Below are 72,089 nucleotides of genomic sequence, written 5' to 3' on the forward strand. Positions count from 1 at the left end.
CCTTTCGGCCCAACACTCAGAGATTGGGCTTAACCCAACAAAATCTCTAAATTAATTCCAGACCTTTCTTAATCCAACCCACTAAGGCTCCTTATGAAACTAGGCGTATATGCCTGTCCACCCACCCTTTGATTTACTTCACCCTATCCACCCATCCTTTGATTTACCTTACCAGCCTCCATATCAGAATTCACCAACTTCAACTTTGAATTCTTCACACATGCAACACCTTCACTTGCGCTTCCCAAAATGCTTCTTGTTTCAGCCACTACAGACGCATACAACCAACCATCATCATTTTCCAACACAACACTTTTGGCTAACAAATTCGGCCTATTAACTAGATCCATGTCACTCTTCCCTTCCACTTCATCATGTGTGTCAACTGCCATGTCATCCTTCTTCTCCACCATCTTCTCCATCTTCTAATCATAAGACCAGAGATCTACCATGGAGTTGGAGATCGAACCTTCATTATCTTCTCCCTCCACTGATTCCTCAGCCACTATTTGCTCTTCATACACTTTTACTAGGTGGAGCTGCATTTTACATTCAAGATTCACTACTTCATTGATAATCTCCATTTTCTTTGTGATAATACGGACCTTAGCACTACTGAATGAGCGTGGTTGACCTAATCTCCATCCAATTGTACAATCTCCCCCCATACACTCCCAATTCTCTTCAAAGTATTGACACTCCATAAGTTTAGTGGAATGTCATAGCATTTAATCCAGATACACCTTTCTTGATGCAATCGGAGACCCGGCTTCCATTCCGTCATGTACTCGCACACCAATCTTTGATCCATGGATAGAATAAGTGAAGCTTGGATTTCAAGTCTTCAACAGACTTGAATGTAACAACCACATCTCGACCTCCCCCATTTCTGACCAAAACATCCTCAATACCTTTCATTTTAAGCTCCTCCTTCAACTTCTGTGTAAGTTAACAATGTAAATAGAGAATTGTATATATGATTGTATTATTGATTGATATGTTACAAGATTGTTGTATTGTTTGATTTGTATGTTACAAGCTATTATATAGGAGAGGTGTGAGGTAAGTGAGTGGTGGTAGTGGATGGTAGTGGAGGTGGTGGGTGGTAGTGGAGATGGTAAGTGTGTTAGGTTTAGTGGGGTGGATGTAGTGGGTTAGGTTAGTGGGTTAGGTTTAGTGTACATTAACAGCCCCCCTCAAACTCAAGGAGGATAGGAACTAACCAACTTGAGTTTGAAGAGAGTAACAAAACAGAAAAGTAAACTGATAAATAAAATAAAACAGGATAGGAGACACGGTATGGTCGTGTCAGACCGTTGTAGCAGACAGTTTACGGGGTCATGTCGGACCGTTGAAGCAGACAGTTTACGAGGTCATGTCGGACCGGTGTAGAAGACACTGTGTGGTCGTGTCAGACCGATGTAGAAGACAGTTTATGGGGTCATGTCGGACCGTTGTAGCAGGACAGTTTACGGGGTCATGTCGGACCGTTGTAGCAGACACTGTGTGGTCGTGTCAGACCGTTGTAGAAGACAGTTTATGGGGTCATGTCGGACCGTTGTAGAAGACAGTTTATGGGGTCATGTCGGACCGTTGTAGAAGACAGTTTATGGGGTCATGTCGGACCGTTGTAGAAGACAGTTTACGGGGTCATGTTGGACCGATGTAGCAGGACAGTTTACGGGGTCATGTCGGACCGTTGTAGCAGGACACTGTGTGGTCGTGTCAGACCGTTGTTGAAGACAGTTTATGGGGTCATGTTGGACCATTGTAGCAGCTTGTGGTGGTGCACCAAGGGGGCGACTTAGGGAGTGCGCCATGGGGTGACTTGAACATGATACTGTGTATAACCCCCCCTCAAACTCAAATAGGTGTAAAGATAGAAACCTATTTGAGGTTGAAACAAAGGGATTGATAAAGCTGACCGGTGTAGAAGACACTGTATGAGTGTGTATATAGGCTGCCCAAAAAATATACATGGATGTAGATATCGAGCCCTTAAAAGTTGTGCCCTCAAAAGGTGTGCCCACACCCTCAAAAGGCGTGTCATCAAAAGGCGTGCCCGATGCATCAAAAGGCGTGCCAGATATGATGGCGAGGCACGTGAGTGCCTTGACTGGCGTGCCCGTTTGTCTGGCGTCAAGAGGCGCGCGATGCGCGTGGCTGCCTCGGCTATATAACCAAGACTGAACCTGAGGCTGAGGCAGAGGCTGAGACAAAAAACCTGCGAATTTTTCTGAAAAACTCTTCGTTGTGCTGAGAGAGAGAGTCTGTAACACTCTGTTGCGAGAGATAGTCTGTAATACTCTGTTGCCCAGAAAATGGCTTCGTCGTCCCGTGGGCTGCTCACTCTCTTTCCCGACCTGAACGAGTCCACAGGAGAGAGAACTGGTGCGGTGTCCCGTGAACCTCAACCAAACACCACTGGGTTTGCTCCGTTGAACTTTCCGATGCAGTCGGTGGAGCAAAAAATGGCAGTGCAAACGGATGTGGAGGCTAATCAGTATACGTTGAAGGCATGTGTGGAATCCATGACGGCGGTCACAAATCTGTCGCACCGGTTGCAGAGTAGGACAAATGAGGTGCAGCAGTTAAACTCCCAGCTGGCTCTGCTCCAACGCATGTATAAGGATGCGCGAGCAGAGATAAGCGTACTAAGGGCAGAAAACAAGGAGCTGAAGCGGAAGGCCACCGTGATGTTCCGATTTGGAGGGCCGCCATATGCTGCAGTGGAGGAGCAGGGAGTAGTGATCGTGCCCAGTGGAGTGGGAAACACGGAGGCAACACCGGCAAGGGCCGCCCAAGACGGAGGCAAGAAGAAGAGACCGGCGGCAGAGTAGAGAAGAAAAATCGCGCCTGTGGATGTGGTTGTTTTTTTTTTTTTTTTTTTTTTTTTTTTTTTGTAAAATTGTGATCGGGGTTGATCCCTGAGATGAATAAAATATGGGTGTTGTGCAAATGTATAAATTGTTTTTTTTTTTTTTTTTTGTTTTTAACAAAAACAAAAACAAATTGTGTAGATGGTGATTTAATAAAATATGATGGATATGATTAAAGTGGCCGGATGGAGAGAAAAGGGCACCAACTAAGTTTGAGAATAAAAAAAAATAAAATAAAATAAAATTGGGCGGTGGATGGTGAGAAAACAAAGGGACCAGAGAGAGAAGGAGTGGGTTGATTAAATAAATAAAAAAAAATGTTGGCATCATAAAGGGCATGTGGGAGACCACGGGAAAGAGAGAGAGAACTGTCATGTGTGTGTGTGTTATGTATGGGTGAAGAATCAGCCGGAGAGAGATCAAGTTCAGAAAGAGATGAGACTGAACATCCAGGCAACAAAATCGAGAGGTTTGACTGGTCGGTGAGTGCTAACGAGGTCATGTCGGCGAACCCCGGTCACTACGTCACACTCGTCGTAACCTGTTAGAGAGAGAGAGCTGGGTTTGGTCCTCTGTGTGTATGGGTTTGCCGTGTGTGAGAAGACGAAGTTGGTGGCGTGTGTGTGTATGAGAGGAGAGTGAGTTGTGTGGTGTGCTCAGATGTGAATGGTGTCTGTGTGTGTATGTCTCTTTTTGGGTGTGAATGGTGTGTTGGGTGGTGTGGGTGTTTGCTGTGAGAGAGAGAAGTTCTGCATGTGTGCATGGTCACGGTTTGTCCGACTCTGGGTTGAGTTCGGTGGCTGACTCACTGAGATTAGTCATCCAACAGAATCGCTGTCGAGTCCGAGAATGGGTAGCAATGAACACCCGAATGACCGAACTTCAGCATCGCAGCCGCCGCCGACGACGACGAGCTCGGAGACACCATGAACTGGTGGTGGTGGTGGCTGTGCAGGAGAGGACCACCGTGTCCGGAGGAGAACGCTGGATCGGTGGTTGCGAACGCTGGATTCTTTGAATACGCGAGAGGTGAAGCTCAAGGCATGGCGGTGAAAGCGAGAATCGCTGCTTACAAGATCTGTTGGAGCGTATGTGATTCTCGGCGACGGTAGGAGCTACGGATGTGATTCTCGGCGACGGTAGGAGCTACGGATGTGATTCTCGCTCCATGGATTCTCACCGTCGGAGCTTCGACGATTGATAGGGAGTTTCCGGCGGATGTGATTCTCGGCGACGGTAGGATCTACAGCGGCGTATCACTCTACTCCGGCGATTCACTCGGAGACGAATCAACACCGTTCATACATGGTGCTGGACACGTGGACCCCAACAGAGCCCTACATCCTGGTTTTATGAAAAGTGTAATTAAGCACAAAAGAGTGGTGATACAGTTAAGGGGTGATGCTCAAAAGTTGAAGGATTCAAACTTGACTCTGCAGGAGAAGATTAAAGAGTTGAAGGCTGAGAAGAATGAGCTTCGTGAGCCAATCGCCGTTCAGTGTAGTAGATCGTCGGTCGACTGTTTAGTGTAGACCGCTGGACGAGGACGATGGGTAGGGTTTTGAGGGTAGAGAGAGAGATGAGAGGTCCGGCGGGCGGCCAAGGCGAGGCTGCCGCCCGCCGGTGAAGCGAAAATACTAGGTTCTCAACCTAGCTCTGATACCATGTAAGTTAACAATGTAAATAGAGAATTGTATATATGATTGTATTATTGATTGATATGTTACAAGATTGTTGTATTGTTTGATTTGTATGTTACAAGCTATTATATAGGAGAGGTGTGAGGTAAGTGAGTGGTGGTAGTGGATGGTAGTGGAGGTGGTGGGTGGTAGTGGAGATGGTAAGTGTGTTAGGTTTAGTGGGGTGGATATAGTGGGTTAGGTTAGTGGGTTAGGTTTAGTGTACATTAACATTCTGAAAGGAAAAATTAGCATGTAGCCTTATTATAATGCTCTCATAAAGCCATCCAATTCCCTTCTCCATTACACTGACTATGGTACAAGGCTTGTTAAGTTGGACCTTTCCATCCACTACTGCCCCATAACTTCTTTGATCTCTGAACTGAGCCGTGATCACTTTACCTTTTGTCATTAGGACTCCACGACTAGGAGAGTCCCTTGCATGATTCTGGTGACTGGATTGCAAATCTTCACACTCCATACCAAACTCTGCGTTCTTCATTACCAACTCCTTGTCATCCACCCACAGTCCATTAGCTTTCTGAGTAGCTACCTTAGTGGCTACTAGACAATCAAACCTCACAAACCCAAATCTTGAGTTTGTCGCCTTCCTTCTCTTCTGCGGAATAAAAACATTCCTCACTAGGCCAAACTTCTGGAACAGAGAGAACAGTCCCTTTGGATCCATAGAATTTGGAATATTATCAATAAACAAAGTGAACAACCTACTCCTTATCCCATTAATCCTTGCTCTTAAGCCGCCCTTTTTCCTGACTAACCAATCTATCCAACCTCTCTTAAGCCGCTCTATTTTTTTTTCAAAAAAAACAAAAAATAGAAAAAGTTTACTATTTTTGTACACCAAAAATATTGTCACTAACTTTGGTAACATTTTTGTGCACCAAAAAGTTTACTATTTTTGTATTTTACAAAAAAAATATAAATAAATAAATAATGAAAAAACTTGTTTCTTGCTTTTTTGCAAATAGAAAACAGATACTAATAACAAATGAGTGAGTGTTGTGATATCAGAAATGGTACAAATAAATTATATCATATCTTTATTTTTGTACAAAATAATGTAATATATTTGAATGGACACTTTTCATTATAAACAAATCAAAAATAACCCTAAAGATAACTTTTAAATAGAAAAATGTTATATTAAGGCCATGTTTGGTAAGTTGGGTTTTTGTGTTTTTTTTTTTTGGGGGAGGCTAAAATCCACAAAATGATAAAATAGAATCAAATAGTCAATAAAATAAAATGTCACGTTAAATTTATAATCATTTTATTTTTTCTCTCACAAATAGCACATCAAATTATAAAAAAAAAATTTAACTATCTTTTCAAACACAAAAATTTTAACCTATTAAAAACTAAAATAATCTACTAAAATAGTCAATTTCTCAAATGAAGCCTAACATCATACAACTTGCACAAGATAAAAAGTAGTTATGATTCAGAGCTCTAAATCAACAGTTCTAAAATCAGTTTTAATAAGCTGACAATGAAAATAAATAAATAAACCAAAACATTCCATCAAAAAATGAAACCCACCAGTTAGAGCTCCTTAGAACTCCTAGAGTAGGGCTCTAAAACATTTTTGGATAGAAAATGCTGCTGCCAGAGCAAAGTTGGTACTCCTTGGGGAAGTTGTACATTATTCTGGAAATAGCAACAACAAAACCCTGGTCCATATATTTTTTCAATGCAAGTTGCAACTCCACAGTTACGTGGCAAGCATAGACAAAAAAGTATATATACATATATACACACTCACAAACTGAGGGAAGAATAAACAAAGAAAGCTTTTGGGAAAAAGTGTGTGTGTGTGTGTGAGAGAGAGAGAGAGAGTGTGTGTTGATGATGGCTAGCAAGTTTTTGTCATTGGGATGTATGAGAAATATGGCATGGCCGAGATCACACTACCCTTGGATGCCCAAGTACCCCAAAGCGAAAGGCGTGTTGGTGTCGAAAGATGACCATGATGATGAGGAGGAGAAGAAAAACAGCGAAGCATCGGAGGAGGAGGTGATGATGGCTTCGTATTCGGTGATAGGAATGAATTGCTCAGCGTGTTCTGCGTCGGTGCAGAAGGCTATTAAGAGGCTTCCCGGAATCAAAGACGCCGTGGTTGATGTCTTCAACAACAGTGCCCGAGTCTTCTTTTATCCTCCCTTTGTTGACGTGAGTTTTTCTCTCTTATCTCTTTCTCTTTTTCACTTTCCTCTTTTCTGTCTCTGCTTTTTTTTAGAAACAGTAATACGAGAAACACATACGTGAAAAACTCATGTATGGTTGATTGACACATACGTGAATCGACATATTTGATTGATAGGATTAAAGTATGGGGTTAGAATTATTAATTTGTGAATCTAATAATTATGTATTTATTTTGAAATTTTGTTTCATAGGATTAGTAATAATGGAATAGGGGTATGATTATATATCCTGAGCTGCGAAATAAAATAAAAAAACTCTTTTACCTATTAATTCAATTCAAATTAAACAATGGACAAAAATATAATTTATTCTACTAATTCAATTGGATAGTGAATATCACATTAATTTAATAGAATTATTAATTCATTCACTATTAATCTTATGAATCAAACATGATCAGATATCTCTTACATATAGACTTTATTTCGTGTAAGATATCTATATTCATTCTATTTTTAGTCTTTATGTACTTGTAGACTTATTATTAAGAAAAAGTAATGATGGAAATAGAGAAATTAAACATAACATAGTGAGTCTCACATCCTATAAGCTCCACCTTTTATGAGACGTTTGTACGAACTCTTTTTCTTTTTCTCTTTTCAATTTCCTCTTTTCTGTCTCTATTCTTTTTTCTTTTTCTATTTCAGAGATAACAATATTAGAAACACATACCTCAAACACTGTCTCATACATATGGACTCTACTTATTGTGAGATATTTGTATTTTATTTTATATTGGGTTTTTGTGTACACATAGACTTCTTATTTAAGAAAAACTATATTAGGAATACAAAAATCAAACACAACATAAGTCTTACTCCACTTCTTATGAGACATATTTGAGCTCTGTACTATGGCTAACGGATTAAGTTACCGGTTTTATTAACCAGACCACCTAGGATAAATTATTTTAATAGTCTTTATATTTTATCTCTTACGTAATTTTGTTCCTTACACTTTAAATTGGTTCAATTTTGACTTTTAATTTTAAATTTTTTGTCAATTTAGTTCAATTGATAATGTCGTTAATATTTTTGACAAAAAATGATCACTGAATTGATTAAAATTAACTCACTGAGTTGAATAAATTTATAATTTTGCTTCTAAAAACATAGTATTTTTTTTTATCGGCAAAGAAAATCTTTATTGATGAAAACATACAAGGTATGGTAGATTACATTAATAAAGAGGAGTTTGGAGCTAAAACAAAGCTCCAAGCGCCAGGTGGTGAGGAACCAACAAAAAAAGAGAGCGAGAGAAGAAGATTGGAGAGCCAACAGACAACAAGAAAGGAGAAGCTCAAAACCCAGGTAGCAACAAGAAAGGAGAACCAACAGACAATAGCGCACACTTCCAGAGCATTGAGAGCATCCACTGATGGCAATCCAATCCCGCAAAGCAGCAAAAGCCAGAGCAAACCAGCCAAAAAGATGTAGACATAGAACAGAACAACAGACCAGAAGCCCAAACCAAACTCCTGACTTGTCTGCAATTGAAAATTAATGAGCCTCTACAAAAACACATTCATAACAACCCAAAAGATACAGCCATTGAAGCAAAAACCAATGCAAACCAGATGCAAACCCAAAACAGACCAGAGCAAACCAGCAAAAACCAGTGCAAACAATAGCAGCAATATCAGCACAAACCAGCCCAGAGATAGAATTTGTGCAACCTCAACCACTGCTATTCCAGGCCAGAACAGACTAGTAACCCAAACCAAACCCCTGATTTATCTGCAATTGAAAAATAGTAAGGATTTGGAGACAAAAGTGGCACATACCAGCCCATCTATAGATTTGTAAACCCAACTCTGATTTGTCTCCAATTGAAGGTTACATCATCAACTGAGTAAGGAAGGTCCTTAATAGATGCTTTTAGCCAAAGTACTGATCTGATTTTGATAGATTCACTCATATCAGAAACATTGGGTTGAGCCTCTACAAAAATACATTTGTTCCTATGTTTCCAAAGTGACCAAAGGATAATGAGTGGGATAGCTCTCCAAATTAACCTATCAAAGTGCTTAAAGTTGACACTCATCCACCTTTGGAGAAGGCCATCTACTGAATCTTGAATGCACCAAGAAAGCCCCCAATCATGAATTATAGAAGACCAAATCAGCCAAGAAAAAGGGCAATGGAGCAAGACATGGGTAGCAGATTCAGATTCATAGCTACAGAAGGTGCAACTGGTGGAGACAGAAGGGTCTAAAATGCCAATTCTGTGTATAAATTCTGCTGACTTGATTTTGTTCTTCCAGGCCAACCAACTGAAAAAAAAAAAAAAAAAAAAAAACCCTTGGTGGGGACAACCCTATTGCAGATATGCTTACAGATTGGAATATGAGGACCAAGGATAGAATTACTAAAAGAGTAAAGTGTAGAAACAGAGAACTCACCAGTACTTGCAGAAGCACTAGCCCAAATATAATAGTCAGCCCTATGAAGAGTCAGAGAAGGGGCTGAAGATAGGACTCCAAGCAAGCTAGTTTCTTTATCCAATTCCTAAGTAAACAACACTTTTCTAATAGGAAAATTCCAATTGTTTGGACTAGTTTTCCTTGCAAAGAATTGATGAAGAGAACCATCTTTATCAGTTGAAAGATTAAAAAGGAGGGGAAAATCAGTCTTAAAACAAAAGTTGCCACACCATCTGTCATGCCAAAATTTAATTCTATTTTTATCCCCCACTTTAATTTGGCAGTTATCCACATAAAAATTGTAAATATTACTGCTATGATTCCCAATAGATAAGATGTCTTTCCAAACTCTAGAATATTTGTAAGAACATCTTACCGGTGGATTCCAACAAGCATCATCTATATTGTATTTGCTACATATAGCCCTCTTTCAAAGTGAATTAATTTGAGTTCCAAATTTCCACCACCATTTGAGCAATAGACAAGCATTTACATCTCTGATTCTTCTAACGCCCAGACCTCCTTGATCAATGCTTTTTGTTGCCTCCCCCCATTTCACTAAGTGAGCTTTCCTTTTAGGTCATTTCCACCCCATAAAAAAGCTACTTCAATCCTCTCAAATTCTCCGGCCACACCTTTTGGCATCTTAAATAAAGAGAGAAAATATACTGGTAAACTACATAAGGTAGACTTGATTAGAGTTAGTCTACCTGCAAAAGACAGTAATTTTCTCTTCTACTCTGAAAGTCTGGATCTAATTTTGTCAAGCACGGGTTTCCATGTAGATTTTTTCCCAAGGTTGGCTCCAAGAGGCAGTCCCAGAAATCTCAGAGGTAGGTTATGAACTTGACAGTTGAGGAGCTTTGCAAAGGAGAGCAAAAGAGCATCATCCACACAAACACCACACACCACACTTTTGTGATAATTTATTCTAAGACCAGATAAGACTTTGAAGCATCTTAGAATTCTTTTAATAAGCACCATCAAATCCCAATCTGCTTCAGAAAAGAGAATTGAATCATCTGCAAATTGCAGATAAGACAAAAGAACATCCTTAGACCGAACAAGCACTCCTCTAAGAATGCCAAGATTAATTGCTTTGACCAAAAGTATGTTTAGACCTTCAGACACTATATTGAACAGGAAAGGTGAGAGCGGGTCGCCCTGCCTAAGACCTCTTTGTGGTGAGAATTCGCTAGTTGGTAAACCGTTCACAAGAATGGAGATTCTGACTGTAGATACACAAGTTTTCATCCAAGAAATCCATTTATTCCCAAACCCAAAATTGGACAGTAGAGAGAATAGGAATTCCCAGTTAACAGAATCAAAGGCTTTCTCGAAGTCTAGCTTTAAGATCAAACCATGCTTCTTGAACTTCTTCCATCCATCCACCACTTCATTGGCAATGAACACCCCATCTAGGATGTTTCTCCTACCTATGAAAGCAGTTTGTGTTTCACCAATGATTGAGGGTAGAGCTGGCTTCAGTCTATGTGTTAATACTTTAGCTAGAATTTTGTAGAGAGAACTTACAATGCTGATAGGTCTGAATTCAGATAGGCCAGTGGGATTTTCCACTTTAGGAATTAGACTAATAAAAGTGCTATTGATGCCATAGGTCAGTTTGCTGTTCGTGTGGAAGTTTGCAAAAAATCGCATAATCTCAGGCTTTATGACCTTCCAAAATTTATGATATCACAGCAAGTTAAAGCCATCAAGGCCTGGAGCTTTGTTGCTATTACAATCCTTAATTGCAGCCAATACCTCAGCTTCACTGAATTCTGAGACAAGGTGATGAGAAACATAGTCTGCCTCAATGGTCTTGAATACCCCTCCCAAGACAGGTCTTTTACCCAATCCTTAGCAAACTGTTTCTTGAAGTGTTGATTGACCTCAAATTTAACCCTGTTAGGATCCTCATAAGACACCCCATTAACTTTAATAGAGTTAATCATGTTCCTACTCTGTCTGGCATTGGCAAAAACATGAAAAAAAACCTAGTATTCTTATCCCCATTTAGAGTCCAGTTCAATCTGGATTTTTGATGCCAAATCCACTCTATCATTCTGTTCAGCTTCCACATCTCTCCTCTGACCACTCTTCTTCTTGTCATTTCAGCTTCAACCAGAGGTCTTTCTTCTTCCAAGATATCTAATGCATGTAATTCCTCCTCTAAAACTTTGAGTTTGGATGAGACATTGCCAAACATCTCAACATTCCATTTCTTTAATTCTAGCTTTAGATGCTTTAGTTTTTGAACAAGTATGAAGCCAGCCTATCCAGTAACAGAAGTGTTGCTCTAGATATCCACAAAGAGCTTGGAAAAGCTTGGATAAAGAGTCCAGGCATTTAGGAACCTGAAAGGTCTGGGGGCCCAATCTCTTTCATCTTCCATCATCAACAGAGGACAGTGATCTGAAATTAATCTAGACAGCCCCCATAGCTTCATTCTGAAATTAATCAACCACTCAGGACTAAGCAGTACTCTATCTATACAGCTTCATTTCTCAGATTCCTGAGCATTACACTAAGTGTATTTCCTTTTATAAAGAGGTAAATCATTGAGCTCACATTTCCCAATAAACTCATTAAAATGTTTAATCCCCCTGTCCCTCCTGGAGCAGCCTATCCTTTCACCTATATGTCTAATTTCATTAAAGTCCCCACCCTTACACCAAGGAGCAAGGAAGTGGTCTTTAAGCTTGAGAATATCAGCCCATAAAGTTGATCTAGCGCTGATATCATTTGGTGTATATATGTTGATCAAAACACAATCAAAAGAGTTGTACTAGGAGCCAGAAAGCAAGATGTACCTCCTATTGCAACAGCAGCCAGAGAGTTAGAAGACAGCAGGGTCCCAATACATAAAAGCCCACCAGTAGAGCCTTCAGGATCCACAAACATGTATTCCATATTTCTGCAACCCCAGAGCCTTCTAACAGCATTATCAGAGTCCACTGCTTTCTTAATCTCTTGAAGGAAAACGATATCTACATGCTTGTCCTTTATAAGACTTTTGATGCTACCCTCATTCTCAGGTTTACCCAAACCCCTAATATTCCAAGATAACAGCTTTATAAGTAAACAAAATTATACACTCAAGTCACCCATTTGCAGTATTTTATTGTTGAGCCTTCCTCTCTTTAGTGATTCTGGCTTTATCCTTAAGCTCTAGGTCAATTATTTTGCTCAATACAACATCCTTTTCCCCATTGTAGTTGACACCCAATGATTTCCCCAATTGTATAGTAGCTTTGGCTTCTTCAAGAAGATGGGTCCACTTTTGAGCACAACTTCGATGATTTGAACCGTTCACATTTTAAAATTTGTCATATACATCATACCTGTAAAAAATCAAATTGATCGAATATCAGAAGAACTAAAAACTGTTTATTAAAAAAAATTTAATAAACAATTTTATTGCTTAATAAAATTTTTAATTCACGTGATTTATTATATTCGATTGACTTGATTTTTTACAAATATAATATACATGACAAATTTTAAAATATGAACAGTTTGGATCATCAAAATTGGATCCAAAAATCGACCCAATGACCCATCAAGTAGGAAGTTAAGTAAGAGATTCAATGAGAGAATCTTTACTTCAAAACATCACATCAAAAAGGGGGACCCACTAATTAGAGCTCCTTAGAACTCCTAAATTAGAGCTCTTAAACATTTTTGAATAGAAAATGCTGCTGCCAGAGCGAAGTTGGTACTCCTTGGGGAAGTTGTACATTATTCTGAAAATAGCAACAACAAAACCCTCGTCTATATATTTTTTCAATGCAAGTTGCAACTCAACAGTTACGTGGCAAGCATAGACAAAAAAGTACATATATACACACACTCACAAACTGAGGGAAGAATAAGCAAAGAAAGCTTTTGGGAAAAAGTGTGTGTGTGTGTGAGAGAGAGAGAGGGAGAGAGAGTGTTGATGATGGCTAGCAAGTTTTTGTCATTGGGATGTATGAGAAATATGGCATGGCCAAGATCACACTACCCTTGGATGCCCAAGTACCCCAAAGCGAAAGGCGTGTTGGTGTCGAAAGATGACCATGATGATGAGGAGGAGAAGGAGGAGGAGAAGAAAAACAGCGAAGCATCGGAGGAGGTGGAGGTGATGATGGCTTTGTATTCGGTGATAGGAATGAATTGCTCAGCGTGTTCTGCGTCGGTGCAGAAGGCAATTAAGAGGCTTCCCGGAATCAAAGACGCTGTGGTTGATGTCTTCAACAACAGTGCCCGAGTCTTCTTTTATCCTCCCTTTGTTGACGTGAGTTTTTCTCTCTTATCTCTCTCTTTTTCACTTTCCTCTTTTCTGTCTCTGCTTTTTTTTTAGAAACAGTAATACGAGAAACACATACGTGAAAAACTCATGTATGGTTGATTGACACATACGTGAATGGACATATTTGATTGATTGGATAGAGTATGAGGTTAAAATTATTAATTTGTACATTTAATTATGTATTTATTTTGAAATTTTGTTTTATAGGATTAATAATAATGAGGTAGGGGTATGATTATATATTTTGAGTTGTGAAATAAAATAAAAAAACTCTTTTACCTACTAATTCAATGCAAATTAAACGATGGACAAAAAGATAATTTATCCTACTAATTCAATTGGACAGTGAATATCATACTAATTTAATGAAATTATTAATACATTCACTATTAATCTTATGAATCAAACATGACTAGATATCTCTCACATATAGACTTTATTTCGTGTGAGATATCTATATTTATTCTATTTTTGTCTTTATGTACGTGTAGACGTATTATTAAGAAAAAGTAATGATGGAAATAGAGAAATCAAACATAACATAGTGAGTCTCACATCCTATAAACTCCACCTTTTATGTGACGTTTGTATGAACTCTTTTTCTTTTTCTCTTTTCAATTTCCTCTTTTGTCTCTACTCTTTTTCTTTTTCTATTTTAGAGATAACAATATTAGAAACACAGACCTCAAACACTTTCTCATACATATGGACTCTGCTTATTGTGAGATATTTGTATTTTATTCTATATTTGGTCTTTGTGTACACATAGACTTCTTATTTAAGAAAAAATAATATTAGGAATATAAAAATCAAACACAACATAAGTCTTACTCCACTTCTTATGAGACATATTTGACCTATGTACTATGGCTAACGGATTAAGTTACCGGCTTTATTAACTAGACCACTTAGGATAAATTATTTTAATAGTCTTTATATTTTATCTCTTACATAATTTTGTTCCTTACACTTTAAATTGGTTCAATTATGACTCTTAATTTTAAATTTTCTGTCAATTTAATTCAATTGATAAGGTCGTTAATATTTTTGACAAAAAATGATCACTGAATTGATTAAAATTAACACGTTGAGTTGAATAAATTTATAATTTTGCCTCTAAAAACATAGTATATGTCACTTATATGCATATTTTTCATTAAAAAATATTGACAATTGTAAACAATTGAACTAAATTGAGAAAGAATCATAAATTTATAATCAAAATCAAGCCAATTGAAATTTCGAAAACCAAAATTACACAAACCAAAATATAGAGATTATCAGTATAATTTTTCTTAACAAAAACTAAAACTAAAATCGTTTGATATCCTTTTTTTTTTTTTTTTTTTTTGTCTCTCTCTCTCTCTCAAGGTTTTCTTGGTATTGATCCAAAGATCGAAGTCAGTTGATCAATCAACAAGAGACACCATCAATGCAAAATCTCCTTAAATTCGTATATATTTTAAATACTTGTAAATGGGTTTATCTCTAATTGGAAAATGATATATAAATCTACTTTTTAAACTTATTTTTTAGCTCAGTAATATAATTGGTTAATAATTAGAGAAGAAATGAAAGAGAGTGTGTTTCCTTTAATATCTTAATTGATTATCACATTATTGAACTTAAAAAGTGACTTCAATTTATTTATTTATTGAATAGGAATGCTTTTTTCAAGTTACATATATATTTCTATTATATAAAACACATCATAATATTTTTGAAGTTTTGTTATATTTTTTCTTCGAAATTGTTAATAAAATATTTAACTACTTAAAGACTTTAAATTTCGACCTATCTTTCTCATTCATCAAATCATTTAAAAATTTATATATAAAATTACAATCATATAAAGTTTACACATACTCACATCTAGTTTATATAAAAAGAAAATTACAATTCAGTGCAAATTGAGTGATAAATTTTATAAATATTAGTAATTAAAATTTTAAACTCTTTCATATATAAGATGTAGTGTAAGTCCCTCTTATATACAGGGAAAATTACCACACAGTGGTGGTTTGAAAATATTATTACAAATTCATAAAAAAAACCTCATGATTTTAATTATTAATAGTTATAACTTTTATCACTAATTTATAATTAATTTTTAAAATACATACCGAATTGTTATTACTCATGTATGTATATGTATATATATATCAACAACCAACTAATTGGGGAAGGGCAACCTACCATAACATTTTAACGCTATATATGAATGAATCTTTCTTCCCTCTAGTATAGAACGTTGTTGTTCAAACTTGCGATTCATCAAGGGTCTCATTTTAATAATTAAAACTATTTATTTTGTATAATTTTTTTTTTTTGTGTGTGTATCATTCATAACAAAAAAAATTAAGTCAATTAGATAATCATATTTTGAACCTGAACATAAACTCATAATGAGTCCCATGAACCTGAACAATGCTCTCCAACCTAAATATGGACTATATGAAAATCTCCAAGAGGACTACGAGCAAAGTTATTTTGCTTAATTTTCTTCCCATATTTATTTATTAAAGTGAAATTGTACTTTAACCATTAAGAAGTAAGGGTTAATTTCTTCGACCATGCCACGTAGTTCGAAACCGCGGCTCGACACCAAAACGACGTCGTTTTGGTGTCGAATTTTTTTTTTTTTTTCTTTCTTTCTTCCCTGGTTTTGTTACAGAACGAAGAAGAAGAAGAAGAAGAAGAAGGGAGAAGAAGAGAAGGGAGGAGGAGGAGGAGGAGGGAGGGGAGGAGGAGGAGGAGGAGGAGGGAGGGGAGGGGGCCATAAAAACCGGTTGGAGGAGGAGGGGAGGCTGGGCAGATGACGGTGGTGCTGCGACGTCGGCGGGGCTGGGCAGACGACCGGGGCTGGGTGAGGTGACGGTCTGCTGCGACGATCGGCGACGACCCACGGCGACGAGCCCTCTCCTCTCTCTTTCTCCCTCTCTCCTCCTCTTCCCTCTCTTTCTCCCCTCTCACTACAAGAATTAACACTATTGGCAACAAAAAAATTGGTCGCTAAAAGTCAATTTTTGGTCGGCAAAAGTTATCCGCGACCAATTTTTTTGGTCGCTACTTTGGTCGCCAATTGAGGGTCGGCAAAAGTAATTCGCGACCAAAATTGTGGTTGGTCGGCAAAAGTTAGATTTCGCGACTAAATTTTTGGTCGCTAAATATTTAATTACCGCGACTAATTTATTTTGTCGCCAAAACACTTTCGTCGCGAAAAGTGATATTTTTCCGACCAAAAAGTTTGGTCGCCAATTGTGACATTCCGCGACCAAAAAATTTTAGTCGCCAATCGTGACATTCCGCGACCAAAAAGTTTGGTCGTCAATTGTGACATTCCACGACCAAAAAAGGTTTTGGTCGCCATTTGTTACTTTTCGCGACCAAAACTTTTGGTCGGCAAAAGTGAGTTTCCACGACCAAGAGCTGTTTTGGTTGGCAATAGATGTATTTTTTGCGACCAAAACTCTTGGTCGGCAATTGTCATTTTTTTAGAAAAAAAATAATTTATTTGTCGCGACTAATAAATTGGTCGCCAAAGCAAGAAAACAATACACCTGTAATTCCTAATAATTCATTCAATCCATAATAAACCTATAATTTTAAAGCATCATTCAAATTAACTGAATCATTAACATTCGACACAATACATAATTCATTAACATTCGACACAATACAACTATTCTAAGTTTTCATTTACAAGTCACATCCATCTAGTATAACAAATTGAAACAATACATAATTCAAATTTACAGCATCAGGAAAATTGCTTAATCCACTAAGTTGCCTTGATAGCCAATCAAAAAATCCTTGCGCCCTTCCGTGCCACGCTTCGCATCCATCAAAGCAGTAGTGATGTAAGGCACCTAATAAAGAAATAGAATTGGAAAATTTATCAGAGAAGCATGATAGTGGCAGCAACACTGGATTGCAAACCCGTATCTTTGCAAAAATCAATTAAATCCTATAAACATGTACATCGTATTGAGACAACTACCTGGCATAATAAAACTGTACCTGTTGCTGTACCTGCAAATTTCAGTACACGATGATTAATAAGCTAACAACCATAACAAATACAGGCATAGTTAACTATCAAAGCTCCATTGATTCAGTTCACTTTTATATATGATTTCTAATTACACAAACACCCTTCAAGAATCTCTAATTATTTTCTCTCTTTTTTTTTTTTTGATAAATATTCAAGAATCTCTAATTCTAAATACATATGCAACACAAATCATAACCTTAATTTAAATTAATATCCCTTCAAATTTCAACTGGAAAAAAGTTGAAAACAAGAAAACCAATTGGAAGCCAATTTGGTTTATGCACAATCCCAATCCTCTCTCTCTCTCTCTCTCTCTCTCTCTCATAATATACCAGAACCATTATAGAAATTAGTCAAAAAACAAGATAACCCAATAGAAACATAGAAAGACAAGATCCAAAACCAAAGGTAATTGCCAACCTTGATTCAACAGTCGGCTGCATATGGGAACGACTTACATGAAAGGTTCAAGCTTCTGGTGCTTTGCTAAGAGCTATGCCAAGTATTGACTACAAGAAATTAAGAATACCCAGAAACATATAAAACCCAATTCAATCAAAGCTATAAACTCATCAAAAACTACCCAATCATTAGAATCGAAATCGAATCAAAAAGGATCGTATAATATACCTATCAACATCTGGGTTGGTCCTTATATGTGGAGAAGCAGTTCTTACAGGTGAGAAACTTGAATTCTGGGGGAACAAACTAGACATGGCTGGCTGTGATGCAAAAATGATTCTTGAATCTTGATTTGAGATAAAGTTCAAAACACAAATGAAAGGTTTTTTTACATGAGAACAAAAAAGAGAACTTTGAATGGTTGAAAGGTCGGTCTTGACAGCAAACCCCCTGAAAATGAAGGAAAGAAGATATGCTGGAAGACACATGGCATATGGAATTTCCAAGAAGAAGTGATATGTCAGATGGTTTGTATTCCAGCATTAATGGTGGGTTCCCAATGTGGGACAGCTACTCATTTTTTCAAACTAAACCAAAGAAAGAAGATTGCATTGGCCTTGCAGAAGCTATCACAAAGAGCATTCTTTCAACAGGTAGATTGCTTTCAAAAGTGATATGCTCTCATAGGGGAAGATTTACATCAAGACTTATCTGTTTGGTTCTCTATTGACAGGGCGTATAGACCTCCAAAGAAAATTATTTTGTAGCATACAACTGGTTAGTTTCGGAGTTTGTGTAAATTGCGCAGAGTACTACTTTACATATACTAGTTTTGGCATAGAATTAATGATACTGTTATTTGTTTTAGTTTGGTGGTGTTGCTTTGACAGCTGGTCTCATTTCTGCTGCAGAAGAGAGGTTTGTTTAACTCTTGCTTATGTAGTATTAAAGAAAGTACTAGCTTAATATAATCTATTATGATGCTTTATACATTACACAATTTGAAGAGATTCGTAATGTAAGTCTGAACAAGCAGAAACACATTACAATAAGCTCTCATCTTAAAAGTTTATGTAATAAGCTCTCATCTTAAAAGTTAACCAGAAACGACAGCTACTTAGTGGTTTCATCTGAGGGAATTTACGAAAAGCTTACCGTCCAAGATGTCTGTGATCTTTTGCCGTACAGACATTCCAAAGGTTATGAAATGTTGAAGCTATTCCCTTCTTGCGATTATCCATCAGCCGAATGCATAGTAAAGACTGCCTTTGAAGAAGGCAGCATGGATAACTTGTCAGCCATTGTGGTTCCATTGAAGTCGGCTGGTCTTCTGTATAAGAACCTGCAAAATAGAAGCAGCAATGATGAAGCATTCAGTCTTTAGCTTTGCATTGCTTAGGATATTGTACAGTAATGACAATATACTAATTGGTTGAATTGGATTTTATTTTATTTTTATTATCAATCGACACGAGATGAGCTACAAAAATTACAAATATTATGCGAAGTATGTTAAACTAGACATTCACGAGTACATCATCATTATTCTACAGTCAAATGTATTGACAAAAAAAATTCTTTTCCTTTCCCTTGAACAAATCCTAGGTCCCAAACATAGCATGGTAGTATTCTACCCACAATGTAGCAATTATAAAAAATATATTAAAAAAAAACACTCCAAAACCTCAATAGTACATGAAAACTCTAAAACTCTTAACTTTCAAAAGTTATCAATCCTATCTCAAATGAGTTTCAGAGCAAATGAAAAACATGCTCTGTTTGTCGAAGTAGAAACTTGAAGAATATCGATCTGATTGCAGATGCCTTTTGAAAGGCTAAAATGGCTGATTTTCCAAAATCACAAATTCTGTCCAGCGGGTTCTTGGGGAAAACCAGTAAAATTCAGTGGAATTACAACAGCTGACAAGTTGTCCCTACTGCCTTTCTTGAACGCTTTGTTGACAATGCGGTCAGCCAATGAGGAAGAGGATGAACATGAACATGAGCTTTTGGACATTTCATTTACTTGGACATTTGCATCCCATAAAAGATCACAAACTTTCTGTGGTTTCAAACTCTCGAAGATGCCATCAGATGCAACAACCAAATAGCAATCATTGGCAGTTAAATGCCGCCAACCTATCACTTCAGGCACGGGACTAACACCATATCTGACAGTTAAAAACAAAATAAACTGTGAAAAAACGTCTCATCCCTAGTTATATCAGCCATGTAATAATGATCAGTGCAAAGTTCACACGTTTGACAGAGAATGATAATATCAGAGATCGGCAATGGGCTCACCAAAACTATTTGAAAATTACATAATTCTCATCATTACCATAGGATGATGGCTAAAGAGCAGAACTAACAGCAAAACATAAAAAAGTGAAGAGGAAAAAGATGAGCAGCCTAAGCTAACTTTAGCTTCCGAAAATTCACCTTTTTAAGTACACATCACCAATAGATCAGGATACAGCTTTGATACCATTGACATGAGGCACACCCCACAAACGTACAAACCCACCAGCAGCTTCTATTCAGGCTCTCTCATAATCTCTATCTAGATGATGATCTCTTGTCAGTTCTTCCACATCAAGCACTGTTATTGAAGCACCTGTTATGTCCAAATGGCTTGAAATAAGACTTCTAATTATGGGTATACATGTAGATTAGTTGTCATATGCTAATAACATGCAAGACAAGTGTATTTTTTTAATCTAGCAGTGCCTAGTGAATGTGAGTCCAACCACAAAGGGACTTGATAATAATGGGAAGAATTAGACCTTCATCCCCCAACGCAGACTTGATTTTCTCCGAGCACAGGAGTGCTTTTGAATCACCAACACTAGCAACTAAAATTTGACCATCCACCAAGAGAACGATGGTGGTCGTGGATCCAGAAATATATCTGTTATTGAAAGCTTCCTGGGAATGTAGGATGATCACAACAAACTAATGAGAAACACTTGTGGTGAGAAAGAAAAATGTAAAGACTGAATACTTACCAGTGAAAATTTTGTATCGATATCATGAATTGTCCTCAACAAAGCTTTCTGGATAAAATGGAAATATTGAAATGCAATTATAAGCAGAGACTTTTAAGATGAGTATGCAAATAAATTCAAAAGCAAAAACTATGTTTGAGAATAAAAAGCTTCAAATTTTTTGGGAAAGCTTATGTAATATTCCGGAGAGGTCACTGCTGGAAAAAATCAAATTTAAGTCAATACCCAAATTAACCAATAGACAGACTGAATTTTAAATTGGTCCCAACTCAAACCATCATCTGATTCTATTTATATAACTACAGCAGACAGGAAAAGTAAATCTTTCTACCCATCATCTTAACAATAATTTTGTCAATAATTTTGGCCTATCATAAACTCAAATTTTAGCCTATCTTTCTACCTCTTCCAAGGTTTTCCTCCTATTTGTTATTGGAGCTGCAGAACATAAACTCAAATTTTAGTCACTCTACGTACTCTGCGGGTCCATCAGATAAAATCCAATAAAATTTTGATGCACATATAAACAAACACACAGATACATGGCTTTTGAAGACATTAAAATTTATGGAAAGTAGCAGAAAAATCCAAATGCATAAACGACAGGGCCAGACAGATCATAAGCAAGGTAAGGAAGGAGGGAATCAAAGAAGACTCACCAGAGTGGAAATCAGGTATCTGCAGTGCACAAAACCCATTGTGAGGAAGAGAGACATTGCTGCTGCAAAGATTGACACAGTATGGTTGTGATGGTGGTTCTGTGACTCTGTACACAAACGCAATAGAGATTAGCCTCAATAGACTAACCCTAGAATTGCATACAAAGCACAAACGCAAAGATCACCACGAACGAGTCAGAAATAGAGTCGGTTTGAGGATGTTAATATGCGCATAGGGACTCAAACTTACAGATCTGAACGAAAGCAATCAATCGATCAAATCCAGAGAAGAGTGTTCGATCGCGATCAATAAATTAAAAATCAATCAATCGAGATTTGCCTAAAAATCGATCAATAGAATAAAAATCAATCGCGATCAATAGACATAAATTAGTATATATATATATAAAACAGATTTGAGATCGTAGATCTAAGTTTGTATATAAACAAAATGAAAAATCAGAGGACTCACAAAATTAATCTTCAAATCGGACTGATTCAGAGCTTTGAGCCAAGATGGAAAGAACCAGATCGTGAATCGGAGCCTACGAAGCTCGATCTAGTGACCTTTCACCATAAGAAAGAGGAGTGATGAAGAGATAGAAAACCTAGATCTATCAATTGCTGCGTGAAATAGAATAGAAGAATGAAAAATGCGTGGGTCTTAAAAGGGAAAACATGTTCGTACACCAAAAGCACGCGTGTTTTTTAAAATGAGTTATTTACAAAAATATTTTGAAAATCTTTAAAACGACGTTTTTTAAAAAAACGCCATTACAAAAGCGTGGTTATATGCTACTTTTCTTGTAGTGACACCTGACACTCAAGCCAAAAAACATGAGTTAATTACTAGATTTCTTTTTTATTTCAATAAAAAACTTACAAAGAAATGGTTGATTATGCAACATGTGCTTATATATTTTGTTTGTAACATCTTTCCAACACCAAACATCATTTGCAATTAACACGCATTAAAATATGATCTGAAAATGAATGAAAAGATAAACTTAAATAATGGGGCAGAATAAGGAACTTTTCAAGCTAGATTCCAAAATGCTAAAATTCATCAAAAAGTGTGTGAAAATCAAATATGCAAAATGTAGATAGATCAGTCACAACTTAACGTAAACTACAAAAATAAAAATAAAAATACAAAATATCAATAGGCAATCAAAATCTATGTAATAAATCAAGTTCCATAACAGAAATCCAAGTCCATGGAAATAAAATATATCATAAGGAAACACAAATGCAGAGGACTTACAAAATGAGGTAATGATCCAAGGAGATTCCATTTTTAGCCTTTTCTTCCACTGAGGATACGTGACGACGAGCTTGTCTTAATTCTTTAACATTGCCGCCAGAGCCACACTGTTGAACCTTTTCTTGTGATTGCTTTTCAAGAAGAGAGATCAGTCTATGAAGGTCACTGGCTGCTTGTTCATAGTCTCTAATTGTTTCATGAAAGGTGGCTCTTCTAGAAACTGCCTGCATAAGAACTGGGCCAATCAGGCACAGAATTACCAATAAAGAGAAGCTTACAAAAGGAAGGGGTTTGGAAAGAATCCATGTAGAAAAGAGAAATTGATAATGCTCATAACTATTGCATTGTGAAAAAGCTACTTACCTAGCAGCTATTCCTGAGTAAACATCAGCAGGTTTTTCTCCAGCAACCAAATTGACAGCAGTTGCTCCCAACTGAAAGAAAAAAATCCATCAGAGAAGCCAGAGAAAGGCAACAAAACAGGAAACAAATTTTTTTTTTTGGGTCATGAATGGATAAAAAGTTTACATTTTTTCTTAGCTCCAATGAAATGAAAGATGACATTTCTGTGGCTATATTTCTCCATTTACTTTGTTTCTAACTGTTGCTAAATTTCGTAAAAGCAATGAATATTTAACGAACTTTCATAACCAATGGTCTCAGCTTCTTATACAGTTATTAAAAGCTTATGGGATTGTTGATTGATTGGTGAAGTGAACAAAAGCTTCAATGACCTTGGACAATTGGAAAAAAAAGCTACTGAGCAAAGGAAAGATCCACACAGTTAAACTATTAATGAAAATTCATGGAGAAAATTTAGACTAGAACCAGTAGTACCCATTAAGCCTTAATTATTCACTACAGAGACAAGATAAAATAAAAAATAAAATCACTATATATAGATATCAAAAGATGCAAATAAAAATGCAACATAATTTGTCTGCGTGGTTTGGAAATTAAAATTTTCAAATTACCTGTTTGGCACTTCACTGATCAAGATACTCACAGTTTAAGCTTCAGAGTGGGATAGTTTCGACTTCTAGCTGCAGCATCTGCTATTCACCTGGCAATGAGGTCAGTGCGATGGAAAATAACATTCATGTTTTTGTTAGGATTTATAAATCTGATTAAATCACAACCTCACAACTAGTAACACAATAATCTCCTCAGTCTTTTTGTCTCGGAGAAGCACATTACTGGCTCAAGATGCGAGGACTAAACACTAATGGTGAAACTTTAAATGCTGATAAAGTGGAACATGTCTCTCAATGTTCGTAAAATATAGGTGATTTACATTTGCAAGTGATAATTTTAGGACCACAAAGTCAAAGAAGTTGATCAATGATCAAATCCATACCACCGTTAATTGCTTGTTGAAGTTGATCAATGACCTAATTGTTTATTGATAAAAAAACATCCCAATCCAAGTATACATTGAACTGTGCTTGTGTGTGTATGTGATGTATAATGTATGGTTGAGAATAAAATCGAAGCGAATACATAAATATAATATCATACTGAAGATGGGCAGGTTTGCCACATTGAGCACAGGATAAGGTATCTGATCCACCAACCATCACTGCACAAATCAATTCATATCACAGAACAACGTTATTATATCACTGCACAAATCAATTCATATCACAGAATTGATTAATTATTGACCAGTCATGAAAAAAAGGAACAGCTGAGCCAGTGCATATATTTTGCGAGAGTTCCTAACACCTTAATGAAAATCAAAATCAAAGAGAGATGAGAGAGGAGAGAGGAGAATCAACCAAAAAAAGGGAGCTAGTATAAACAAAATTTCTTACGTCAACAGCAGAATAAGTAGAGGTCCAACTTATCAACCTTAGGTAAGTTCAGTCACCCTTATCTAAAACTTACAACAGCATATCCTATCAGAAAGGGCATTGCTTCATGTCTCAAACCACTCTTCGAGTAACCATTTCTCGAAAACCCCACATTATCTGATCGAAATTGTTATTTCTGTGAATGTAAAGCCAAAAAGTCCCTACTATCACCCCAATATATAATTAGGATATCCTTAGTTCATCATTAGAGGAAAAAATGGTTTTCATTGCTTGAACGGCTGGACAAATGACAGAATATTGGCGATTGAATATGGCTTTCCTAAATTTGATTCAGCTCCAAAGGTCAAAAGAAAATCAATGATAAACATTTGGAAAACCAAAATATTGGAAGCACATAGTAAATGAAGTTATGGACAAATTCTAACCCCATGCTACTCAAATCAACAAAATAACAATCGGTCCAAACAGACAACAAACCTGCTTGGTGCAGCTTTTTTCAAGCAGAAAGTTAACAATTACAAACCATAAGTTAAAAGCATTTCCTCCTCAACTTCGTAATTGTCAGTTTTTTCAGCTAATTTAAGTTGTTTTTGCCTCACATGTTGTATAACCAAACACTCTACAACAGATTCACAATGTAAAGAGGAAAAAAAACAAAAAGCAACCCCAATAAGCTTCACCAGGGGGGACAAAGCAATCCAAATGACTAAATTAAGGCCATTCTAGTATTAAGTTAAATGCATTATCCTCAAGAAAGAACCGAAAAAGAAAGCCACATTAATGCTAGACAAGAGGCAAAAACAAGGAAAGACAGACAGAAAATCATGGTAATTCTTTACTTTACCTTATCATTGACATTTGCATCTTTGAACCTCTGAGTGTAAATATACCGTCCAGGAAAAACAATATATTGCCAACCCCCAATCTACTCAAAATTACCAACAACAACATACCAGATAATAAGTTAAATAAACAAAAATCAAAATAATCACAAGGTTACTCAATTACAAAGGTAATAATACTAAAAACAGAAACATCCAAATAACATCAAAACAATCTAACTAGCATAGACAACAAGAATTGGTATCATATGGATAACCACAAAATTAACTCTGAAACACAAATTTCCAAAAATTTACATCTGGGTCATGACAAGATCACCCTAAAACTTACTCTAATGAGGTAATTAACAGTTTTAAAAATTAAGGCTCTATAGCACTTTAACGATTTTTTATACAAAATTAATAAATAGTTCGATTTTTTATTCAAAATTAATAAATAGTACACAGATAAACTTTATTCTCAGACTAAAGTTAAAACCAATCATATTTTTCTTGAAAAGTGTAACTTTTTTACTTGAATGTAAAAACTTAAGGGGAAACAAAGGTTTTATATGCTCAAAAGAACAAACAAAGGTTTTATATGCTCAAATGAATTATGAAAACCAGAGAAACTCACATTATCTTGATCAATTTCTGTGACCGTATCATCTAATTGAACATCACCTAGACCAAAGTCTCTACAAGCCTGTTGAAGCTCATCAATCGTTATATAACCACTACCATCCTTGTCAAAGAAAGAGAATGCTGCGATCAAATTCTCTTCTCTATCCATCTTATTTATGTGCAACGTAGCAGCAATAAATTCACCATAGTCAATTGTTCCACTGTTGTCAATATCTGCCTGTCAAAGTTCCTCATTTAATGGAAAATTTAACTAGACAATCAATTGAAAATGAAAAAAAATAAAACTATAAACTTCTACACGATAAATCTATTTACTGCATTCATAAGGGCCTTGATCTCAGACTCCATTAGTTCGGAGCCTACTCTTTTCAAGCCTACTCTTAATGGAAAATTTAACCAGACAGTCAATAACCCAATAAATTGTCAAATTATAGAAACCCAATACATGGTAAACAATGAAAAATTAACCAAATGTAAGAAAAGGAAAGGAACCAAGACCACCCATTGCCAATAAGGTTATAAATCAAACAAGAACACAAGAAATTGCAAATTTACAAATCAAAATCAACAATGTCTAACCAAATGAAACAGAGCAAGAAAGTGAGAAGAACCCAAGAACCAACCAGGTTTATAGAAAATCGAGAGCCCAAAATCAGTGGCCTTGAGCTTGGTGCCCTCGTCAGGAGTATCGAACAAGAAATTCTCAGGCTTGAGATCTCTGTGCATTACCCCAAGAGAATGACAAGCCTCCACAACCCCAACAATGGTCTTGATCAATCCCGAGAGAGACTCCGAATGATTGATTCAATGTGCCTAGGGTTCGAATCGAACGCAAAGACGAGAGAGAGAGCGAGCGAGCGAGTGGTTCGTTGTTTGCTTGTTTCGCACCTATTTCAAAGAGAGATGAGAGAGGGAGCGCTTGAGTTACCACTCGTCGAGGGGCTTGACGGAGTGGTCTGCACAGTGGATAGTGAGGAGGAGCTTCATGCGGGGGACTAGAGAGAGGTCGTTCTCGATTTCTAAGGTTTCGATCGGCCGGAGAGTCTCTGACGACAGTGGATTGGTCATCCCTCTTCTTCTGCTTTTGTTTCTAACTAAATTGGCGCTCTCTCTATTCGGCACTATGAGCTCTCTCTCAGCTTGTTTTGCTTTCACGGTGGTGAGGGATTTCGGTGAGCTAGAGAGAGTGGCCACCGATTGAGAGAGAGAATACAGAGAGAGGGAGAGGGCGGATCAACATATACAGAGACACAGAGAGCGAGCTGGAGACAGAGAGGAGAGACGGGGATTAGAAATGGCGACCAAATTTTGATTCGGAGAGTGGGTACAAAACGACGTCGTTTTATAAATGACGACCAAATATTTTTTTGTCGCAAAAAATTTTCATTTCCTCCCTCCATGTTTCAAATTTCCCTCCCACACTTTTCGCGGCCAAATGATCAGATTAGTCGCAGAAAAGGGACCTTCACCGACAAACTTTTTTAGTCGCCAAATCTCAATCAACGGCGACTAAAATATTAGTCGCTAAAAATACTAATTTGGCGACTAATTTTTTTTGGCCGCCAAAATGTAACCTTCCGCGACCAAATTTGAAGTTGGTCACCAAAAGCATACCAATTTCTGCGACTAACTCATTTTTGGTCGCCAAAATGTGATATTCTGCGACCAACTCATTTTGGTTGCCAAAAATAATGATCATTCGCGACTAATTAATATTTTGGTCGGCAAATGTCATTTTTTTGCGACTAAAATTTTTTTGGTCGGCAAAAGTGGTCGGCAAATATGTAAATTCTTGTAGTGTCTTCTTTCATTTTCGAGCTGTTTCGAGCTCGACCCTTTCGAGCTACGAGACATTTTTGTAATTTCTTAGAGAAATGCTAGTGCAATTTTGGAAAGTAGATTAAAAGTCAATTTTTTTTTTTTAATTTTTTTGAAAAAACGTACAAAAAAAATAGAAAAGTGATATGACCTAAAAAAACCAAAAAACCAATAAGTTACCTTTTAACTTATTTCCTAAAATATTTAATTTTTTTCAGGATATATATTTGAATAACTATTTTTTTATTTACAAAAGAAAAACTACTCATAAAATTTTGAAAAATGTTAGGGACCATAAATGTTTACCTCAAAATTATCCTGAAAACAAAATCAACGATGTAAATTTAAAATTGGTGTGACGTGGGCCATACTTAGAATGATTTTGGGGTATAAATATATTATTGTGGATACTTTCTTGGATATGTAGCATAATTGTAAATTTTTTATTCAAATTTTATGATTACAATGATGTGTTAGCAGTAGTATTTTATTTATTCATCCAAATCATGTATGATCTTGATAAATCAAGGTCAGGAATCGAGGTCAAGTTAAACAATAGTCAATCTTGGGTGTTTGGGGTAAGTTTATTTACTGATTTTGACTTTTTTTTATAAAAAATTGTGTAGAAAGGAGAGAGATGATAATTTATCAAGAAAAAAAATAGAGAAATGATGAGATAACTTGTAACAAATAAGTAAATAAGCTACTTATTTGCTATGTTGCCAAACAACCCAATGTGTTTTGGAGTGATTTTTTTTTTTTTTAATTGTATGAAAATTTGTGAATGATTAGTATGTATGAATTAATTTTTGATGACTTTTTAATTTTTTTGGGTCTATTTTAATAACTTTTATTTATTTATTTATTTATTTATTTAAAACTTTTTTAACCTAAGAGGGAAGTTCCTATACAATGCATATATATCACACCATGTGTGGTAACTGGTAAAGTATAATAAGATTGTTCAGTCTTGGTATGGTTTTGGGGTGGAGTTTTTTAGTTAAAATAGTTAAAAAGTTAAAATATTCAATCATATATATATATATATATATATTTAATGTTTTTGTATGCTTTTTCATAAAAAAAATTAACTAAACCAATCAATTTCCAAACGAATCCTAAGCAAGAAAGCATAATGAAAAACTCCATATGATGGTATTTACCACTTCTTTTTCTCCACAACTATATCATTGTTTGATTTCTTGTTATTTTATTACGATTCCATTACTAAACCAAATTATTACAAAAATCACAAACTTTTAAAATAAATTTTCTCTTCACTCTAGGCCGTCTCTTCAAACATAAGTACCAAATATATTAGTGATATTATTTGACGGTATCACTATCCAATATATAATCTTACTTTCTAGTAAAGAGCATAAAAATGTTAACTTAGTGAAGACAAAGTATATCTACTTTTAATCTCATTTGCGATTATTTATTGACCAGTGACACCATATTGTTAGAATTAGTATTTTTCTTTCCTTGTCACCATCATCCCCCCCACCATCGGCAGCCCCTATTTTACTGCTAACCACTACTACTCATCACTGGTTGCGACTTAGCCCTATTTTCTTCCCTTCCATACACCATAGGCCACCACCAACCCCATCTTTCATGATCCAATCCCTATTTCCTTCCCTTACATATTCCCACTTTATCACATGGTATTAATAAGAATTTGTTATTGTTCAATAGGAGGAAACAATTCGAGAGACCATTGAAGATGTTGGATTTCAGGCCACATTGGTAGAAAATGAGATGAATGAGAAAACCATTCATGTTTGTCGAATACAAATAAAGGGCATGACTTGCATTTCATGTTCTACAGTTGTTGAATCTGCCTTGCAAGTAGTGCCCGGTGTTCAAAAAGCCCAAGTTGCATTGGCAACAGAAAAAGCACAAGTTCATTATGATCCAAAGATTGTCAGCTACAATCAACTAATAGAAGCCATAGAAGACACCGGATTTGAAGCCATATTGATTAGTACAGGGGAAGATAAAAGCAAAATAATGTTAAAAATTGAGGGAGTACAAACTGATAATTCGATGAGAATGATTGAAAATTCTCTTCAAGCACTTCCAGGCATTGAGGATATAGACATCGACTTTGAGCTCAAAAAAATTTCCATTTATTACGAATCAGATTTGACAGGACCTAGAAATTTTATCCAAGTTATTGAGTCTACTGGGTCAGGGAGTTTCAAAGCAATGATATTCCCCGAAGAAGGAGGAAGAGAAGCTCATAGACAAGAGAAAATTAAGCAATGCTACACATCATTTCTGTGGAGCTTGGTGTTTACAATTCCTATTTTCTTAACTTCAATGGTCTTTATGTATATCCCTGGACTCAATCATATATTTGATACTGAAGTTGTGAATATGCTTACTGTGGGAGAGATTTTAAAGTGGGTGTTATCTAGCCCCGTTCAGTTCATTATTGGTCAACGATTCTACGTTGGTTCTTACAAAGCAATTTGTCGTGGTTCTGCCAACATGGATGTTTTGATTGCCTTGGGAACAAATGCAGCTTACTTCTATTCAGTAGGTTCAGTGTTGAGAGCTGCAACTTCTCCAAATTTTAAATCCACAGATTTCTTTGAGACTAGTGCAATGCTCATTTCATTTATTCTACTTGGGAAGTATCTGGAGGTTTTGGCAAAAGGAAAGACATCTGAGGCCATTGCAAAGCTTATAGACTTGACTCCTAACACAACAATACTGTTGACCCTTGACAACGGAGGAAATGTGGTATGTGAAGAAGAAATTGATAGTCGTTTGATACAAAAGAATGATGTGATTAAAGTTATTCCGGGTGCAAAAGTAGCTTCGGATGGTTTTGTCATTTGGGGACAAAGCCATGTAAATGAGAGCATGATTACAGGAGAATCTCGGCCAGTGGCAAAGAGAAAGGGCGACACAGTGATTGGAGGCACGGTGAATGAGAATGGTGTTTTACATATTAAGGCAACACGGGTTGGATCAGAGAGTGCTCTTTCCCAAATTGTTCGACTTGTTGAATCAGCACAGATGGCTAAAGCTCCAGTGCAGAAATTTGCTGATCGCATTTCCAAATTCTTTGTGCCTCTTGTAAGTATAAGTGAATGCTTTTCTTTTTGCCCTTTTTTCCCCCTTTTTTTTTTTTTTTTTTTTCTCTAGATGTGTTATTAACAATTAACTATATTTTGCAGGTTATAATTCTATCCTTTTTCACTTTGTTTGTGTGGTTTTTAGCTGGAGAGTGCAATGGCTATCCGAAATCTTGGATACCTTCTACCATGGATAGCTTTCAGCTTGCATTGCAGTTTGGCATATCGGTCATGGTCATTGCTTGCCCATGTGCTCTAGGCTTGGCCACACCCACTGCTGTTATGGTCGGTACTGGAGTCGGTGCTTCCCAAGGTGTCCTAATTAAAGGCGGCCAAGCACTCGAAAGTGCACACAAGGTCATCATAATATATCAATCTTTTTCGCTCATACTTCAAAAAATATATCCCTATAAGATTTATCTTAAAACTCCAACATGAATCAATTTGTTTTGCCAATCCTCTTGAAAAGTCCAAAATATTTCATGTAGTATTGATGTAAACACTTCAATAAAAAAAAATCTAGTTTACATTAGCAATGACAAAATCTTGAAGTGAGTGTTTTTGTTGTAGGTAAACTGCATTGTTTTTGACAAGACTGGAACTCTTACCATTGGCAAGCCAGTGGTTGTTAACACATTGCTTTTGAAAAATATGGTACTTCGAGAATTCTATGATCTGGTTGCTGCAACTGAGGTAATTTTCTTTCTGTTTTGGACTTCAAATTTTTTGGATAAATTATATTCTTTCAGTTTTCCTAGCTAAAGATGACTGGTGATAATTTTGGTCTGTAATATCTAGAAAAATAGTGAGCATCCTTTGGCCAAGGCCATTGTTGAGTATGCCAAAAAATTCCAAGAAGATGAAGAGAATCATGTTTGGGTAGAAGCCCAAGACTTCAAATCCATCACTGGCCATGGAGTGAAGGCCATTGTTCAGAACAAGAAAATTGTTTTGGGAAACAAGAGCTTGATGTTAGACGAAAACATTGTCATTCCTGTCAATGCTGAAGAAATGCTAGCAGAAATTGAAGGTTTGGCTCAAACTGGAATTCTTGTAGCTATAGACAGGGAAGTGGTTGGAGTGATTGCCATTTCCGATCCATTAAAGCCCGGTGCCAGTGAAGTCATTTCCATTCTCATGTCCATGAAAATCAAAAGTATAATGGTGACCGGTGACAATTGGGGAACGGCCAATTCAATTGCTAAGGAAGTTGGAATCGACACTGTAATTGCAGAAGCCAAGCCCGAGCATAAAGCGGAGCAAGTGAAAGAATTACAGGTAGCAATTGGAGTAGTTGCCTCAAGACAATATTGACAACCACTATTGTTAATTTTAAAAAAAATTCCCCAAGTGACTAACTAGTATTAAAAAATTAAATTCAACAATTTGACTATATGATTCACACAGGCTTCAGGTTACATCGTGGCAATGGTAGGAGATGGAATCAATGACTCGCCAGCACTCGTAGCTGCAAATGTTGGAATGGCAATTGGAGCTGGAACAGACATTGCTATTGAAGCAGCTGACATTGTCCTAATGAAGAGCAACTTGGAGGATGTGATAATTGCCATTGACCTTTCCAGGAAAACGTTTTCCCGTATACGTCTCAACTACATTTGGGCTCTGGGTTACAATCTCCTTAGCATCCCAATTGCTGCTGGAGTCCTTTACCCGTCAACTAGATTTCGATTACCACCATGGATTGCTGGAGGTGCAATGGCTGCCTCTTCGGTTAGTGTTGTTTGTTGCTCTCTCTTGCTGAAGTATTACAAAAGACCCAAAAGTCTCAACAACCTTGAGATAACAGAAATAACAGTCGAGTGAAAGAATTATGATGGTGTTAAATTCAGCAGTGTGTATAATCTATGTCATGCTAAAGTTTGCTTGGAATAAATTTTGAACAAAATGTCATTTTTATCCTACACTACTCCAACTCCCTTTTTTTTTAGCATTCACATGTTTTGGTTACTCTTTGATTCGACTAGTTTCCAGTATTTAGAAAATGTGTCCCGTAACGGGGCTTTCATAGAGATTCATAAATCTTCCACAAATCACATCATATACAACCCCGAGAGGTACTATCATATGCCGCCATCATATAACGTCAACACAAACACATCAACCACTTTTGCCAAAAAATATTACTATCATTAGAACAAAATGAACTAATGTCATTAGAAATTTATTATTTAAATTGATCATTTAAGAAATAAAACGACACGTGCAATCATTTGAGGGGTTGAAATGGTTTTTTTTCAAAAGAAAAAAAAAAGAAAGGTAGAGTAAAATACCATAACTATTCTTTTTGATGGGGGAGTATTTACCAAACTTGTGCCTATGATTATAAGTTTAAAATTTTGTTTTTAAAATATGAATTCAAATAAATTACCATAATATGTATGAAAATTATCTTTTTAATATATAACTTGATAAGACAATTTTAATATTAAAAAAAAAGTTCAAATAATCCACAGGAAAAGTAGTTTTTTAAAAAAAGTTTGGTTTAATAAATAAGGTCTTGATTCCATGAGCAACTATTATTGACTCCAAAATATGCAACAAATTTTTCATTTTTTTGCTAATGTAGAAACTAAGTGAGAATCCCAATTCAAAACCCTAACAACTCCCACTAACTACATAAACGAAATATAATGTAATAATTGAAAAATATATATACATTCATTTGCATCCTAACAATCTTGGAACCAAACGCCTTCGTGAGTCTGACTAATCGATGAATCCAACTTCAACTTCAAATAGTTTTAATATAGAAATATATAGATTAAAATGAAATTTCAAAGACCTAAAAGATTGCATAGTTCGCCAAGCATTTCATCTCCATGTAATTTTGATTTATGTTCCTAAGCATATTCAATACATTAATAACAACACTTATCATTACTCAAATAAAATTCTTAAAACTTCTCATATTGGTTCATAAAATTAAAATTGTTAGATTAACAATATTTTAAATTTTTTGCACTTTTTGAACATTTGGTTGTTGCAACAACATTTTTTAATTTTTTACACTCTTGCATGTTTGGTTGTTGCAACAACATTGGAACATCGAGTAAACTGGCATAGCAATACCATTAAAAGCAAATTCATCCACAGTGTGACAACCGATTCTGCATTCGTTTGTCTCATCATTAGAAGACAATGCTCGCTAATCAAACACTTTCGATGGAACTTCTAATGATTAGACAAGCGGATAAAGAATCCATTGTCACATGGTGAATGAGTTTGGTTTTAATGGTATCCCTATACATATAATCGGTTCGATATGGTTAGTATTTAAATAAAAATTTATACTGAACTGATAATATCGGTTTTATTATTTTGAATACCGATACATACCACTTCTCCCATCAAACCATAATAAATCAAACCAATTGAAATGGTTCGGTTTAATGTGGTTTAATTGGTCTAAGACATTTTAAACTTGAGCCAATTTTTAGTATAGTCACTAATCTATATAAAAACATTGAATTAGCTATTTGTCCACTACTTCAAACATATCCAATCCATCAATCTAATAAATACTTTTCAATTCCTAAATTACCAACAAAAAAAAAAATATTAAAAATACTAAGAATTATGAGTTAGGAGTATAAAAATGACCAGCGGCTCGTTAGAGGCCCCAAGCCTGCTCGCAACCCAGGGTGGGCTTGGGCCCGAGCCCAGTCCAGGACCCTAGACTTGGGCCTGGGCTTGGGCCATCATTTTGAAGCCTGCCCCGACCCATGACTCGGCCCATCGGCCCGCTCAAGGCCCACTCAAAGCCTGGCCCGACGCCTAGTGTCATTTTTGGTGGAAAAAAAATAAATTTTTGGTGAAAAAAATAGAAAAAAATGTTCAAACCCTGCCCAAACTCGGCCCAAGCCCGAGCCTTAGCCAAGGCCTGGCCCACCCAAGGCTCAGCCCACCCAAGGCCCGAAGTGGGCCAGATCAAGCCGGCCTTGCCCAAATTTTGGCAGTAGCCCATGAGGCCCAACATGGGTCGGGCGGGGTCAAGCCAAATTTACACCCCTAGTTAGAGTTGAGATTATATATATATAAGAGTTTACAAATTTAAGTTATAGAGATGATAAGGTTAATAATTTATTATACTTATTAATATCATTATATTATTAGATTATATATACATATTATAAATATAATATATGTTGAAGTGGTTGATTTTGGTTTAATTGTATAAGGTGTTTGAATTGATACCAAATCGAAAATTAAAAAATCAAATCAAATTTAAAAACCACACAGACCAAATTTTGTTAAAAAATAGACCATATATATTTGGTTTGGTCTGATTCAATCTGTTTAGTCAGTTTTTTTAATTTTTCTTACACCTCTAGCTATCCCTATGTTGGTTTACCCGAATGCTCCAATGTTGTTGGAACAACTACACGTGCAAGGAGTGCAAAAAATTAAAAATATTATTAACTAACGATTTCAATTTTATGAACTAAGGCCCAGTTTGTTTTGGGTTATAGGGAGGGGATTGGGATTCATAGTGAGGTAGAACCCACTAATATCATGTTTGTTTTGAGAGATAGAGAAGGGATTCGTAATCCCCTCCGGACTACGAATCCCCTTGGGAAGGGGAGTAGGATGAGCCTGTAGGACTTAGTATTAGAAAAATGGTCCGGCGAACTAGAAATTTTATTTTTTATTTTATTTTTTACTTGTCGGGTATTTTTTTTAACATTAATGTTTAATTTTTTATATTTTTTGTTAAGTAAAAATCATTATTTTTATTTGTTTTATTTTTTTTGGAAATTTTTTATTTTATTTTTATTTTTAAATTTTTTTTTACATGTTGGGTATTTTTATTAAAACATTAATGTTTAATTTTTTTGTATTTTTTTATTGTTTATATTTATTTTATATAAAAATAATTTGATAATCCCTAACACTATCATCAAAACAAACACAAGTTTACTTAATTCCTTCACTATCAACCTCTTTCATTCTATCTCTGAAAAGAAACGGGCCTAAGTGTGTTCACGGGTCGAATCGATTTGCATTGTCAGTCAAACCGACAACCTCAAGTAGGAGAATCAGCCAACCGATTTCAACCCAACAATGGTTCGAAACCAAGCACTTCGTCAAAACCAATCACTTCGCGTGTAGAAAAATTGGTTCAGGATTCGATCAGTACTGTAACAAACTTCAATTGTCTATGTCAATATAACAAACAACCACTGTAAAAGAAAGATCATAGAAACAGAAGGAAGAGAGATCAGACGGAGAGGGAGGAAAGTTACAGAAGGAGATGGGAATGAGGATTTGGGGGTAAGGAGATCAAAGATCACAATATCACCACCACTTTCAAGATCACCACTAGCACCATCATTACATCACATCATCACGATCTCAATGAATCATCTCCCCTAGTATCTTAACCTCATCTCTATAAAACCCTCTCATGACTTTAGTCATTGCTAGAGCGTCTCCAACGCTTACTCATGTTTTATTAAATTTAAATTTGATAAAATATACTCTTTTTTTATATTCCAATCATGGCATCAAAATCATATCAAATGAAGGTAGGGTCAGATTTTTTCATCAAATCAAGGAAGTATTTAATTTTTTTATCAAATTTCACAAGCGATCGTTGATGGATGATCGAGTGGACAATCAGTCAGTCAATTGAGTGGACGACTGACAGGAGGAAGTTTTGTTAAAAATTTGCTTTAGGCCAGATGATTGGCTAAATTTGATAAAACCATTGGAACGCAATATATTAGATCAAACTTTTATTCAAATTTACTAAAAATTTTAAATAACTATTGGAGATCCTGTTAAACCATCTCCAACTGCTCATCAATTCTTTTATCAAATTAAAATTTGATGAAAAAATAAAATATTTTTCATGCTTCAATAGTTTCATTAGATTAATATCAAATTGAAAATATCAAAAATATTTCATCAAATTGAAGACATCTAGGAGTTTTTATCAAATCACTATTCATAGCCGTTGGATTTTCACCACCGGATGTCCTCCTAGATATCTCTAGGATGACTACTTTTAGGCCAAAATTTGTGAAAAAAATACACTGGTAGGTCAATCGGCCAAGCATATGTCCGATCGTCTACCTAGTTGACCGATATTTTGATGAAAATTCAAAATCTTTCGTTGAAATATTTGATATCAAATAAAATTTTTATTTAATTTTTTATTCAAATTTAATGTAAAAAAAGATATACTGTTAAAAATGTTCTTAAAGAGTAAGAGTGTAAAAATGGCTCGCAGCCTAGGGTGGGCCCGGGCCTAACTCGAGCCCTTGGGCTTGGGCCTGGGCTATCATTTTGAAGCCCAGCCCATCAGTCTACTTAAGGTCTACTCAAGGCCTGGCTTGGTCCGAGGCTCAATGTTTTTTTTAAGTAGAAACTAATAAACTTTTGGTAAAAAAAATTAAAAAAACAAAAAAAAAAAAGGCTAAGCCAGCCAAACCCAAGGCTAGGCCCAAGCCCATCAACCTGCTCAAGGCCCGAATACCCCTAGGCCAAGGCTTGGGCCTAGTTTTAATTTTTTAGCCCATGGGCCGACCAGACCTAGCCTGAATTTTAGAGGGAGCCAATGAGACCTGACATGACCGAGCTGGGCCGAATTTACATTCCTATGAGAGACGGAGAGAGAGAGAGAGAGATATTTTGATAAGACAATGAGAATAGAGAAGTCTAGGACAAAGATAATGTATGTGTTTGGTATGTGTTTGGAATCATCAAGGCTTTGTTCAATTATAATTTTCAAAATATGATTTCAAATCTTATTTTAAAACATATTTGGAAAACATGTTTAGTTATAGAGAGTTTTTGATACCCAGTCTTGCTGGTTGGTTGAAACAGTGTTTTTTTTTTTTTTTTCATTTGTCATATGTTATTTGAAAAAAAAAATTATATTTTTTTAATATTTTTTAAATATAGAAATTATTTTTTTACACCACAAATTATTTGGCTCTTTATTTAAAATTAACAAAAAAAAATTTAAATAAAAATTAATTTGTCACAGTAATTTTTAAAAATAAAAATATATTTTTAAACAAAAAAATTTTGAATAATTATTTTTTTGAATTAAATTTTAAAAAGAGTTTAGCTATAAGTTTTGAATAGAATTTTTAATAGAGTTTTGAATTATGTGTTTAGATATGAGTTATAAATTTTTTAATTAAGGTTTGAAAATTCTTTTTAAAACTCATAACCAAACAACTTTTCACAAACTCATAACTCATTTCAAAAATTCAGCATTAAATTCAAATCATAATTCAAAACTCTTTTCAAAACTCATAATTAAATAAATATTTTTTTTGCAAATCATAATTTCAAAACTTACAAACTCAAAATATAATTATACACTCAAATTATAAGTGGTGTTTTGAAAAGTTAGTAAAAAATTGATTTTTTAGATTTTTTTTGTGATTTATTGACTTTTTTATATTAAAAAGCTGATTTTTTGTGATTTTTTTGGTTACTTTTTTATATAAAAAAGCTAAAAAATTAAAAAATCTAATTTTTTAAAAAAGTTTCGAAAACACTCCTAATTCTAAACACAAACCAGACGCTATAAATTTTTCTGGGAAGTGATGGAAACCTCCTCTCCCCACCACTCCCACCACCCTCCACACACGCGTGAGAGTAGGTGATTGAAAAAAAAAAAGAAAAAAAAAAGGGTAATCACAAGTCAGAGGGGGTGTTTGTTTCAGCTTTTCAGAGTCAATTTATGGTTTTTAGCTTTGAAAAAGTTATTTTGGACTGTTTGGTTAAATTTATTTCAAACAGCTTCTGATTCTAACAGCTTATTTTAACTCAAAAAAGCTGATTCTGAGAAGCTGCACACCCTTTACTTCTAATTATCAGTTTTTGCTGTGGACATGTTAATTTATGGTTATACTCTTAAATTTTTTTATTTTTTATTTTTTTAAAAATAGAAAAAGACTCAAATGGATTATAGATTATGATAATTATTTTTTTATGAGAAATGTAGACAAACAAAAAATAAAAATTAATTGAAAAAATTATTTTACAACTTATTTAACAAACACTACTCAGCAACTTAAATCTATAATCCAACAGTTACACCAAACAAATTAATAACTTCTGATTAAAATTATAATATATAATCTATTAAATTATAATTTATAAATTATTTTAACAGTTACACCAAACGAGGGCAGAGAGTCGTGGAGGTGCCTCCTATGGGATCCTAATCATTTTTAATTTTTTTTTTCCAGAAAGTACTTGATGAGGGAGAGTCGTCTGGGTAAAGAAAACGTTAATGAGAGAGAGAGAGAGAGAGAGTGTGTGTAGGAATGGCAACGGGGCGGGGCGGGGCCGGGGATCACCCTCCCCGTCCCCGATCCCCGATGATAAGAATGTCCCCGGCCCCGGCCCCGATCCCCGACGGGGAACCTATTACCATCCCCATCCCCTTCCCCTAACGGGGATCGGGTTTTCCCGACCCCGAAAATTCCCCGGATCAAAAAAAAAAAAAAAAAATACAACAACAACAACAACTATTCAAACAACATCATCAACAATAATATCATCAAACAACATCAACAATACACAAATCTAAGTAAAGAGGGGTAGATCTAAGTAGAGAGAGAGAGAGAACTAGCTGCAATCTAATATATATATATATATATATATGTGTGTGTATATATAACACAGAGAAAGAGAGGCGGAAAGGTCGGGCGGCGGAGGAGATCGCGGAGGAAGGCAACGAAGGAGATCGGCATGACGGCAGAGGAGGGCGGTGGAGAAGCGGCGCTGTGAGATCGGCGGTGGAGGAGCGGCGCTGTCAGATCGGCGGAGGAGGGGCGCTGTGAGATCGGCGCTGTGAGATCGGCTCTTCTCTCTCTCTCCTCATTTTTCTCACGCGAAATGAAGCTGTGTGTGAGGGGAGAGAGGATCTGAGATGGGAGAGAGAGAGATCTGAAATGAGGGAGATGAGGGAGATGAGAGGTGTGTTCTGGTTTCGGATTGTGAGATAGTTCTGAGATAATAGAGAGAGTGAGAGAGAGAGGAGAGTATATATGTTATATGAGTACATGTACATATATAATATTATATTATATTAGATTATTTATTATTTATGTTGACTAGTTGGTTCTAGACAACGCAGAAGATAGATATAATATAATATTATATTATATTAAATGAGTGTATTAAATGAGAGAGGGAGAGGGAGGCGGGGAGAAACAACGGGGAACGGGGCCGGGGTCGGGCCGGGGTCGGGGCCGAACCACTTATCACCGTCCCCGGCCCGAAAATGAGCGGGGATTTTTTTTTTAATACCATCCCCGGTCCGTCGGGGGTATTTTTCGGGGAAACACCGTGTTAATCGGGGTCGGAGGGTCAGGTCCCCATCGGGCCGGGTTTAAATTGCCATCTCTATGTGTGAGAGAGAGAGAGAGAGAGAGAGAGAGAGAGAGAGAGAGAGAGAGAGAGAGAGGCTGAGAGTCATAAATGAATGAGAGAGTGATGAGACAGAAACCTCTCAACCTGCTGCATTGATAATGAGCTCTCTAAACCCAAAAAACAAAAACAAAAAACAATATCATCATTTCTCAAAAAAGAAAAAAATTAAAGTAAGGTCAAATTTCGCAACTTATAAAAAAATTAAAAAGTTAAAAGGTTCTTCAAAAAGTAAAAAAGTTATCATTATTTATTAAAAGTTAAAAATTACAGTTACACAACTCTCAATTCTAATTTTTTTCTGCACACCAATTTATATAATTTTTTAATACACACTTTTCTATAAAAAGTTAAAAAGTTAACCTAAATATCTATATTTTTTTCCTTAATTTTTTAATTCAAAAAGATAAAAAGTACATTTATTTAGAATACCCCAAACAATCCCTAAATTTATCTACGCTATGATAAACATTAATTTGATTTAGTGGTCTTATAATTTTAAAAAATGATATAGATCTCAAATAATTTATCAAATTTTTTATCAAATCTTTCATATGAGTGTGGGATTCACAAAAACTCACATGTGTGTGGGTCTCACATCCATGTGAGAGGTATGATAAAAAATTTAATAAATTATTTGGAATCCCTAACATCACTTTATAATTTAAGGTGTGTGAAGAGAAAATTAGAGATTGGAGTTAATAAAATAACGTTGACTTTTTTTTATTGATAATTTAATTTTATTAATAAATTAATATATTATAATCTTAACAAAATAAGTCTTATTTTTTAGATTTATTACTCATTAAATCTTATTGATAAATTTATTAATCTCTCTTATTTTTATAAATAAATTTATAATAATAAATTTATCAATCAAGACTTATAGATATATAAATCTAGTTAATACTAACTGATAAATCCTTTAAAAAAAAACAGTAGTACTATATGCATAAATTAGTGTACACACTAGTATAACTAATATTATGATTTCATTAATGACCCTATTTATTATACAAATACCCAAAATCTTTAAAATTATATCACACCATCTATTGATAACACTAATTAATGCATATAATAATATTCCTTAAAAAAAAAACCCTCTCTGATCTAGAAAGAAACATTAATTTGAAAGGAGATAGTTGCACAACAAGATTAGGTCACGTTTAAAAACAAGTAATTTCAATAATTTTTAATTTTTTTAATTAAAATATGATATAAAATAAGGGTAAATTACAAATTATCTCTGTAGTTTTAAAAATTACATTATGCCCTAAAGTTTCTAATTTCATAACAAATAAATCCTTTTATTAATAAATTAGCAAGTTAATTAACAGTTTTTAATAATATTAAAATTTTATTTCAATTAATAATTCAAATAATTTTACTATTATATAGGTGAACAGTAAGAAATTTTACTTTTTCAATTAATTTTGTTAAATAAAAAATTCTGTCATAAAGGTATTTATAATTTTTCAAATTATAAGGAACAATTCTTATTTTAAACAAATCTCAAGAGATATATTTATAATTTATTCATAAAAGAGAAGTTTTGTATGTTTCGAATAAATTTTTTGATTTAAAATAAATGGTCAGATGAAATTATATTAAATCTAAAAAGAGGTAAAGTGACGATTTTGCCCTTGGCATTTGACTAGGGGTGCAATTTTGGCCCGGCCCTCGGACAGGCCCAGCCCAGAAAACTAGGCCCAGGCCCAGGGGTATTCGGGCTTTGGGTTGGCCAGTGAGACAAGCCGTTGGGCCTGGGTTCGGGCTTTGGGCAGACCTAAACAAATTTTTTTTTTTTTCACCAAAATTTTATTATTTTCTATTAAAAAAAACACTGGGCCTCGGGCCGGGCTTTTGAGTGGGCCTTGAGCAGGGGTCGGGCCACGGGTCGGGCCAAGGGCGGCCGGGCCGGGCCGGGCTTCAAAACGATGGCCCAGGCCCAAGGCCTCCAGCTAGGTTTGAGCTCAGTCCTAAACGGGCTGAGCCCATCCCAGCGCCCATGAACCACAGACCATTTTTATACTCCTACATTTGACACTGTCTTCGCGCAGCAGCCGATGGAAAAATTATTCTTTGCTCTAGAGACAAGATGATGTAGTGCTCCAATTTAACTATCATTGGTTAAATTAGTAGAATTCATTACCTTTTGTCTCCTTTTAAGAGATAATTAAATACTTAGACCATCTCCAACGGTGAATCAAATTCATCATCAGATTTAAATTTGATGAAAAAAATGTCACTTTTCTCACTCCAACAGTTTTACCAAACTAATATCAAATTGAGAATGGAACAAAAGTTTCACCAAATTGAGGAATTAGGTCAGGTTTCACCAAAACACTGTTCGTGTACATTGGAGGTGGCCCCACCGGACAACTGGCCCACTGGTCGTCTGTGGCATACAAACAACTGAGCTTTTGAGTTTCTGAAATTGGTCTCACTTGATCCTTATCAAATGCAAATGATAGAAAAGAAAAAGAAAAAGTTACTAATTTCAATAGAGATACAATCAAACTTTGAGCTGAGTTAGTGAATCTATACATGGTCATGCAAATCCAAGATGGTCCAGATTAATACAACCAGAAGCATTCATCTTCTCTTTCATACAGGAAATTATTTTTCCTCTTTTTTCGTTACTCTGTTTCTTCCATCATCTATGATCTTCAATACCCATATCTTTCTCTCTAATTCTCTCTTCTTTCTTCATAATCACCGTCCACTAATCAAGAAACACCTCTGTATCAAACTCCAATTCATTTTTATTGTCTTACGGTGGTGGTTCCGCTACCGATGCTGACAGCCAGAACTGGGTTCCAGATTCCAAAAAAAATAGGAAATAGAAATGGAGGGGAAAAAAAAAATTCACCCTTTTCGATCGACCGGCGGTCGTCTAGCCGGATGTCCTTGTCCTTTTGATGCAAGGTGCAGTGCAACCCGTTGGAGGAACTTGTATAAGATTGAGGAAATCAATTTTTTTTTTTTATCATTAGATTTGATAAAAAAAAATAATTCAACATTAGAGATACTCTTAACTGTAGATGTACGGGGAGGAAATAATTCTCCTCGTATAATCCTGTTGACCTAGTCCACGCTCCTCCGTACGGCGTCGCTTTGTCACCTGAAAACACAAACGTGAGCTAGCCGGCGGGTGTATGCCGGAAACCTCTCCAATGCCTAAGTCAGAAAACTCGACAAATAGACAAAGCTCTAAGTTCTCAGAATGATTGTGTTCAATTACCTCCTCCAAGGTGATGCTTGTGAGCTTTTATAAGTTTCCCGTAGCACAATCCTAGTAGGACTTGTACTTCTCCATGCAGAGTCCTCCTAGGATTCATACTCCTAAGGATAATGCTTATCCTTTTACACCCTCCCCCACTGCTTAAACCAAGTGGGATGGTTTTCTCCATGGCCGAACTACCATTTGACCGAAGTAAAGTAGGCCGAACTATCCTTTGCTCAGCCCTTCCCTTTACTCTCCCTTATATCGGTTTCTCATTTGTTCAACCTATGGTGTGTTTGGACCGAACCAACGACTCTCGACCGGTATAACTCCCAAACCGGTATACCTCTAAGGTCGATATAACTTCAAGGCCGGTCTAACTTCAAGTTGCTCCCAGACCGAAGTACATTTACAATCCTCTAACCGAAGTAACTTTATCATTTGTGAGCCGAAGTAATTTCACCTCCTTGGGCTGGAATAACTTTATCATTTGTGAGCCGAAGTAATTTCACCTCCTTGGGCCGGAGTAACTTTATCTCCCAAGGCCGGAGTAACCTTGCTCTCCTGGGTCGGAGTATCCTTCACGGCCTTTTTACTCAGTCCTTTGCGTTTTGGGCCTCAAAACCCAACTTGCAGCTCGGCCCAATTTTTCCCAAAAATTACCCTCTCAATTGCCCCTTAATTCCATATGCGCAACATGATTGGGATTATCAGTCTACTGGCCGAGCTAGAGTTTATTAAGCCTTTCCAGCCGAGCTAAAAACCCTTTAGCCTCTCCAGCCGAGTGAAAAAACCCTCGGGCTCTCCAACCGAGCTAATTTTACTTCGGGCTTCTCTATATCCGGTCAAAACGTCTCTTCAATCACAGCGACTGTAACGCTTCCCCTTCCAATGACACGTGGCAGATTCTGATAGGCTGAGGACGGTTGTCACGCCGTCTTTCGTACTTCGTGAATTTTGAACAGTCCCGCCCAAATTTTGGACAAAAACCATCCCTGAGGCTAGGTCTTTTCACTTTTGCCATTTCTTCATTTTCTCTCTGTGTTCTTGCTGTGTTCGTGCCTCCATTGCTGCCATTGCCTCCATCTCTAGCTTCTCTTTTATACGGGTAAGGAAGCCTATCCTTCTTGCTTTTTCGCCTGCTTTATCATCTGTTTTTGTTTTGTATGCTTTTGAAAACACTTTTCTCCATTTGTTGCTTTGCTTTCGTACTTTCATGAAAAAACCAGTAGAGCTTCATGTGTGCATGAACTATTTATGAAGAAAACCAGTTTTAGATCCAAAATCACATAGCAACCGAACTAGGATCCTGTTTGCCCCAGATAGGTAGATCACTGTAGTCAATAACCGAACTAGAACTTGAAAGCCTCAAAGAGTCATTAACGTCTCACTTCACTCTAGCCGAAATAAGATCACCGAGTTTTGAACATATCAAACTAGGAACCTCGGTTTTCAACCGAACTAAGCTTTTGGGGCCAAGCCGGCTTTCTTGGTTCCTAAACCGATCTCAGAAAGCCACCCCTAGAGGCTTAACCGAAGTAACTATACTCACACTACAACCAATTTAGGCCTTGGGGCTAAACCAGCTTTCTTAGTTGTTTAGACCGAACTCAGAAAGCTGCCCCTAGACGATAAACCGGTCTAACGAGCAATCTGCTCAAGCCGAGCTACCAACCCTTTTGATGAACCGAGATAGAACTAGTCTTTTGAGGCCGAAGTAGGGCTTTTATACCTTGCTTTTTAGATTGTAGCACGGTCCGTTGATCAATGCTTTAACCCCCCTCTGTTTTTTTTTACTTTGCAGACTTAGGTTACCCAGGCACTCCTGTGTGCGCTCAACCGAGCTACTGAGCACGATTTTTGCACCGATATAACTTATAAGTAAATTATACATCAGATGGGTAAGTATAGGTATCTAGTTGAGACCCCGGGCGGCCTAGCTGAATTCAGGAAGGATTACCAAATACCTGACGACGTCCAGCTGGTTTTGGCCGAAAAAGACATCACACCCTGGGATAATGAAGGCTTCGTCCCCTTTACTCTTCAATCCATAATAGAAACCGGACTACGATTTCCTGTCCAACCATTGATCTGTGAGTTCCTTAGGCAGACTAGGTTATGCCCCACCCAACTGTCCACCAATACATACCGTATTATTATGGGAATAGCCGCACTAAACCACCAAACCGGTTTAAACCTTGGCCTTGCCGAAATATTCCATCAGTATTCCATCGGCTCGAAAGATGCTGGGTGGGTCTATTACCTTAGGATCCGCCGCCGCCGAGAGAAGATAATTAAGCACACACCGGAAAAAGACCTTAATGATGATGACTTCTTCTGGGTCTCTGGGAATTTTGAGGATTTTCAAGCCCAAATTCCTGGCCAACCTATAAATTGGAAGAAGGGAGAGCCTGGTAATTTAACTTCGGTCTTCTTCCTTGTATTTTATTTCGGTTTTTGGTTAGTCTATTAACCGAACTAACACTTCTCTTTTTTGCAGATTTCGCCCATCTTCATTCCTTATATAGTTATCCAAACCTTGCAATTTTGCGAGCCGCACTACGGATTAAAGAAAGAAGTTGGGCAAAGCTTCTGAACTTTGAGCCGACCTACCGGTACAGCGGTCGCCGAAAAGCAAGAGTAACTGACTTTCTCCTTGAAGAAGCCCCAGAGCCGGACCCAACTTTGCCCGAAATAAGACTTGTCCCACTAACCGCTGAAGAAGAGATGGCGAAGAGGAGCAGAGTTAGGGCCCTTCTCACCGAAACAACTAGGCCCGAAGTAACGCCTCCCAGTCAATCGCAGCCTGCTGTTGTGGCCCTCCCTTCTCAACAGCCATCCTCTTCCCGTCGAACCAAACATGCCCGAACTGCCAAAACCGAACAAGTTTTGGTTGATGAAGAACCTGCTATTCAGCCGAGCTTACTGCCCAGCCCCCAACCGAAGTCTTCCGACCGAACCATCGGCAGCTGGGCACCAAAACTTACTTTCAACGACCGAGACATTCTAGATACAGACTCGGTTGTTGCTGAGAAAGACCACCTGTTGGCCATCAATCTGGCCAAGAGTGTGTGTCTGCCCAAAGACATGGAGCATCACCAAAAACAGTTAACCACCGAGCTGAAGTCCATCCGGTCTGCGACTAAATCCATGATTCTGGTTAGTAATTTCGGTCGCTTTTCTGTTTATTTTTCCTCTTCTTTTCAACTTTTTCTTCGACTAAAGGGAAGTTGTTGCTTTGTCAGGCCATTCAGAAAAACCAAATCACCCATAGGAAGGTACTGGAGCTGAGGAAAGTGACTAGGCAAGCAGCGGCAGAAGCAGAGGCGAAATCGGCCGAACTGGAATAGGCCAGAAAGGAACTGGCCGAACTCCGAGGCGAGGTCGGCCGACTGACCGGAATGGTTAGTTCGGCCGAAGCTGAAAAACAAAAGACTGCCATTGCTCTGAAGGACAAGTACTTGCGCGAGCTGGTGAAGCTCGAAAGAAAGAAAGATGCCGAAATAAAGGAGAAGGTAAAGGAAGCTGACAAACAAGGCTTCAAGAGGGCAGAGGATGCTTATGCCCAACAATGCAATGCTGCCAAGGAGCTGTTCTTTAAGTGCGGCTGGAGGGGAGCCGTTGAGAAGCTCGGTCATGATCCTCAGAACGAGGTTTTCAACCCTCCAGCCTACTTTATACCGAACTCCCTGATGGAATATGCCAAAGCCATGCAACAGCAGTTCCTTGAGGGCTCAGACGATGAAGACTCTGATGAAGACTCTGCCCCTGAGGATACTTCGGTTGTGAATGCAGATCAGGTAGTTCGGTCGGAGCCCATGGTGGAAGATCTAACTATTGATCAACCAAGTGAAACCGTGGCTCCGGCCGAAACCATTCTTCCTTCTGAAAACGTCCTTGCGCCCGAAACCGGTCTTCGGGTTGACGCCGATGCTGCCTTCGACGCCGAGATCGAAGATCTTTTTTCTTGAATTTGTACTTTTTTCTCTATTTTTTGTTACCTTGTCTTTGTAACCGGGCTGTGCCCTTCTGTAATGACTTTTTAGTGAATGAAAAATTTGCTTCAACTCTTATTCCGGTTGTGATATGTATGTCTGTGCTTTGTAATGTCTTCTATTACTCCAACTGTTATTTCGGTTTTGGCTGGTTAAAATATGCTTACTAGCCAACCACTCCTTAGCCGATATAATCACTTCGGCTGAGGAGTATAAAGTGTTTAATCTAACCAGTCCAGTTTTAGCCATACCCTTACTTAGGCTGAAGAGTAACAAGAGTTGGTTTATTCCAGCCAACCACTCTTCAGCCTTGCACTTACTTCGGCTGAAGAGTAACAAGTGTTGGTTTATTCCAGCCAACCACTCTTCAGCCATGCACTTACTTCGGCTGAAGAGTAACGAGAGTTGGTTTTTTCCAGCCAACCACTCTTCAGCCATGCACTTACTTCGGCTGAAGAGTAACGAGAGTTGGTTTATTCCAGCCAACCACTCTTCAGCCATGCACTTACTTCAGCTGAAGAGTAACAAGTGTTGGTTTATTCCAGCCAACCACTCTTCAGCCATACACTTACTTTGGCTGAAGAGTAACAAGAGTTGGTTTATTCCAGCCAACCATCGAAGTTAGTTTTTCAGCTAACTTATAGTATTTGGTTATTCCGACCAAATGTCCTGCAGCCTGGATCCTTATCCTGGACTTAAGAAGGGTGTTGGTTTACTCCAGCCAACCTCTAAGTTAGTTTTTCCGGCTAACTTAGAATGAAAAAAATGCTTGCAATGCGCCTAATCTTTACTAAAGCTAGCTTTTACAAGGAACAACTTGTGCTAAAAAGAATTTCTTATTTTATTGAAGGAAGAGAAAATTACATATGTTTGAAAAAGAAAAGCTAAAAGTAAAATAACTTGAGATTGGCCGTATTCCATGGCCTAGGGATTGCCTTGCCATCCTTGTCTTCTAGGTGGTATGCCCCTTTGCCTGCTAACCCAACCACCTTATAAGGACCTTCCCAATTTGGGCCTAACTTGCCGTCTCCTGGGATCAAGGTGTTTCCCATTACTTTGCGTAGTACCCAATCCCCAATCTTGAATTGTCTTGGATGAACCTTTTTGCTGTATTTTCGGATTAACTCTCGTTGGTATGAGGCGATGTGGACTAGTGCTTTTTCTCTTCTTTCTTCTGCAAGGTCGAGTTCTAAGGCTATGGCTTCTCCATTTAAGTTTGGATCAAAATTTTCGCTTCGAATTGTGGGGAGGCCAACTTCTAGTGGGATCACCGCTTCCATTCCATATGCTAAGGAGAATGGTGTTTCTCCAGTTGATCGCCGGGGCGTGGTGCGGTAAGCCCATAAGACGTGAGGGAGTTCATCTGCCCACTTGCCTTTTGCTTTCTCTAGCCTTTTCTTTAGTCCATCCAAGACGACTTTATTTGATGCTTCAGCTTGCCCATTTGCTTGGGGATATGCCGGTGTGGAATTGTAGAACTCTATCTTGTATTCTTCACAAAAGCTTCTGAAGATTCTGCCGTCGAACTGAGTACCATTGTCTGAGATTAGTGCTTTTGGTATGCCAAATCGAGTGATGATATTCTACCAAACAAACTTCTTCACATCTTTTTCTTTGATTGACGCCAATGCCTCTGCTTCCACCCACTTTGTGAAGTAGTCTGTTGCTGCGAGAAAGAATTTTCTGCCGCCAGGTGCTGTTGGAAGTGGTCCTACTATATCCAAGCCCCACATTGCGAAAGGCCATGGGCTAGTTAAGGGTAAGAGTTCTCTTGCTGGTTGATGTATTTGGTGTGCGAATTTCTGGCATTTTTCACACCTCTTCACATATTTCTCTGAGTCTGCTTGCATATATGGCCACCAATATCCTTGTGAAATAGCCCTGTAAGCGAGCGACCTTCCCCCTTGATGACTTCCACACACCCCTTCGTATATTTCGAACAAGAATGCTTCTACTTTGCTGGGATGAACGCATTTGAGGTAAGGCCCAGAGAATGACTTTTTGTATAATGCTGAAGATGGAGATAGCCAAAATCGCTGCGACTTTGCCCTTATTTTGTTGGCTTCTTTTTTCTCTTCTGGTAGGATGCCGTCTTTCAGGAACAGGATGATGTGATCCATCCAAGAAGGGCCTAATTCTGCGCAACATACTTCTTCTGCTTCGGGGTCTTCTATGCTTGGTCTTGGTAAGAAGTCGATGAGTAATGGATGAGGGATTGATGTATCTGCCATTGAGGCCAGGCCGGCTAGTTCGTCCGCTCGGCAGTTTTCCTCCCTGCCAATTTGTTCTATCCTTACTACATCAATTTTTTTGATCTCCGTTCTAACTAACTCTTGCTACTTGGCCATTCTGTCGTCCTTTGCTTCGTATTCGCCAGTAATTTGGTTTACAACCAGCAGAGAGTCACTGTATACCATTAGTTCGGTTGCTTTCATGAAGTGTGCTGACTTGAGTCCTGCGAGAAGCGCCTCATACTCCGCTTCATTGTTGGATGCTGGGAAGCCAAGGTTGATTGCTTGCTCTATAACCAGGCCGTCTGGAGAGATGAGGACTATGCCAAGCCCTGCACCATGTCGGTTGGATGCTCCATCCACAAAGAGCTTCCACATCTCTCCAACGAATAGTTTCCAGCAAGTGGAAGGATCAGACGATGTTGTGAGGTCAAGAATGGTGTTTTCTTCAAAGTCCATGTTGGCTGTCTGCCTTTCGTCCTCTGTTTGAACTGCTGGTGAGCCTTTGTTTGGCTCTTCCTTGTTGTCCTTAGTATAGTCTGCCTTTGTGCTTGATGGACTACCTTCCACTAGGGGTTGCGCTATTCCGGCGTCAACTTCCGTCCCTAGTTCGGTTGATGGACTACCTTCCACTAGGGGTTGCGCTATTCCGGCGTCAACTTCCGTCCCTAGTTCGGTTGTGTCAGTCAGGTCGACTGGGCAGATATGATGACTTCCAGGAGTAAATTCTGCGACGAAGTCTGCCAAGGATTGGGCTTTTATTGCGATTTTAGGTTGGAATTTGATGTCGAATTGTCCCAACTCTACTGCCCACTTCAAAATTCGCCCACTAAAGTTCGCCCTTTCAAACAGAGCTTTTAATGGAAAGGCAGTGAGAACGACAATGGTGTGGGCGTGAAAGTAGTGTGCTAGTTTTCTGGATGCCATCATTAATGCTAATGCTAGTTTCTCCAATGGCAAGTACCTTGTTTCGGCTCCCGATAATGTCTTGCTGACATAAAAGATGGGCAGGTGTTGTATTCCTTCTGCACGAACCAACACTGCGCTAACTGCGTGTTGAGAAACTGCCAGGTACAAAAAGAGTTCTTCACCAGGTACTGGAGTAACCAGTAGTGGTGGGGAAGACATGTACTCCTTCAAGCTTTCCAGAGCTCGGTCGCATTCTTCATCCCACTCAAATTTGGCTTTTAAAGCTTGGAAGAATGGTCGTAGTCTGTCTGATGACCTGCTTATGAACCGGTTGAGTACAGCCGCCATACTAGTGAGATGCTGCACTTCTTTGACTGAGTTTGGTCTCTCCAACTCCTGGATTGCTTTGATCTGAGTGGGGTCTGCTTCTATACCTCGGTTGGTCACCAGGAAGCCCAAGAATTTGCCAGATCCAACTCCGAATGCACATTTGGACGCATTGAGGCGCAGCTTGTGTTTCTTCAGGATCTGGAACATCTCGCCTAGATCTTTAAGATGGTCATTCTCATCCTTGCTTTTGACCACCATGTCGTCGATGTAAGCCTCCATTGTTCTGCCTAACAATGGTTCGAACATCTTGGTGACCATCCTTTGGAATGTCGCCCCTGCGTTCTTTAGGCCAAAGGGCATGACCTTGTAGCAATATAACCCCCTTGGTGTTGTGAAGGATGTGACCTCCTGGTCTGGTTCATGCATGGCGATCTGGTGGTAGCCTCTGTATGCATCCAGAAAGCTAAGTCGGTTATGCCCTGCCGTTAGGTCCACCAGTTGATCTATCCTTGGTAGAGGAAAGCTATCTTTTGGGCACGCCTTGTTGACTGTTTTGTAGTCGACGCAGACACGCCATTTACCATTCTTTTTTGGCACTACGACTGTGTTGGAGATCCATCTTGGGTAGTGCACTTCCCTTATTGCTCCTGCCTCCAGCAGGTTGCCTACCTCTTCTGCCACTATTTCGGCGTGGTGGAGTGCCGATCTGCGTGTGCGTTGAATGACAGGTCTGGCGGATGGGTGGACATTGAGTTGGTGACTGATGAAGTTTGGATCAATGCCTGGCATGTCGTAAGGTGTCCAGGCAAACACTTCGATATTAGAGGTCAAGAATTCCAAGACCTCTAATCTCTCAGTGCTGGACAACGATGAGCCAAGCAAGAAGAACTTATCCGGGTTCTTCTCATCTATTTTTACCTCCACCAAGTCCTCCACCGCTTTCTGATCAGCCTCTTTGCCGATGTCCGCGAATAGTTCATTACTCTCTGGTTCTTCCACCGAATGAACGTATCCTTTGGCAGCTCGGCTTCCATTCGCTGTGGCGAAGCATTGTTTTGACATGATCTGATCGCTATAGACTTCTTCAATTTTACCGGTGTCATTGGGGAACCGCATTACCTGATGGTATGATGACGCTACCGAACGCATGGCATGCAGCCATGTTCTGCCCTAGATAATGTTGTATGTGGAGGGGACCTTCAATACCCAGAACTCCACTTGTTTTGTTACACTTCCTGCTCTGACTGGAAGGATTATTTTGCCGACAGGCCACTCCGGCATGGAGTTGAATCCGATCAGGGGAGAAACTGCAGGTGCCAAGTCTTTGTCTTGCAGCTTTAGTTGCTTGAACGTGTCGTAATACATGATCTCACATGAACTACCCTGGTCAATCAGAATCCGCTTGACGTCAAAATCCTTGACTTGGAGAGTGACAACCAGGGCATCATTATGGGGGCAGTAAATTCGTTCCAAGTCCTTATCCGAAAAGGACATGACGTTTGTTGCCTCTGTCCTCCCCTTCTTGATGGCAGGTTGGGCACTTAATACTTCCCTAAAGTGCTCAGCCTTCTTGATTGAACCTCTGAGCTCGCATACGCGCTCAGGTTCAAAAACTCCATGAATTACATTGATAATGCCTTGAGGTGGTGCATCGATTGGCATTCTATTGGGATGGTCATTATGATCTTGGGGGGCCGGTTGCGCTCCTCCTTCAATGTATTTGTCCAATTGGCCTGCTGCCACCAATTCTTCCAAGTGTTGTCTCAGTGGCGTGCAATTCTCAGTTCGGTGCCCCTTTTCTTTGTGGAAGGTGCACCGTGATCTGTCGTCGTAATTCTTCTGAGCTTCCCCTAGCTTGGCTGGCCACTTGACAAAAGGCTCGTCTTTTATTTCGCTCAGAATCCGATATATTGGTTTTTTGAACACCGTTGTTATGGCAGTGCGGATTCTCAACCATCTTTTGTCTGGGTCTTCTCCGTTATCTCGTCTGCCACGCCCGTTTTTGTTCTGCCTATCTACTGTATTGACCTTTGCTGAGGCCTTCTTTTCTGGTACCGTGGTTGCACTAGATTTTGCTTTTGCACGTGTGTCATCCTCTTCTACCCTGATGTGCTGATGCACTCTTTCCATCAGGGCCTCCATGGTGAGGGGTGGCGTCATGGTAATCGAATCCCTTAGTCTGTTCCCTACTGGTAAGCCTCTTTTATATTGCGCAATGGCTAGATTGGTGGGGCAGTCTCCAATCTGGTTGAATGTCTCCCAGTAGCGACTGTTGTAAGATTTGAGGGTCTCTTTTTCACCTATGTCGATGGAGAGTAACTGGTCTATCTCCACCGGTGTTTTAGTGTTTGTTCGAAACCTTGTTACGAACGCTTCTGCCAATTGGGCCCAGGAGGCTATGCTGCCCTCTGGGAGCTTTTCGAACCAAGTCAAGCCTAGGTCGCCAAGACTTGACGGGAAGAGTATGCACATTAAGGCCTCGTTTCGTCTGTACACAGCCATGACTTGTCGAAAGTGGCTCAGGTGTGAATATGGGTCCGTCTTCCCTTCATATGTATTGAATTTCGGCTGAAGGAAGCCTGATGGCAGGGGCGCGTTTTCGATCGCTGGGACAAACGGCGAAGTCTGTAGTCTTGCCAATGCCTTATCCGTTGGTTCGTAGGCCGGTCGCGGTATTGGCATTCCAACCTCGACGCTTCCATGCGTCCGAGGAGCCAACCGTTGTAAGGCCGAAACTCGGTGTGGATCCCTTGCCCTGGCATCCTCCTTGCATCGTGCTTTTTCTTCGAGCACGGTTCGTAAGTCGGATGACCTGGGCAGCTCCGTTTGTCTAGATCTGGTTTGGTGTGAATGTGAAGGCCAATACGTGCTTCCTTCAGTGTATGATCTTTCGGATCTCGTCCTCTCAGACCTGGAGTGACGAGTCCTTGAAGATAAGGAGTGAGTGTCGCCTGTCCTGAGGCTTCTGCTCTCTCCTTGGGAGGGTGTAGTATTCCTACTACGATTCTCTGAGTGGCGAGGGGGCGTCTTGTGCTTGCGCCCCTCTCCTGTCGCCACATCTTTGGTCTTCATCTGGCGTTTTAATGCTTCCATGTCCGCCGCCATCTTCCGAATTAGTTCATCTTGTTCCTTTATGCGATCTTCCAGGGCTTGAGGATCAATCCTCCTCCTTTGCCTGTCAGGACTTTGAGAGTGACGAGGGCTGCTATTCCGCCTTCCCCTGCCACTCCTCCTGGAGTTATGTTGTTGGGGCTCCAAATCTGCCATAGGAGGGACAGAGGGTAATCCTTCATGCCTTGCGCCCCCGTCTGGAGTTAGTCCGTCGACGGCGGACTGCGGTAGTTCTTCAATGTGTGCCATTGATTTGAGAGAAAGGAGAAGCTTAGTCAAGAGGTTTTTGTTCTTGTCTGTTCTTCCCACAGACGGCGCCAATTGTACGGGGAGGAAATAATTCTCCTCGTATAATCCTGTTGACCTAGTCCACGCTCCTCCGTACGGCGTCGCTTTGTCACCTGAAAACACAAACGTGAGCTAGCCGGCGGGTGTATGCCGGAAACCTCTCCGATGCCTAAGTCAGAAAACTCGACAAATAGACAAAGCTCTAAGTTCTCAGAATGATTGTGTTCAATTACCTCCTCCAAGGTGATGCTTGTGAGCTTTTATAAGTTTCCCGTAGCACAATCCTAGTAGGACTTGTACTTCTCCATGCAGAGTCCTCCTAGGATTCATACTCCTAAGGATAATGCTTATCCTTTTACACCCTCCCCCACTGCTTAAACCAAGTGGGATGGTTTTCTCCATGGCCGAACTACCATTTGACCGAAGTAAAGTAGGCCGAACTATCCTTTGCTCAGCCCTTCCCTTTACTCTCCCTTATATCGGTTTCTCATTTGTTCAACCTATGGTGTGTTTGGACCGAACCAACGACTCTCGACCGGTATAACTCCCAAACCGGTATACCTCTAAGGTCGATATAACTTCAAGGCCGGTCTAACTTCAAGTTGCTCCCAGACCGAAGCACATTTACAATCCTCTAACCGAAGTAACTTTATCATTTGTGAGCCGAAGTAATTTCACCTCCTTGGGCCGGAGTAACTTTATCTCCCAAGGCCGGAGTAACCTTGCTCTCCTGGGCCGGAGTATCCTTCACGGCCTTTTTACTCAGTCCTTTGCGTTTTGGGCCTCAAAGCCCAACTTGCAGCTCGGCCCAATTTTTCCCAAAAATTACCCTCTCAAATGGTGTAGCCTACACCACCAAATAACTTCTCCAGCCGATGCCCTTTGATTCTTGAATGAGTTGACAAGCAATGACTTGGCAGCCTTCCAGCAGTGTCTTCAACGTGTGGCATGTGAGTGAACAGCAAATGCCATATATTGGGCCTCTGGTGAATAATTTGGCCTTTGATAGAAAAATTTGTTAAAAAAATATTTCATCTTCATAATTTTTTTTCTTAAAATCCCACAAATGACGTGATAATTAAAATTTCAAAAAATTCACTCATGCTTTTTATCATATATATAAATTGCAAGCACCATGTTAAGTTTTGATTTATTTTTTGAAAAAAATAAATTTTTTATCGTTTATATTTTTTTTTTCAGTGAAATTTTTGAATATTTTAAATAATTTTTTATTTTTTAGATGCATCTAACTTAGATGTACCTAAAAAATAAAATATTTATAAAAAAATATTTTAAAAAATAATAAATATACAAGAATACGAAAATACCTTGAATTTTTATTTATTTATTTTTATATTTTTGGTATTTAGTGAATTTTTTAAAGATTTTTTTCACGAATATTATACTTTTTAAGTAGGGAGATTTACCAATAAATCCCAAAATGTAAACTTATGAACCAATTGGTCCCATTTTTATTCTAGTAAACCGTTTAGTCCTAGAAAATTCTGAGAGAGGTAATTACCCTCATTTAGACACCACTCATCTCTCTCAGCATTCTCTCTCTCTCTCTCTCTCTCTCTCTCTCACATGGATACCTAGCCACACACATATCTTCTCTCTCTAGCAGACACAAGACACCATGCGCACACACACACACACCAAACCCAGCTATCTCTTCTCTCTCTAAGACACACCTAGCGCGTAACACACACACACTAATACACGCGCGCGCACACACACACACTGATGGCTTCAACACACACCCACACATACACACACTGATACACACACACACAGCACATACAACACACACAGTATACACGGCACAGACTGGGAATCAACACACATGCATCTACACGCACACACTGATACACACACACACACACACACACACACACACACACTAATGGCTTCAACACGCAGACACACACACTGATGACTTCTGTCTTCTCTCTCTAAGACACACCCAGCGCATAACACACACACTGATATGCACACACACACACACACACACACACACACACACACACACACACACACACACACAGAGCACACACCAAACCCAGCTCTGTCTTCTCTCTCTAAAACACACCCAGCGCATAACACACACACACTGATACACGCGCGCGCACACACACACACACGCACACACACACAAACAGAGGCAAAAGCTGCAGTGGCTCCGATCCTCTCGGCGTCGTAGTTCTGGGCGATGGTTGCAAGTAAAACCCCTTCTCTGCAATCGCTTTCTCTTCCTCCGAAGAAGAACTCCCAATCGATGGCGAACAAGACTTGTTAAATGGGTCTTCAATCAATGGCGTCACAGGACTCAGAACCAGCGATGGAAAATCTAGTATGCTCGGCGATAAGATCTCAGGGTTTCCGATCAAAAACCCAACTCGATTTTCTCTCTCTATAATTCAATTTTCCAAGTGTTTACTCTTTTTGGTTGTGTGGAAGGGTTTGGAGGGAACGAAATTTTAGAGAGAGAGATGCGTGGGTGGGCTTGCAGACAGAAGGGGGGAAGAGTTATAATGTGGGAGATGGTGAAGTGATGGTGAAGTGAGGGATCACATTGATGGCCCCAACAGTATATGGAAACATAACAATAATGGGTAAAATCGTCCACACAGTTACACTAAATATGGAAAATAGGATCAACAAGAAACAAACTTCCCCACTGATAGGACTTATCCGAACAAAAGAATAAAGTTGAGACTAATTGGTTTACTAGTTTATAAAATGGGATTTATTGGTAAATTTTCCTTTTAAGTATATTTTTATTAGGTGTATCTAAAAACTAAAAAATGCTTAAAATATTAAAAAAAATTAGTGAAAACAATTTTCTTTTTCTTTTTTTTTTAAACCCGGCATGGCCTGTTGGTGCAAATTTGGTAAATGAAATGGAAAGAGATAAAATAGAAAATAATTAGTATTACTTTAAGGCGCGTTACAGCGTCGCTTTCCTTAAGACAATATTCGCCCCCACCAATTCTGTCAAATATGGTGTGCACTGGGTTAACCGCGAATCTGCCTCTAAGATACAATGAAACTTAGTCTAAAACTAATGTCCGACTATGTTATTGTTGGCTACATATTTTGTATAGGCCAATCACAGTTCAACACGTGGCAAGATGAGGGCAAAACGGGAAAACAATTCAAATCTTCAATCGTAATCACACACGTAACGTATTGGTTATTGTGGATTTGCATAGCACTAAATTAGCAAAGAGATGCAAGATGACTTGGTTTTAAGAGTTACTCATATATTTAAATTCAAAATCAAAATAGAAGCCTAACTGCAGACATGACATAGTGGAGCTTACTGTGAAGAAACATGATCAGCGATCATAAAGGGATGATTCGAAAGTTAGAAACTCATTTCGACGGTTATCAATGATAAATATAAATAGCAGAGAAGGCCCCAAAAAGAGCTCCCGGAATTCAGATCTAGAAACCAGTTTTATTTACTTTATTTTCCTTTCAGTTTTTATATTCTTGTTCTTTACATTTCTATACTTCAAATTCCTACACTGCACTTCATTCATAGGAGTAGTTTCAAGTAGCTTGTTGCTGTAAACTTCTACGAGACTGAATTAGATCATTGTAAGTCTTTCATTTTTACTTAATGAAATGCTACAGTTGTTCTTCATTTAATTATTGTTTGCTAAATTCTCCTAAACAAAGTCACCAGTAAAAGTCCTCTTTGTTGAGGCTGAAAGAACTGAAACACAATCGTCTGATAATTAGTTGACAATTAATCTTCTGTAAGGACTGGTTGATCATTGTTGGCATGCTTAAAATTACAATACTAACCTTCGAAAACCAAAAAAGCCAACATATATTTTTGGCACGCCCGGTGGGACTAATTGAAATGGCTAGACGTAAGAGATAAAGAGAAAATGAACGCTTGGAAGAAGGTGTAGAAGGAGAGGTAGAAATACCTAATTCAAAGGATAATGTGATAACACATCCTGTGGAAGTACCTCTCTTATCAGAATCTATGGTCGAACAAACCAGCACTTCGGAGCAAGTACCACATGTTCAAAATATTGGACGAGGCCATGGAGTTGGACCATCCACTGTTCCATCTACTCAGCCAATGAATCCATGAGGAGGCCTAGTAGATGCTATGGGACAGCAGTTAGGGTGCGTTTATTTAGACGGACTGGATAAGGGGGGATTTAATCTATCAAACTATTAGTCCTGAGATACATTGTCTCCGGACTATTTGGTTGGACTGGATTGTATCCTATGTTTGTTTAGTCATGGGATTAAATATCTGGATTTGACTATTTTTAGTTATCCAATGTTTGTTTGGATATTATAGAGAATGATAAATGCTCAAATAACTATTTTATCCTTTTCAATTATTTACTAAGTAATAGCAATATTAAACATAGCTTTAATATTTTAATTATTTTTAGCTAGATTAAATAAAAATTTATTTTGCTTTATTTTTTGCACAATTAAATAAATTTATTTTTAAAAAATTAAATAAATTAAATATCAGTAAAAATATATGTTATTTTTTAATTAAAATTTTAAATAAATATATTTTAAATAATAATAATAACTAAATAATGAAATAAAATAAAACATCCATTAAAATTTAAATAATGAAATTAATAAAATATAAACAAAATTTTAAAATAAAACATCAATAAAATATCTATAAAAAAATATTTTAAAAAATTAAATAAATAAAAAAAATAAAAATATTTTATTTTTAAATTAAAACATTTAAATTTTATTGAATTTTACTAAATATAATACATAATTAAATACTAGAGGGCAAAAATGTAATTTCATTGTCTAATCCCATGGGATGAGTTATTCCATGATTTCTATCCCACCCCCCACCCTCCCATGGAATAAGATACTCCCACAAACATGGGACTAATAGTCCGGGGGGGACTATTAGTCCAGAGCAAAACTTTTGAAACAAACAATGGACTATTAGTCTAGTGGGACTAATAGTCCAATCCCACACCCAAATCCTTCAAAACAAGCACACCCTTAATGAACACAATAGAAAGATGGGCAATATCCTTTATGGATCAAATGAATATCCATCAACCAACTAATGCGAGGCATATAGAGGAAACTTCAAATGTCCCTTAGCAAAGATTGGCTAGAGATAAACAGCCTATGCAAAGTAATGAATATGCTAATGGTCAAACTAGTAATCAAAACTATGAAAGACTATCACCTTAGTCTTGGTATGAGCCTTTTTCGAGGCCTGTGACAAATCAAAATGCCGCATTACTTAACAATGAAACTATGCAAATTAGTGGATCTAAGCCAACACAAGAAAATGGCGTAAGGATGTTTCCAAATTCCATGTTCGAAGCCATACCTAGCACAAAGGGGTTCACTAATCCTTTGTTCAAATTTGTACCTGGGGGGCTAGAAAGGTTTCCTACGACTAGAAGAGACACAACGCCTGTTCGCAGGCCCTTTCGCAGGACAGGCTCAGAGGGGTCACCCATACCCTCAACAGCAGCCAGCACTATAGGGACAACTAGTCCCAAATATACCTCCCTATGGACCAAGAGGACCTCAGGCATAAGGTTGTCCATCAAATCCTATGTTTGTTCCTCCAGTGGTGGTTCAACAAGCACAAAACATAGTTCCTAAGGACCAAATTACTGATATTGTTAGAGAAATGTGTGGACCTATGGCTTGGGGAGTTCAAACTCCTGTGTACAGGAAACCATATCCAGAATGGGTGGAAAAGATACATGAATACCCGAGAGGGTTGAGAATACCAGACTTTGTTCTTTTTTATGGGAATGGAAACCAGTCAACAGTAGAACATATTGCTAGGTTCGCTACCCAATGTGGTGAATTTACCAATAATTATTACATGAAGTTAAGACTGTTCCCAAATTCTCTAACTAGAGCAGCTTTTGTTTGGTATATTAACCTTACACCTAGCTCTATCCAAACTTTGCAACAAATGGAGGAGGCGTTCTATGTCCAATTCTTCCAAACGGAGCCAGAAGTTTCCATGGCAGACTTGGCAAGGTTGAGTCAAAGGCCTGATGAGAAAGCTACTCAATGTATTGCCAGATTCAAAAGAGCACGAAACTAATATAGGATCATTCCACCAGAGCCTGAATTCGTGAGATTGGCTCAAAATGGTTTAAAGTTTGGGCTTCGAAAGAAGTTTGACTCAACTGAGTTTAGAGACATAATGGAATTAACCTATAAGGTGTCGAGGTATAAATCATTACTAGAGGAAGAACAAGATCGAAGTAATGCATCATACAAGATGTATTATTGAGATCCTAATTATGAGATTGATGCAGCAGAGATTGTAGGGAAAGAGCTTGTGATCTGTGAGGCATTAATTCATAAAGACACTACAATAGACCAGTAGTTTAAAAAGAAAGACCTTCATAGAAAATATTCTTTCGATTTAACAAAGGCAGATGACATTTTTTATCATTTGCTTGCGGCAAACTTCTTAAAGTTAGCAAAATGAGTAAAAATTCCTTCTCCAGAAGAACTTAAAGGAAAAGTGTATTGTAAATGGCATAATTCTTGGTCTCACTCAATTAAAAACTGTATTATTTTTTGCGACAGGATCCAAGAACAGATACCAAAGGGGAGTTTAAAATTCCTAATTAAAGCAGAAAAGGCTATGAGGATTGACACTAATCTATTCTCAGAAATTGAAGAAGTTACAGCTAATGTTATTGTGCCAGACTTCCAGAACTTATCCTTGAGGGAATTAGAAGAGGTTAATGTGCAAATGCATGTTGTCAGCCAGACTACTGTCAAGAAAAATGCTAGAAGTTCACCAGCTGAAGGACATGGCTTTGCAGACCCAAGGGAAGACTCTGATCAGGAGGCATTGGATGATGACTCTTTAGAGGCAGCTATCATGCAAAGAATGTGTCCCAGATGCAGGTTGAGCTACAAGTGGTTGAAAGGGTTTCCGATTGATGGGAAGCAGTATTATAAGGATATGTAGAGGCGTCCTAAACCAACTAGTGCCCATAACAAAAGGCCATATCCAATTGGTCCTAGGCAGCAGCCATTCATGGCTGGGCCAACAGCAACTAGAATGCACTTCAAGGGCAAGACCTATACATAAGTCTAGACCACCCAAGTATTACAGAATGGAGGGCAATCATCTTGAGAGGAGACTTGAAGTGGGCTCTCAAGTTATGGGATCAAAGCCAGAGATTGGCTCCCTAGACCAGCCTCACACAAGATGGAAAGTGGCCACCTTCATGGAAGGTCTGAATTACGCCCAAAATAGGAAGTCAGGGCCAAGCAGTGGCCTTCACAGGTTGCTTAGAAACTGGTCCTCAAAGAGGGTAAGTCTCAGTTCCTCTATCCAGTGAGGGTTTTGCGGAAGAGGAGGTACAGGAGCTTCCATCTCGAAAGAATGAGGGAATTGGGGGTTGCTGACGCAATCAAGCCAGTCAGAAAAGTAAAGTTTTTCCTTCTGGGCTAAAAATGATGGGCTATACTCTTGTGCCTCTTCTAAATGACGAGTGGCTTATACTATCTTCGTAGGCATGGAGGATGTGTACCATGCTACAAGTAAGTTGTCTTTCAAACGGCGTTGGCGGTCGATAGGTACATATGGGTAAACCACTGAGCTCCGAGCAAAGGGAGAGAAAGTTAGAGGATGAACAAATTCAACAAAATGATGATTGATTCGCTCTCTTAACTTGGACTCCTCAAGTGCTGGCCAGCTTTTCCAACCAGAAACCTCGGAAAAAAAAAGAAGCTACAATTTCATCCCACGCAGAAGGTTTTGGGTCAGAAGAAGAGCTTCCAATATCCATGTTTACAAAATTTTGGGTTAGAGAATTGTGGACAATAGGTTCATAATCTAGAGGTTGATAGTTTGCAAAAACTTCCATGACTTGAATATAGAAAGGTGGATAAAGGTGGCTAATTAATGCATGAAGGTTTTTTCGAGGACGAACAACATTATCAAATAACTCTTTGTATGCTTGATCGAGGTAAGAAAAGGTTTGTTTAGCCATGAAAGTTGTACCAGTCGTTTCGAATATTGAAATAGTGAGAATATTCAAAGGATAGAAGAGAATTTAATGCAAATATTTCATTGATGAACAATGGTTGCATTTCTGAAACATGCAAAGCCCATGCATGTTCTAAGACGTGGATAAAATACCTTGATCCACTAATTTCACTAAGTATTGGGTATATTAGTGCGGGGGTAATGTTGGCTACATATTTTGTATAGGCCAATTACAGTTCAACACGTGGTAAGATGAGGGCAAAACGGGAAGACAATTAAAATATTCAATCGTAATCACACACGTGACAGTTAGTATTGGTTATTGTGGATTTGCATAGCACTGAATTAGCAAAGAGATGCAAGATGACGTGGCTTTAACAGTTACTCATATATTTAAATTCAAAATCAGGAGGGAAGTCTAACTGCAGACATGGCATGGTGGAGCTAACTGCGAGGAAACATGATCAGCAATCATGGAGGGATGATTCGATGGTTATCATTGAGAAATATAAACAGCAGAGAAGGCCCCAGAAAAAGCCCTCAGGATTCAGATCCAGAAACCAGTTTTATTTACTTTATTTTCTTTCCAGTTTTTACATTTCTTGTTCTTTACATTTCTGTACTTCAAATTCCTGCATTGCACTTCATTCATAGGAGTAGTTTCAAATAGCTTGTTGCTGTAAACTTCTACGCGGCTGAATTAGATCATTGTAAGTCTTTCATTTTTACTTAATGAAATACTACAATTGTTCTTCATTTAATTATTGTTTGCTAAATTCTCCTAAACAAAGTCACCAATAAAAGTTTTCTTCGTTAAGGTTGAAAGAACTGAAACACAATTTTCTGAAAATTGGTTGGCAATTAATCTTCTGTAAGGACTGATTGATCATTGTTGGCACGCTTAAAATTACAATACTAACCTTCGAAAGCCAAAAAAGCCAACAGTTATGCACGAATGAAATCAGATCCCGAATACCTTTGGATTTTTCTAATCCACCAAGTATAGTGAAAAATAACAATATGAATGTTAGAAAGAAATTTCATGGATGTTCTATGGATTTCTTTTGTACAATTGCCAACCCATTCCGCCTTTATATAGGCATGGGTTTGTGTCCCTTAGATCAAAGGTTGTGTCTTTTAGATTCAAGAGTCATGTCTTTTGATTTAAATCTAATGGTTACACCACATGGTTTAAATCCAAAAGACACACATTTTTGTTTAAATGCAATAGTTACACCATTTAGTTTAAACTCAAAAGTCACATTTCTTTAATCATTCATATAATTATATTATATATTTAAATATGCATAAATATATTATGAAAATGTTTCAACATGGCCTTCAAGAATTTCCAACATACTTTCCACATACCAAACGTTCTTTCAATCGCACTACATAATGATGAGTGAGCGCAATTGAACAATTCGTTATGGATTCTTGGATTTCCCATGCGAAATTTCAGCTGATGATATCGGCTCCTCTTATATAGTTGCAAGAAAACCCTTCTTGTTACTATACCCACTATCCACAAGATAATATTTCCCTTGTCCACATGTGAAAGTCATTATAACATTTCAACAAAATTTGGACCAACTTCTCTCTATTATGGACCTCACCTGACCCATCACCCGGCATCATCACATAATCAAGAATAGCTAAATCCTCGAAGTCGAGCATGTCAGCATAAGTGTACTCCCGCGCATTACTCATTGAAACAATTGTTTTATCATTGTCAGTGTTTCTCCGTATGAAATTATGTAATGCCATTGAAGTTGCAACCAATGGCACTTGCACGGTGCAAAAATCAAAATGTGGCATGGCCTTCAAGAATTTCCAACGCGCTTTCCACGCACCAAACATTCTTTCAATCGCACTTCATAATGAGCGTGGTTGAACAATTCATTACGATTTCTTAGATTCCCTCCTGCAAAATTTCGATTGGTGATATTGATCCCCTCATATGATGCAAGAAAACCCTTTTTGTTACTATACTCACTATCCACGAGATAATATTTCCTACAAATGTCCACATGTGAAAGACATTATAACATTTTTGAACATTGACTTACATGAAGAAAAAAAATGGTTTCCTTTTGCCTACATACCGTCTGCCGCAATAAGAAATTGACCGTCCAAATGTTGCGTGATAGTATTTAAAATACGACTGTCATGCATGCTTCCTTCTCACCCGCATGAGACAAATACGAAGCGAAGGTTAAAATCATAGACTACCAAAATATTCTGTGTATGGCATCCCTTGTGGCTAAAATATGGGGTGTGTATGGTTCACCCTTTCAAAGAATGTGTATAGTAGAATTTTGTATATTTTTATAGTAAATTTGATCAAAAGTCTCTCAATAGCTCGACAAATTTTATTGTATAAAATCTCTCCAATTTTTTTTTTCTATGTAATAAGGACGTAAATATGGGGCTTTTCCCAAATTAAGCCAAATTAGCAACTTAATTCCCAAACTAGGCCTAGTTTGGACGGAATTCCCAAACTAGGCTAAAACGCTATTACAAACCACGCTTTCACTGTTTCTAGGACACTTCCGCGAAAAATTTGTGAAATAATAAAAGCGTGGTTACAAACCACGCTTTTAATTAAGAAAGCGTGGTTACAAACCACGGTTTTAACATTTTTTTTTTTTTTTAGAAAACGTGGTTAGAAAGCACGCTTTTAAGCAAAATTTGTTTTCTGAAGAAAACGTGGTTCCAAACCACGCTTTCACTGTGCATATTTGTTTTCTTAAGAAAACTTTTAAATATATTAAAATGTGATCAAAATAAACTTGAGTTCTTTATAGCTCAAATGGTAGTGCATTTGTTTTGCCGTCCCTCTGCGCGGGTTTAATCCACGGCAACTCCAAACGATTGCTACCTTTCAAATTAAATTCAATTCTTTTCTCTTTTTCTTTTTTTCCTTCCACTCACTTTATACTTTATATTTTATTATGTAATTATTTTATCAAAAAAAAGTAAAATGTTTGTTTGGTTAACTAAAAATTTTTTCTATAAAATACAATTTTTTTCAAAATGTCAACATAATTGTTTAAAAAGTATTCAGTGTATTTGGTTTGAGTTTTTTAGATTTAGTTATTTGAAAACTGAGTTTTTTTTATTTTCGTATTTTTTTGTTTTTAGTGAATATTTTTAAAATTTTAAACATTTTTTTTTTTACTTTTTTAGATATACCTTAGTTAGATGTATCTAAAAAGTAAAAAATTTGTGAAAAAATATTTTAAAAAATTAATAAATACATAAAAATATAAAAAATATACTGAAAAAATATTTTTGTATTTTCAATATTTTTCAACAAAATATTAATTTTTTTGGTAAAATGTACTCAAAAAAAATATGCACAGTGAAAACGTACTCAAAAAATGTACTCAAAAAAATTTTTTTCAACAAAATGTACTCTTTTAAAATGTACTAAAATATTTTAAAAGTGTACATTTTTTAATTTTTTCATAAATATATAAAGTATAGAGTGAGTGGAAAAATACAAAAAATACAAAATACAAAAAATGTACTGAAAAAATTAATACAAAATATTAATTTTTTCAGTAAAATGTACTCAAAAAAATGTATGCTTTTAAAATATTTTAAAAGAATGCAGTTAAATGTTTCCAATGTTCACTAATTGATTTTGAAAAAATTAATATGTCATCAATGTAAACAATTGAAAAATGACTAAATGGGTTGAATATGTCATTCATGATATGTTGAAATTCACTAGGAGCATTTTTTAATCCAAATGGCATGACATTCCATTCATATTGGCCAAATGGTGTATTAAATGCAGTTTTATATCTATCTTTCAGATGAATTTGAATTTGCCAAAAGTCACTTTTCAAATCAAATTTACTGAAAATAACAGCTTGACTAAGTCGTTTAATCAAATCTTTTTTATTGGGGATAGGATATCGAATCCATTCTAGAACAGCATTTAAAGGTTTATAATTAATAACTAAGCGAGGGACACCTCTTTCTAATTCAGCATTTTTGTTAACATAAAAAGCAGGGCAAGACCATGGTGATTTACTTGGACTAATGATGCGATTTTCTAATAATTCATTAATTTCTTTTTTACACATTTCAAGTAACTCATGATTCATTTGAATTGGTCTAGATTTAGTAGGAATTTGTCGTTCATCAAAATTCTTAATATAAGGTAAAGTAACTACATGCTTTTTCCTATGCCAAAATGCAGTAGGTAAGGTAGAACAAATAGTTTATTCAAGTTTTAATTTGAAATCATTGATTTGAGAAAGAATAACTGGATCAGTTAATTGTTGGTCCATGCGTTTATAATTAATTTCTTCTTTAAGAAAATTTAAATGCCGAGTTAAGCGATTAATTGTATGAGAAATAGAACAATCTTTTAATTGATTTAATTTTAATAATTCAGGAGGAAATAAAAATTTAAATGTGACGGGTTGACCTAAAACATGTGTAGTTATGCCTGTATTAGATGTAGTAAATGGATATAATAAATATATAAATGGGGAACCTAAGATAATTTTATCAGTCATATTTGTAACTAAAACAAAGGAGGTTTTAAAACATACATTATCTTGGCAAACATGAACTTTGGGTAATTTATATTTGATATGCATTTTACTACCATTAGCAGAGGTTAATTTCTCATGACATTTTTCACAATATGTAGTAGGGAGTAAACCTTCTTGTATACAATTTAAATCAGCACCAGTATCAATTAAAGCAATTAATTCTAATTCAAAATCATTGATAATTATTTTAATTTTAGAATACCATTTTTGAATGTAAAGTTTATTAATTAGACTTAACCGTTTTTCTTCAAGATTGTTGGATTGGGATTGGTGTGATCGATTATCAAATAACAAATTATCAGGATTAGTAGGATCAGAATCATCAGATTCATTTGTAGATTCATTATTATTATTTTGGAAATGATCTAAACTTTTATTAATTTTTAAAGTAATGATTTCATCTTCTAATTTTTTATCTTTATTTTGTAATTCTTTAATCGTTTGTTTAATGTGATTGATTTCTTGTTGCAAATCTTGTAATGTAACTTCTTTTTGTTTATTTTTAAATCTATCTAAGGTTTTGGATAAGCTTATTATGGGTTTATCAAACTTAGGTTTATTATCTGAATGAATTAATAAGGATTTTAATTTATCAATATATTTTTGTTTTAAATTGGGATCATCTAATTTACTAATTAATTCAATAAGAGCAGATTCTTCTTGAGTATTTTTGGTAAGAACAGTAATTTGTTTAACTGGTTTACAACAAATATCATTACATCCTATATTAATATTGTTATCAGAATCATCACTAGGTGATTGATAATCGGATGAAGTATTGGAATGCTCAGAAGAGGAATTACTGATATTTTGATTTAATTGGAATATTTCATATAGTTGATTTTTGGAATTATCATCAATTTGAAGTTGATTAACGCGATCTTTTAATTTTTGTTTTTCTTTACATTTATTGGAATAATGCCCTTTTTTACCACAGTTATAACAAGTAACATCTTTGGTATATTTAGATTTTGGATGTGATTTAGATTTATAATATTTCTTTTTAGGTTTAGTATAGAATTTATCAATTGATTTAGAGGGTGAATAATTCTTTTTGTATTTATTAGAATATTTGTATGATTTCCGACGAGAGCGAGCAACAGGAGGTAAACCATATTGTTCGCAGAAATTGCCTAATTCATATTTAGCCTTATGTTTATCTTTGTTAGCTTTTTGAGTAAGTTTAAGGTCAATACACATTTTTAATCCTTCTTTTTGAATAACACTAATTATAGCACCATATGTTAAATTATCATATTCAATAACACCAGTGGGTTGACTAAGAACATCTCTAATTTTGTGAGCAAATAAGCTAGGTAATCCATTAATAAATTTTTCTTTCCAAAATGATTTAGTACAGTCTTCTCTTAACATGACTCGAGAGGTAAAGACATCTTTATACCATCTAAAATCACTTAAGGTTGGACAGGTAAGATTACTAAGTTGATCATGTATGCGAGAATAGATATTGGTAGGGGTACCAATAAAATGTCGGACTATTGTATAGATTAATTGATTGATTCTATCAGGGTGACAACATCCAATAGTTTCATCAAAAATAGGTAGACCATTTTCATCAGTTTGATTAGCATAAATGATTGAGTCGCGTTGTTCTTCAGTAAGGTATTTTTCCCACCATGATTTGAGCATACCAGTGAAACCAGAGGTAATTAAAGAAACAATTTCAGGTTGAGAATATTGGGGATAATTACTGAGATAACTATTTGCAACCATAAATAAATGATTTAATTTTTGAAGGATCTGGTCTTCACTAAGACCATCAATATTCCATTCGTATAATCGTTTAGCAGATACAGAAAATTGATTATTAAGATTAGTTTCTTCAAATTGGAGATCAGGTGGAGTGGGTCGAGAATACCAATTTTTGGTAGTTTGAGGATTAACTTTGGGATAATGAATTTTATTAAGATGAGAAGATTGGAATTGTTGGGCTAATTGATCAATTTCATTATCAGTAGTTTCGGTGTCAGATTGACCGAAAACAGTGTCAGTAATAGGTTGTTGATTTAAAACAGTAAGACCTTTATCTTTGGATGTAGAAGTATCATTGGGAGTTAATTTAGTAAATAATTGTTCAATAGCTTTGACAGTAGTTTGATCATTAGTAACTAAGCTAGTTCGTTTGGAACGATGACTAGGGAGATTAAGTAGAGGTTGATCTAAGGGTTTAGTGGATTTTGCGGATTGTTCATCTAAATGAGTTTCTAGTTTATCTAATTGTTTACCAATGGTTTTTAAACATTGATTAGTATAATTATTTTGTTCAATAACTTTTTTAATTTCAGGGTCAGTGCCAGGTAATTTAAAAGGAGAGGCTGGAACTTCAGAACCTTGATGATCAATAATTATATTTTCTAATGGAGGATGATTAGAGCTAACAGAAGTATTGGGAGAAGTTTTCCATTTATGTTTTGTGATTGTGTTGATCTTGTTATAATATTGATTCATATAGTCAAAAAAAGATAATTCAAAACCATATTCAACCATAAAATCATATCATTTTCTAGTTATTCTGGATTGTTGAGCAGAATCATATTTAGCACGATAATCATGTCGTTTAGCTTTATTGTCTTTAGATCGAAAGTTAATAAGTAATTTATCTAGATCAGGAGTAAAATCCTTTTTGATTGTCATTAACTGAGGATTGACCGGAGGTATAAATTTTTCGAAATCAGTTTGAGTTGGAGAAGTATTGGAAGCAATGTCTTCTTCTGGTAAATGTGTGGGAGTAGTATAAATAGGTTACTAATCTGGGAAATGGTAGAATTATCAAGTCCTTTTAATTTATTTTGGGAAGTTTGGCTGGTTTGACCAAGATGTATTTGACTATTTTTCTGAAATAAAGGGGTGTTAAATATTTCATCTTCAGTTGTAATTTCAGTGACACTAGAAGTACTATGCCTAGAGGATTGACTTCGATTAAATTTAATTCGGACAGAACCATCATTGTATTGTTGAATATCTTGAATATCTTGAATTGAGGATTGTTGTTGATTGTGTTTGTAATTTTCATTGACAGTAACCCATTGATCAGGTAAATCTATATTTTTCCATTCAATCATTTGAGGAACAATAATATGTGATTCATTACTACTACTGCTTTGAATTAATAAAGTTTTATCTTTGGGGCTTTTGTGTAAAGCATGAACATTTAAATTAGTTTGCATGCATTTATAATGAACACGGTAAATTAAAGCAATATTATGAACTTTTTCTTTCATATCAGTAATTGAATGTTTAATGTTAATGCATCTAGGATATGTGGATCTCGTAAACTAAGTGTAAAATCAGGAAAACAATTAAAATGTACTGGACCTTTATGAAGACCAGTTTCCATCATACCCATTAAACTATCATTGTAATTAAGAAAGCGAGCATCTCTTAAACATAATAAAACAGAAGTGTTTTTGCCTACCATCGTTAATGGATTTACACCAACTTGAATTAAACCAATATGCATAAAATTATAACCATTATGTAAATGTCTTTTGATTAGCTTTTTATCAAATAATTGGTAGGTTTCCCTAGGTTTTCTAAAGCATAAACTTGTTCAATAGTTTTAACATGGAGAGCAACTTTAAAAACATTCTGTAAAAAAGTAGTTTTATGAATTTCTTTAATTGGCAATTTGGGTATATTCCATCCAGCATCAAATTTATCATTTTGTATTTCAACATCTTCTTCATTAATTACTAATCCTTGATTAGGTATTGAGGGCAAAGTTGTTGACCTAGAACCGACTGATGAGTTACTTCTAAATAATCGACTCATTGTTCTGTTTAATTAATCAGTTTTACAGATATCTTAATACATACCCTATTCTTGTCAGTTTTACCGCATACCTAGTATGCATACATATCCTATTCGGAAGACCCCTAAGTCCAACACAGCCTAATTCGAAGGACTTACTCAGGACAGGGACGAAAGTGGGTGACTTAAACTAGGTGGATATAACAGACTGATCTTTCGGGTGATTAAGATGAACTGAAAACAAGATTAATCAAATAAACAATGGAGAAGATTGACTAGAAGCAGCAAAGCAGCTAGAAACAGGATACAACATAACTTGGCTCTGATACCAAAAAGACGGAAGCAGCACATGACAAATGAACGAGATGGATTACGAAATCAAAAGGATATCAACTTGAACAAAACTTTACTTGCTCACAACTACAACTGTTTACATCGTCATCAAGATTATTTAGATCTCCTTTCTGGTTGCTAACCATTGTTTCTTTCTCAACAGATGTCTCGTCCAAGGCCTCTCTCCAAGGCTTTGGTCCCATCTTCCAGTAAACCTAATCAACTTATTGTCCCTCCTCCTTTAGAGTCAATCACCCAATCTCATTTACTTGAAATGGTTAACCGCTACCAAACTCTTGGTAACATCTATCGTCCTGATTACTCATCTGCATTGGCCTCCGATCCCTTTGCATCTAGTCACTCAGTTTCAGTTACTCCATTCCCAGTTAACCCCATTAAACCATCCCGAACTGAGTACACCAATTCACATGTTACTAACCTATTCTACAAAGAACCCAGTCACCCAAAAAATCAAACCATCAATGAAATTGCTAAATTCCATTTTGGCTCTGGATGCCATTTCATCCTTTCACATCCAGAGAAAACCCTCTCATATTACAAAGACATTCTACTCCACCACCATTCAATTTTGATCAAACCAATCCAGGATCGAACTTATGCTTACAAGATCTTATATCATTCAATTTATATTCACAACATTGTTTCCATGGCTGAATGGGGAAATCCTAATCAGCTTCGTGATTTACCTGGTCATTCCATTCAATATAATTACCATGATTACGTTGATGCCTGGTTCAAGATTTTCTTATACCAAAATGAAAATTTCAGTCATTCTTGGTTCATATCATTTGATCAAAA

At 37.1% G+C, this 72,089-nt stretch overlaps 1 protein-coding gene and 1 long non-coding RNA gene across 3 annotated transcripts; one reads left to right on the forward strand and one right to left on the reverse strand.

The window, feature by feature from the left end:
* Positions 1-6,348: 6,348 nt before the first annotated feature.
* On the forward strand, positions 6,349-33,042 carry LOC114300559 (putative copper-transporting ATPase HMA5). 2 transcript variants are annotated; one of them, XM_082902505.1, is made up of 6 exons: positions 6,349-6,748; positions 29,684-31,075; positions 31,177-31,431; positions 31,645-31,767; positions 31,873-32,352; positions 32,482-33,042. In XM_082902505.1, exons 1-6 carry the CDS (start codon positions 6,425-6,427, stop codon positions 32,896-32,898), a joined length of 2,991 nt encoding a protein of 996 aa, XP_082758631.1. In that variant the 5' UTR covers positions 6,349-6,424; the 3' UTR covers positions 32,899-33,042. The 2 variants fall into 2 exon arrangements, with proteins under 2 accessions (XP_082758631.1, XP_028101233.2); XM_028245432.2 differs by lacking the exon at positions 6,349-6,748 and adding an exon at positions 12,922-13,485.
* On the reverse strand, positions 22,820-25,626 carry LOC114281756 (uncharacterized). The gene is made up of 5 exons (XR_014348011.1): positions 25,546-25,626; positions 24,406-24,466; positions 23,862-23,950; positions 23,247-23,321; positions 22,820-23,107 (listed from the first exon to the last, which is right to left on the reverse strand). It is a non-coding gene; the product is annotated as an uncharacterized LOC114281756 (long non-coding RNA).
* Positions 33,043-72,089: the final 39,047 nt, after the last annotated feature.

Source organism: Camellia sinensis, chromosome 13, assembly GCF_055761805.1.
Source record: "Camellia sinensis isolate YWXY chromosome 13, ASM5576180v1, whole genome shotgun sequence".
Classification (NCBI taxonomy): Eukaryota; Viridiplantae; Streptophyta; class Magnoliopsida; order Ericales; family Theaceae; genus Camellia; species Camellia sinensis.

What these genes read in the sequence shown, in the direction of transcription:
- LOC114300559 (XM_028245432.2), top strand. Translation starts at nt 13,147, where the DNA reads ATGATGGCTAGCAAGTTTTTGTCATTGGGATGTATGAGAAATATGGCA. An exon ending in ATCTGGTTGCTGCAACTGAG is followed by an intron (nt 31,768 to 31,872) that starts GTAATTTTCTTT and finishes TGTAATATCTAG; the next exon opens with AAAAATAGTGAGCATCCTTT. An exon ending in AGCAAGTGAAAGAATTACAG is followed by an intron (nt 32,353 to 32,481) that starts GTAGCAATTGGA and finishes TGATTCACACAG; the next exon opens with GCTTCAGGTTACATCGTGGC.